This window comes from Gossypium hirsutum, chromosome D05 (assembly GCF_007990345.1).
Source record: "Gossypium hirsutum isolate 1008001.06 chromosome D05, Gossypium_hirsutum_v2.1, whole genome shotgun sequence".
NCBI classification, from domain to species: Eukaryota; Viridiplantae; Streptophyta; class Magnoliopsida; order Malvales; family Malvaceae; genus Gossypium; species Gossypium hirsutum.
In genome coordinates, this window is record NC_053441.1 from 36,320,761 (window position 1) to 36,392,849 (window position 72,089).

The 72,089-nt window shown below is 34.0% G+C and overlaps 1 protein-coding gene and 1 non-coding gene across 5 annotated transcripts; both read right to left on the reverse strand.

Annotated features, from left to right (window-relative positions):
• Positions 1–6,372: 6,372 nt before the first annotated feature.
• Positions 6,373–11,237, reverse strand: LOC107959663 (binding partner of ACD11 1). 4 transcript variants are annotated; one of them, XM_016895772.2, is made up of 7 exons: positions 11,019–11,235; positions 10,753–10,871; positions 9,583–9,666; positions 8,927–9,030; positions 8,617–8,692; positions 8,110–8,193; positions 6,373–7,084 (listed from the first exon to the last, which is right to left on the reverse strand). In XM_016895772.2, the coding sequence occupies exons 2-7, from the start codon at positions 10,753–10,755 to the stop codon at positions 6,509–6,511; spliced, it is 927 nt and encodes a 308-aa protein (XP_016751261.1). In that variant the 5' UTR covers positions 10,756–10,871; positions 11,019–11,235; the 3' UTR covers positions 6,373–6,508. The 4 variants fall into 4 exon arrangements, with proteins under 4 accessions (XP_016751261.1, XP_016751260.1, XP_040948864.1 ...); XM_016895771.2 differs by lacking the exon at positions 10,753–10,871 and having other exon boundaries at positions 11,019–11,237; XM_041092930.1 differs by lacking the exons at positions 10,753–10,871; positions 11,019–11,235 and adding an exon at positions 10,604–10,648.
• Positions 11,238–66,677: 55,440 nt separating this feature from the next.
• On the reverse strand, positions 66,678–66,783 carry LOC121218025 (small nucleolar RNA R71). The gene has a single exon (XR_005914297.1). It is a non-coding gene; the product is annotated as a small nucleolar RNA R71 (small nucleolar RNA).
• Between the last annotated feature and the right edge of the window lie 5,306 nt (positions 66,784–72,089).

Consider the following 72,089-nt stretch of genomic DNA (forward strand, 5'->3'; position numbering starts at 1 on the left):
AGAATTGTTTTCCCTTACTTGCTACATCAAAAACTAAATCACAAGCTTCTAATAAAAAACGAGCAGTTCTAGTCAAATTTGTAATATGAATACCCTTACGTTTTGCAGATATATATGGCACCATTCTAGAATTCCATTTCTTAGCACCATGACCAAAATGAACTCCTTTATCACTTTTTACCAAACAAATTAAAAATATATATATTTAAATTTAGATTAAAAAATCAAAAATAGAAAAAGAATATTAAAAGTTAAATATTTTTAAAAAAATATTGACTTTGACTGGTTGTTAATTAGTGTTGACTGGCTATTAATCGATGTTGATCGATATTTCTTTTGAATTTTTAATCTTTTCAAAATTTCAAAATTTTTTAAAATTATATTTTATTGTAATTGTTAAAAATTATTAAAAATTCTAAAATTTATACATTTTGATTTTTTTAATGTTTCAAGTTTTAAATTAAACCTTTTCAATTTATGGACTTTATATTTCTTTAGCTAATTTTTTTTTTCTATTTTTCTATTTTTTGAATTATTATTTTGAATTTTTAGATTTATATTTTTTTAAAATTAAATTTTATTACGAAATTTCTAGAATATATATTTTTGAAAATTTAAAGTGTTTTTTTTTGCAATGTTCTAAAATTTAAATATGTTTTCATTTTATAAAATTTTCAATTTTTATATTTATTATTTTGACATTTTAAAAATTATATTTATATATTTAGAATTTTATAAAATTTTATAAATAATTATTTTGATTTATTAAAATTTTGAATTATTTATATATTGTATAATATTGTTTTTAACATTTTTAATCAATATAATCTACATAATATTTAGAAAAAATTGTTAAAGTGAAATTTGCGACCATACTATTTTATTTTAATTGATTTTTGCTATTACATTTTGAAAGAGTGAGTAAATTTACCATTCAACTATTATATAATTGAATTTTGCGGTTACGTTAAAAAAATTTGCCACTAAACTTTAAAATTTATTGGATTTTTCCACTAAATTTTATTTGTTTATTAAAATTTACCATTCCTTGTTGACTTTGATGATTGAACAAAATTTATATAGAAAAATATTATTTAAAATGCTTTACTTGAATAACTAATTTATAAAATATTCATAAATTAATAAATTAACTTAGAATATAATTTAGTGGAAAATTTTAAAAAATAAAAATAAGTTTATTTTTAACGAATATTTGTAAGTTTTTAGAAAATAATCAAAATAGCATAAAAAAAACTATTCTAATTACTCAGATAATTTAGTTAGAAGCCCTTAATTATTGGTATTTAATTAATTAAAATTAAATTAAAAAATACAGTATTTATAGAAATTACGTTGTGGAAAAAATTATGAAAGTGAGAATAAGGTTTGACACAAATATTAAATGTAGAGATATTCAGATACTCTTAAGTTCTATTATTTCTTATAGCTTTTTCGAGACAAATTTTAAATATGAACATCTCCATATCTATTATCTTTTGTCTTTATATATATAATTCTTAAATCTCAACATCCCATGTATTCTTAAAGAAGTTTTATCATCTCTTTCTTTGCTTGCATGGAAAAAGTAACGACTTTTTCACTAAAAATAATTCCCACTTTTTTTTCTTCTTTCACAACAAACGTAATATATATGTCACGTAGTGGTTACGAGTTTAAATTATAAAACTTCTACCCTCACCCTAATATCAAATATATGATGAAATAAATTGTAAATTGTAAATATAATCTTTCAAAAAATAAATAGTAATTAATCCATTTTTTTTAAAAAAACTCACTCAATTATGATTTTGAAATTTGAAAAACTTATTGCTAATGTTAAAACTTATTAATCTACACATATACATATTAAATACCAAATAAATTAAGCTCATTAAAAAAACAAAGTTACAAAATTAAACTCAAATCACCAAAAAATAAATAAATAAAATTTACAAATTCATTATCTTAATTTTTCCTCATAATTTTCAATGCACCACGAAACATTTTCTATAACAATAGATATCAAGTCTTCTAGGATGTGTTGTCCATTGCAGTGTAACTAAAAGTGTTTTTCCACCACAAAGCAATAAAGAACATTTGGTTTTTGGAGTCAAAAGTACAATCAAAAATAATAATTTTTCATCCAAACACAGATGTTGAGGTTTAATTGCTTTTGACTTTTGACTTTTGCGTTTGAGAGTAAAGGTTATCAAAATACCATTATTTATATTAATTATTTAAAAGATGTATAAAAATAGATTACTTTATATATACATATCATTATTTTAAGTTATTTAAATATTTAATTTATCATTATATTAAATTATTTAAATCTTATTTATTATATTTGATTTTTAAAAAATATTTTATATGTTATTAATTTTACAAATAATTTATATTAATTACTTAAAAAATTATTTAAAATTTATATTTCATGTTTCATTGTATTGAATTATTTAAATATTATATTGCTGAAAAAATTCGGTTTGGAAACGATTTTCTTTTACAGTAGAAAAATAAAAATTTGAAAACAAGTTGGTTTGTGATATTTATGGCAATAAACTTTTCTCAAAAAGTACATGTGCTTTGTGCGAGACGGATCTTTGACGCTCCCAGCTTTCAACCGAACGGCCTTCTCTGATATTCTTATATTACGAATCACTTCGAGTATGGGCTCGAACAATCATGAGTCAAACACAAAATCATAAATAATTCTCCTACTTTCAGTAGAAATGTAAATATCTCTCTCTCTATATATAGAAATGGTAGAATTTTTATTCCTGGAAAATATAATTTATAATTAGAAATAAATTCTAACTATTTCCAGGTACAATAACAATTTCTCAAAACGATGTATTTTTAGCATTACCAGTGCAATCTATTTATAGGGAGATATTAGAGAATCCTAGTTGAATTACTAGAATACAAATAATACTTATATGATAGAAAAACAAGTCCCCTAGTTCAACTAGGAGAGAGGGACAGCTAACCCTAGTTAATTATACTAAAGTTGTTGCCCCTCATACTTATTATGAGGAGTTTTAGGCCTCTCCTATATTTGGTCCAATTATATGTGATTCTTGAATTTTTAACCCAACATTTTATAATTTAATCCAACTTAATACATAATTTTTTATTTCCCAAAATAAATATTATTTATTAAAATATTTTAAATTAATTTAAATTAATTAATTTTTCAATTAAATAATCTTCTTAACCCAATTTTAATTCTATTAAAGTAATATCAACTTTACCGTAAAAGAATCTAAGAAAATATATTTAATTTCCATATTCAACTGATTCATAATGACCAATTAATTTAATTCCATTTTTGAACTTCAATTATTTAATTAAATAATAATTTAAAAAATTTAAATTAATTCTCAGGTCATTTCCATACTTAGTGAGAAATCACATTCATTTTCGAATGTAACACATTTCTCTAACTTATCATTTCTATCTATTTATATTCATTTGATTCTAAATGCAATTCATTTATGGTTTCAACGAGCTAGCGGAAGGATCAATTGGACATATATAATTAGGACTCAAATGTTTTATAATTAAGTTATATTTTTTAAACTATTAATTATAAACTTATTTAGTCACGAAGTCATTCTGCTAAAGTATCGTGATTGAGCTCTTCTAAATTACATACAATTATGAAAGTTGCTCGATCAATGACCTTGTCATAAGTGTGTTATCCTTATAGGATATCCTTAATCTCTTTGGGATAAATTCATTCTCCTAATATGATCATATTTTATCTCATGGTAACTATTACATCTTCCTTCATGAAAGTCAATTACCATCGAATAGTAATTAAGTAAATCATCATAAAGACAAACGATTCATGACTATGTTTACTTTTTAATTTATCATGTAATGCCAACGAGAGGATATCATTTACCCATTTCTTGGGCTATGAATTCCACTATTGTGAATGGTGCTACATACTGCAAAAGTCGTATACCTAACGCACTAGCTTTCGATTCATTATCTATTTGAGCTTACACTTTTACTTACATCAAAGTATATGAGTCACGCATACATAGTCCACCATCCACTCAGGATTAATGTATGCCACACTATGAACGTCACAAGTGAATAAGTTCATAAACAGATTCAGGATCTATTCTACTTGGGTTTTGTCCGATTTATTGCCAGTCTAGTCAGTCACATGTATGTCTCTATCTTCTGGGAGTCATCCGTTCCGATGCTCAAGACAAAGCATTTCCCCAAATTGGAATTGATAGATGACATATTAGTCTTTCAATCAGTTTGCTCATTTCTGATTAAGCTAAGGACATGTTTAGGTTCATCTACTGATATAAGTTATTTTTCCCTATTACAATCTTACCACATAATACCACTTAGTATAGTTAAATATTAGATAAGCAATAAGTTAATATTTGCTTCTATTTTGCTTAGAAAGGGTATTAATGTAATTTATGGATAATTTTATTAAACTAATCTGTTTGAAAAAAATACAAGCATACAATTAAATATATTACACTTAAGGCACCAGATCCAACACATATAACTTAACTAATTTTTTTTACTTTCTACCATCATGTCTAAAAAAATATTTAAATCTTCAACCGCAATTTTAACTGCCATAGAGATTATTAAAAATTAATAAATTACATTTTTTCGTAACACTTTTTTACCATACTTTTTAAAAGCATTTTAAAACTTTTAAAAATCACTTTTCCATTGCAATCGAAATGAATAACTAGCCTATAAAAATTTTCAACCCATAATTATCAACACAAAAAGAATCATGCTTGCAAGATAAGAAAAAAAAAAGAATTGTGTAGTTTTCCACATCCACCAATCTAATATTACTTCATCAAACCTATAAAAAAATAGTTAATTAGATTACAATGATCACCATAAACAGTGCACAATATTTCTTAAAAGAAAGTAAAAATAAATAAAATAATAAGGCAATGATAAAAAAAAAACAACAAAAAGAAAAGAAGTAAAGTGGTCATAAAAAAAACAAATGAGACTATATATACCCAAAAAAAATATAACTCCTATAAAAAAAATTAACTTCCAAAGAATTAAAATATAATAAAAAATTGACTACAACAATAATTTAATAATAATAAAAATAATATTAAAACATAATTAACTCAAAATTGTAACTTCCAAAAGAATTAAAATACTGTAAAAGACAATTAATAGATAATAAAATATTATTTTAATTATTAAATATTGGAGAAAGGTAATAAAATAGTAAAAAAATTGCTTTAAGTTATTCAATGTAAAAAGGGTGTGAAAAATATATGATTATATAAATATATATTTAAACATTAGAAGTATCCAATTTCCTTAGCCAAAAATATATATCTTTTAAAGTTGTAATATTGAATATATTATATATAGATTGTAAATTAAATATAAACTTTAAAACTATAACTTACCCCTAATCTAACATACTTATTTTGCCCTTTTAATTTATTTGCCATGCAAGTTTTATCACTATTTACGTAGGAAGGAATCGAGAAAATGAAATGACAAAAATAATATTTAGGTAGGAGTTGGAATTACAGATATATAATAAAAATAATAATATTTAAAATTATAAATAAATTAATTAACTTTGTTTGCAACAATTTATTAAGTTTTAATGCTTAAATTATAAACAGGTGGTGATATAGTATACACTATACACACATTATCTTTTGTGTATAGTTAAACAAGTATTATACCATTTTCAAATTTTCTTCATCTTTTTTAAAAAACTTAATTTTCAATTTGAATCTTGTATGATGAGTAAGATATTAGTTTGGTATTTTTTAAGGACTTAATACTCAATTTGAATCTTCTACAGTAAGTAAGACAATAATTTGATATTTTCAATTTTTTTGCTCAGTTTAATACTTGTACTTTTGTCTGTCCATCATGTTGTACTTCCCATTTTTCTATTAAAAAAAAGTTAGTATCCAATAACAATCTGCCACATAATTATGATGCCAAAATCACATCATCAATGCCAAGTCACAATAAAAGAAAAAATATAAAATATAAAATGAAAAAAGTAAAAAAATAAAAAAAATTATAAATAATTGAAAATTAAAATTTATTATATGAAATTACAAAAATAATTAAATTATAAATATAAGAAAAGTTCCTAATTTTTTTAATTATTAAGTTCTAATTTTTTTTTAAATTACCTAAAATGCCAAAAGATATTCTAAAAATTATATATATGACAATTTAAATTTAATGTAATCATTTATATAGTATTGAAAAATATTTCAATTCAAAAGCATCTTAGAATTTGAGCTCAGTTCGGCCACATACCCACCAACAAGCAAATGATCGTAAGGCATAAGAAGAATATAAAAAGCAAAAAAATAGTGCTTCAGAACATATAATAATATATATCAGAAATTCCTTTGAATTACAATCCCATGTAACAGTGTATTGTACAACAATGAAAGAATCAGGGCATTGAAGGAAAATCAAAGTTCAAAAGCAATCATTTCATATCATTCTAAGCTTGCTTATCGGTTGTTGAATCAACTAGACCTACTGAAGGTTCTGCCTTGGGAGATTCATCAAGATGGAGCTCTGCAAATTCTTCGATGATCCTTGCTCTCTCCTTGTAGACAGAACCCTTTTTTTCTTCCTCTGCTTTTCCAACTTTCTCCTTTGTCAACATACCTACGTCCTCAGCTGCCCTCGCAACTGCAGTGAATGCGTTTGAAAGCCATGAAGCTCCTGTAGATACGTAGCTGTTGCTCATGATCGCAGTTCCCGCAATGCTTGCCTTCTGCTCGGCAACAGATAAGGCAAACCTTGTTTTCTCAGAGACTTGGAATCGGTCGTCCATCTCTCTCATCTTTTCGTTAACCACGGCTGTTCCAATGCTTAGCTTTTCGCTCAGACCGATTTTCTGATCAAATGAAGTTACCGCAGCAGAGGCATTCGATGTCAAGTGATGCTGTTCATCGAATGCTTTTGCCTTGTTGATGGCATCCTTTCCCAAGATGAAGCCCTTGGCAAGCATGGTGCTCACCATATCTTCAGCCTTTTGCACAGTAGAATCTGCAACAACCGGCTTTTTCTCCTTCAAATAGCAGATTGCCCAACAATGAAGAAAACATAAGACAGTGTATGTGTGATAATTCACTTCTTTCCATTGTATTCTTATGAAACATATGAACAAACAATGCTGCTCCGACTTTTCATTTTTCTAGTTCTCGTATCTAACACCCATGTCAGTTGCATAACCGAACATGGGTTTGGAGATATAACTCTTTGAGGACTCTCCATGGAAAAACCTTAAAAAAACTGAACATACTCCTCTAGAGCATACACTCGTATCTGGCACTCACCCTGAGTCCAAGTAACATAGAGAACAAACATACCTTTTCCTATTACAGACCAAGAGAAAAAGGCAAATAGATAATATACAGTTATATACACACACTAGAAGACTCCCAAAACATTAGAAGATCTCCAGCTGTTGAGCCTTGATGCTAATTCAGTTGCTGTGTTCTTATAATGGATTGAAAACAGGCTACCAGCAATAAATGTGACTGAGTTCTAAGTTAGCTAAAGCATCCTAGCATTTCAATTTACTTGTCCTCCATCAAATGTCTTCACAAATGACACATTCAAGGATCTGAAGGACATTACGATCAATCATGATAAAAGCTTGAGTAGTCGTGAATTTGCTATAATTATACAAGTATGAAGCTACGATATGCATGCAAAACACACACAATCTGGCATTTCCTACCAATGCTGAAAGTATGATCAGAGAACTACAAACATAAGCTGACAACTAGCCATAGAAATACTACTAAATCTAAAAGTATCATTTTTTGTTACTTGGACTCATAAATGTATGATACAAGTATGTGTCTAATAAGGTATATTCAATATTTTCTGAGTATTTCCATGTAGTTGGAGGGTTCTTATATGGTCATATCCCCAGAACCATGTCTAAATATATGTCACACATGTACTTTCAAGCAAAAATGAAAGAGTCAGAGCGACATAGATATTATTACTTCACTATATTATATCACAGTGATCATCCTTATGATGACAAAAGCTGTAGGATATGGTTTAAAGGAGGACTTTTACCGTGTTTGACAGGAGAGCTTCAGGGGGTAGTTGGTAATCCTCAACAGGTGTGATATTGACAGAAAGATCAACTATTTTGGCTCCCTGAATCAAGCAATAAGTTCGAAACTTCATTCACAATGAGTATTTGAATTAAATAAGTTGCCAGAAAGCATGTAAGCCAGCATAACTGAAGCTCAATAATTAGATGTTATTGTTAGGCTTTGATAGTCAAAAGCAGCTACACTAAACTTTAAGATATGATACAAATGCAATGCAGATGAATGATGACAGACCTGGAAAGTTTTCATCTAGCTTTACACAGGCATAACATGTAAAACATAATTAGTTCCGAAGATTTCAATGTTCAAGTTGCCTGTCGGTTTTGCATTAAGAGACAATAAAGCTGATATCTTAGGGTACCTTGATGCCTTTGGTAACAATTTTTGTCCAGTGATACTATCAACAAATGTAATTCTTTTCCAAGGAAATATAAGCATAAAAAATAACTTAATCTCACTAACATACAGTCAATAGTATTGCTGTATCTGCTCCTTGTGTATCCTTGAAGGTAACATAAGCAACTTGAGCATTTTCAGTCTCCCTGCAAAATTTACAACAATCTCAAGTATGGCTTTTCAAAACAAATCCATTGAACTCAAGCAGAGAGCTATATTACTAGGACTAGAGTATGAGAGCCGAACATGGTATCTATCCGGCACAGGCACCCGTTCAAAATTATCAAGATTTCCATGTATTTCAAGGGCTAGTAGAAGATCATATCCAAATACTTCAGGAAAATCGAAAAGACGAACCAACATAAGTAGAGAGTACCCACCTTCGCATTTCAACATATTGAATATCACCAGAGAAAGAAAAGAATTCTTTGATATCCCTCTCAGAAGCAGCTAGAGAAATATTACTGACCTTAACTGTTCTTATCTGTACACAAAAAATGAGAAGATAAATATATGTTTTTGTGGAGTTCGAAAAACTCCACAAGCAGGCTTTTATCTTTGCCAAGTGTCCATCTAATCACATACATTAAATTCAACATTTCGATTCCTTATTTTCAGTTAAATGAACATGTAGCAAAATTACAAACCTATTTATGGTACCTTCAGATTCTAATGCCAATGGATATCATAATAATCATACTCAGCAAACATTTCAAGATAACAATTATACGATTCCATGAAATACAGCAACATGGAACAACTTTATGCAAAAACACCTATAGAGACCAAATGAGACAAAATAAGTAAACGGATACAACAATTAGTTCCAGTCAAACTTGAGACTTAAGAAAAGGTTCTTTAGCTCTGCTCTTGTCAAGCACAAAATCTTATATGAGATGCAAAAATGCAAAAGCTTATTTCACAGCTATTTCAGTAATACTTTATCAACTAGATGCAAAAGTAACTGATAATCAACAAAATTCTATTGTTAACAGTATCAACCGAAACTAATTCTATAAGTATTTTTTTTCCTCACATTTGACGCATTGATAGTCCAATTTGCTGTAGCACTTGTCTCCGTTACTGCTCCAAGAGTAAGATTAGTTTGGTCCAGTGGAATCTGCATATGCAATGATCAACAAGGAGTAAAAAATAAAACAGAGGAGCTCTAATCGGCAAGAAAAGCAACCGCAATTGTTGGCCCAACTGGATGAATGAAGGACATTGATATACTAAATGAACAAGACGAATGTAAATAAAGACGGTATTCATGGCTACAGTGCAACAAAAATAAACCCAAAACCCCAATTTACTTTACTATGGGGTCTAAAGCATGAAGAGGTTTTACTTGATGGTGTAAATTAGATGATCTGTGGACATTTGTTGTTCTTCATAATATTTTAGGACTAATAGGTTTTATGTTGCATCAATTTAATCTTGTGTGATCTGTTCAATTGTGACCTTATAATGTGACCGCATTATCTGGTACCACACGATTAATAGAAAGTAAAAGCCTAAAACAGATAATATTTCGATCTTTCATTCTACCAAAGAAGATGCTCACTGGTACATCAACAGAAACAAAGTTGCTTTGTCAGCAGTATGCTGTTACTTTTTCCTTTTCTATAATGAAATTGAAGGTGATATGCTTACATGTTAAAATGCTTGGAATCATAACATCAGTTATAATCAAATCATATACCTAAGCCTTGAAAGGGAAACTATACACATAATTTTCTCCGGACAATTGATGCTTCCAAAAGTAGGACCTTTTTATCTTATTTTGAAGATCATATATCACTCTCACCAATAATTTTTTCTGAGCCTACCAATTAACACCAAAGCTTGTATAAATACTAATTCAAAGACTATTAAAAGAACCATAAAACAAGATGCATAAACTATAAGGATAATTATTCTATACACTGCTAGTGGAACAAAAAACTCCACAAGCGGATTTAGGATGTTACCATGTGTCATTATAAAAATAAAAGAAAAACAAAAACGGACACAACATCATCCCAAACCCAGAAATAATAATAACTTGACCGTCAAACCATAAAACTTGAAGGGCACTTTTCAATCATTTCGGTGCAAACATCAAAGTTAGAGCTTTCACAGGTCAATTCATAGAATATATATCAGTTCCTATGCTCCAATATTTACTTCCAAGAAAGCTAATTAAAGTATCCCAACTGAATCTTACCATTGAACTTGTTTTCAGGACCCCAAGAACTACAATGAGGTCAACTCTAGAAACCCAAAGAGATATTTGGGCCAAGTACAGATCAACTCAAGAGTCCAGCTTTTATGATCTCATTTCTCCTACATTTTTCCAGCAACCAAACGGAGCAATACATACATTTATCTTCATTAGACTTTTTTTTTTCCCCGAAAAAGGAATCTTGGATCTAACCGAGCAAAGGGTCCCATTCATCACACAAAAAAAAAAAAGAAAAGAAATAAACTCACCGACATTTGAAGATTGTACAAAGAATTCCCAATACGAAGATTACAAGAATACTGGATTGATTGGATTTGATAGGAAGATGAAGAAGGGTCTAAATGGTGGCAATGGCGTCTTTACCCCGCGTCAAATGCGCGGGCTAATTTCTTCGAAGCATGTCGAGTCTGGCCCCCCCTTTTTTTTTCCAGCTATAACAAAACCTGGACAATCTCTCTCCTTTTTTTTTTCTTCTTAAATTTTTATTATTATTTTGTAAAAACCAAATATAAATAGTAGAGTTAATAATTGAAAAAAAAATAATGGGTGTTTGAGGGGTTTTTTTTTATTACTTTGTATAATATGATATTATTTAGGGTAAATTGTATTGATAGTCATTCACCTTCAATTTTTTTAGGCTACTCAATTATGAAAAGTTACAAAAAAAAGATAAAATTAAATAGTTGAACGACCATTTTATAACATTTCATAATTGGATGACCAAAAAAGAAAAAATATAGTTAGGTGATTATTAATATAGTTCACCCTATTATTCACTATATATTTATGGTAAATTATTTTTTAAAATAAGTTTTTTGGGGAAGGTTATCTAGACACCTATGTGCATCGAGTTTGGTGTATATGTCAAATCATTATAGTAATCCATGTCATGCATGTTAAGAGGCAATACTTTATTAGAGTATTTTCAACATCCATGGAAGTCAAGTTAAAGGTTGGGAGGTTTAACCAAATATTTATTTGGTTGTTAGCCCAACCAACCCAATTAAATGTATTGGAGGGTAAAATACACTAATAGTCACTCAACTTTGGTTCCAATAACAAAACAGTTACTCAACTTTCAACCCAGTCACTGAAATTTAGAAAAAATAACAAACCAGTCCCAGTAACCACTTTCTGTTAAAGACGTAACAAAGACGATGTGACACATTAACTAGCCATGTTGGATGTTAACTAGCCACAGTGAAAACCCAATTTAAGAACTCTAGTTGCTGGAAAAAGAAGAAGCAGAAGAGAAGAAATGGAGATACCCACTATTGATTTGAGTTTTCTCTTTCATTTTCTTTGTTGATTTTCTCAGCATCCAAATAATGGAGAGTTTAGCCCTCCACTGTTCCTTTATCGTCGTCACTGCCACCACCACTCCTTTCTCACTTAATCCTGGCATTTCTCTCTATTTCCACTCTAAACCCATATCCAAATCTTCCTCGCCTTCTGATCCCCTCTCAATTCTATCTTGTTTTCCCCTCTTCCAAAATGAAGAAACCCTTTACTTTTCTTTACCCGTGCCACTTCTCAAAATGACAACGACCTACCACCTCAAACGACACCTTCTCCCCCTATATTGTCGCAAGGAATTAAACTCCTCCGTTTCCTCATCTCAATTTCAATAGGTAGTAGCAGTAGAGGAGGAAAAAATAAGAACAATGAGAGAGCAAGAACTTGAGACAACCCTTTGGTGCTTCAATGGAAACAAAAGAAAAAGATGAAAAATGATTTTTGCTGCCATAGATGATGCTTTCAACAACTTGAAAAGGTATTCTAAAATCCTTTTCCCAAATTTCAACATTCCATTTTTTTTGCTCGTCCCTCCCTCCCCCAAAAAATTATGTCCCTTTGGCTCTTCATGTCCAACGTGGCAATTTAACTGGCCACGTCATTTGTTTCATTAGGGCTATAACCAAAAATGTTAGTGGGTGACTGATTTGTCACTTTTCGATAACGTTAGTGAACTAGTTAATTTCCTAAATTTTAGTGACTGAGTTGAAAATTGAATAATTGTTGGTGTAATTTACCCTACAATGGAAGTTGACTCCTATGGGTATCAACTTCCACTTTATAAATACTCATTCGTTCCTCATTTCTTCTTACCCAAAATCTTCCCAAACTTTCTAACTCTAAAAAAACTTGTTATCTTTTTACTTATTTTCCAAGGTAAAAACGACATAACACATAGCCAACCATGCCATCAATAAGGTGAAATATCTAACTCAATTTTTTCTACTTTTTAATTTTTATTGAAATGATTTTTTTTATGATTTACAAAATTTAATCTTACTTGTTTTTTGATTTTTTATAACAATCGTTAGATTGTGTTCATTGAGTCTGACACAATTTAAAATTTCTAGAGCTTGTTCGTCGTATTGAAGAAAGCTTGAAGGATGTCGATTTATATGTGGCATCTATGATGGCAAAGTTGAAAATTATTTTGGATTTGGTTGCTGCCTTGATGGAAAGATGAAGGCTGAAACATTTACATTTTATTTTTCTTGCGAAGAAGTGACCATTATGCTCAAAGATGTTGCTTTAATAACCAACCTTTCAATCAACAGAAAGGCGATAACCATAGGTTGTGACATTGATCCAGAGTAGGAGTGCAGTCAATTGTTGGGTGTTGTGCTATCAGGGAGAAATCAGGTAATGATTTGGATGAATGTCAGGTGAAGTGCACATGGTTGGACAATCTTGTTAAGTCAACCCCTCCACTTCATGCAATGATGAAGGAGATAGATCAATATGTAAGAGCTTGGATGCTCTAGAAGGTTGGAGGAATGTTGTTGCTAAACAAGTCTAACAAAAAGATCCATACCACGTATCTTCCTCTGTTTGAAGATTTTAAGGTAGCAGGTAGATTTTGCTAGTTTGCTAAGTATTTATATAGGGCACTTTGCAAGGCAATTCATGAATTGATCAACAAAGTGAACGTTTGATGCTTGCATCTGCAAACACGGGCATGGATACGCTTGCTATGGTTAGCCCATATCCCTTCCAGTCATGGGAGTACCCTCTTATTAGAAAATATAAAATATCACATTGTATAATATCTTAAAGGCACGGTAACAAAATTTTTCCTTAACGTTTACCACATTTCACAATGTTTTCCTTATCATTTTTCCACAATGTTAACCTTACCTTTTAATTTTTGTCAACTAAGACCAATTTGGATGGAATTTGCTAGTCAAACTAATAGTCAACTTTTTTGCTAACATGACATAACATCTTATTAATGTTTACAAATTTTTTTAAAAAAAGTAGAAAATTAAGAAAATTTTTAGTAAAAATTTAAAAAATTATCGATCATTTAAATTTTTTAAATATTTATTTACTTTATTTATTCCTTGAAAATTTCCCAAAATCCCTTGAACTTTGTTAGGCCTCTTTTATATGTTCTTTCCTAGAATTTTTGATAGAATCCCTTGAATATTCTCATTCATTCTTTCCTTCTTGTATACTTTTTTTTTCTTTATTTTAAATACTTCATTGAATTAGTATCCTCCTAAAAGAGGCTTAAGGGTAAAAAAAGCCCTCGAACTTTTTCAAAAAAAGAAAGCAATTAAGTCCCTATTTTTTTTTTTGCACTCAATTAGATACTTGCTACCAAAACTCAGTAAAATGGCCCATTGACCGACGTTAACCGTTAATTTTTAACGGTCAAGATGATGTGGTTGTTAAGTTTGGCTTTTTTGTTTCATTTTTTCCAACTAAGACACCACCTTGGATGCCACGTGTATTGTTGATGACATCATCATTTTTCCCTAATGTGACTTTTTTATTTGTTATTATAATTAAATCAATTTAATTAATTTTATTTACAATTTTTGTAATGATTTGAAAAAAATAGAAACCCTAACCCTTAAACTTAATCGTCACATTTAGTTTTTGAAGAGAAAAACAAAATTAAAAAAATTCCTGAAAGAAACCTCTCTTGATTGTCACAAATGTTGGAAGAAATTTTGTTTGCCATTTGAATCATTGTTGAAATCTCATTTGCTAAGAACCTTATGTTTTGTTCAGTTGAAATCTCATATTGAAATTCAAAATCTTTTTACTGAATCAAAAACCCCTTTGCTAAATCCCTAAATCTTCAACAATACACTACTAAATTGAAAACTCCTTTGCTAATCGAAAACCACCTTCTTCAAGAACCTTTGTTCCATTACAAGCCCTAAAAAAACCCCATTATCTTACTCGAACCCCCTAATAAAAAGTTAAAAGCTTTCCTTGAATTTAAGAACCAAATGCACAATTTTGATTCTTTAAAGGCTAATTGAGATTTGGAGTAGGTAAGTTTTTGTGAAATTTCTAGATTGAGTTCTTTTATTTCGGTTTTTGACTAGTTTCTTTATAATAAGAAACTGACTTTTTCTTGACATGCTTTCTAGGTTGAAAAAAGAGACTTATTGTAAAGAATTTGGCGAAAGGCTCATATTTAGGGTGGCTAGCTAAGCAACAACAATTGTACCCAATTTTTAATTTTACATTGGAATCTATTTGGGTGTAATTAAATAGTATATAGTAAAAAAAATTTTGTTTGAGTGCATTTGTTAGGGTCTAGATTCCTTTTCATAAACAACAATAGATATAAAAGTAAATAAATTAAATAAAGTCAATTGCAGTACTCACAATAGACATAACAATTATTTTGTCTTTTGTGTATGTTTGTTAAATATAATTTATCTTGTCTATTGTTTATTTATTGGTATTTACTATAGTATATTTGTTAGAATGCTAATCGAATACAATCTGTATGTTTGTTTGTATGTCATCATTTATATATTTATGTATGACATTAGTTTACTTGTTTGTTTCTACTTATGCAGAATGGTGTATGTGTTAAGTTATTTTCATGGTAAGGAGTTTGTCACAGGTCCTAAATTTGACTATGTCTGATGTATTATGCTACTGGGATATTATAAACAATGTGAAAGACTTAGAATATGAATTTAAACCATATGTTTATTATAAGGTCCCAAATGTTGCCTTTAATGGGGATGGGTTAGTCCTAATATATGATGACAATACTGTTAGGCTAATGATAGATATTTTGGAAAAAAATAGGTAATGTAGACCTATATGTGGTAGGTTAGAGTAGTGAAAAATTTAATGAGGGTGGGTTTGGTGTTGGCGAGGGTTTAGTGGATATTGTTGGTGAAGGAATTATAAGTGCCATAGGGGCTAGGATTGGGGAAAACACTGTGACTAAGGTGAGAGCAAATTCTAGGACTGAGGGTGGAGAAGATGTTGGGACTAAGGGTGGGGACGATGTTGATAGTGAAGGTGAAGAAGATAGTTAGTGATGTAGATGAAGAAGTTAAGGAAATTAAGACTAGGTTGAGAAATAAAAATAAAAAATATTAAGGGAAGAACATGGGCTAATGAAGGTTTAAAAGGTGAGTTTAAGAAAGGTGGTGATAAAGATAGTGAGGTTGCATTAGATGGACATATACTTTCAGGGGATAATTTAATAGTAGAAGATGAGATAAAAGAAAATGAGGGCAATGTTGAGGGGAATGAGAGTGAATATATGGACTCATCTAAGCTAGGGGATTATGGGGATAGTGAGCTTCTTGATGATGAGATTGACATATCTTACTTGGGTATGTTGGTCCTAGGTATGATCCTAATTATGTTATTCCATTGTGGGAGATAGGACTTAGCTTTGAAGATAACTAATAGTTCAAAGAGGCGCTAAAAAAATATTCCTTTGCAACAGGAGTAGTATTGAGGTTTATTAAGAATAGACCCAAAATAACAAAGGTAGGTTGTAGAGATGGTTTCCCTTGGAAACTTTTTGCTAGATTTGATCATAGAGAGAATTGTTTCATTGTGAAAACTTACAACCCTATACATAAATGCTTCAAAAGCAATAAAAACCCATTACTATCTTGTAAACATATACAAAATACTTTTAGGGATAGAATAATTTTTGAGCCAAAGATGAAAATGAAAACTTTGAAGGAGATGTGTAAAACTGAATTAGGACTCTATGCTAGCTATAGTATGTGTCAATGAGCTAGGAGAGAAGTTCTTAGGGAAATGAGGGGGTCATACGTAGACGAGTATGAAAATATGTGAGGGTATGCTTCTGAGCTACTAATAAGTAGTCCTGGGAGCACACTTTCAATCCAAGTCCATAGGAACTAGGAAGGTAAAGTTGTGTTCCATTGGATTTATATATGTTTCGAAGCATTGAAAAAAGGGTGGGAAGTTGGTTATAGGCTTTTTTATTGGAATTGATGGGTATTTCCTTTAAAGTGTTTGTAAATAAGATATGTTAGTGGTTGTTGGTAGAGATGCCAACAATCAAATGTATCCATTGGCTTAGGCAGTGGTGAAAGGGGAAAATGCCTCTTTGTGGAAATGGTTTTTGGAGAAGTTATTTATAGATTTGTATTATCCAATGGGTGTTGGATTAACATTGATGTCAGATCAACAAAAGGTAATTTATTAGTATAAATATGTTCATTCTATTTATTTTTTAATATACATATTTTACACTAATTGTATGACTAACAATCTAAATTTTATTATTGTTGCAACAGTTGATCAATGTCCTAAATGAGTGTTTTCCAGACTTGGAGCATAGAATGTGTGCAAGACACATCTATGCCAATTGGTAGAAGACTTGGAAAGGGTTGAATAGGAAGATGCAATTTTGGAATTGTGTCAGGTTAAGTTTTGTTGAGGACTTTGATGATCAATCACAAAAATTAAAAGCAATGGGTGAGATATCCACTGATCAATTATTAGAGATCCCTGTGCATCACTAGGCAAAGTCATATGTTAAAGGGACAAGCAAATGTGATGCAGTGGACAATAATATGGCGGTATCATTTAATGTATGGATACTTGATGCAAGGTGCAAACCTATCATCACCATACTTGAAGAAATCAAGTGATGGTGATGACTAAGATGGATGTAAAGAGAACCTGGGAAGAAAAGTGGAGAACTAACATTTCCCCTATTGCATTGCAAAAGTTGGAAAAGAATCCTACAACATCAACTAAATGTATACTTGCATGGAATGTTGATGGAGGGTTTGAAGTGATCCATGAAGATAACCAACACATAATTGACATGAAAGAGTTGAAGTGCACTTGCATAGAGTGAGAGCTTACAGGGATTCCTTGTTGCCATGCTGTATGTGCCATGTACCATGATGAGAAGAATCCAGAAGCTTATGTCTCACCATGGTACAATAAGGAGAAATATGTAGCAACATACAGTCAGGTTTTACGACCAGTTGGGGGGGGAATTTTGGCTCAAGAGAGATCATTCAATTCCTCCTCCACCAGTAAAAAAAATGCCTGGAAGGCCCAAGAAAAACAAAAGGAAATATAAGGATGAACAAAATAAAAAAAGCAAGTTTGGAAAGGACACTAGGAGAGGCCTTAAAATGTCATGTTCTTTGTGTAAACAAGTAGGGCACAATAAAAAATTGTGTCCAACAAGATCAAATATGATTCAGAATTTACAGGTAATTCGTGGACCACTTTATTTTAGATAAGCTTTTCTTTATATTCATATTTTTTAACCAATAAATATATTATAATTAATTTCTTAATTTATTTCTAGGAACAAAATTTGAATGTTGGTGCATCCTCTATGCAAGTAAAACAACCCCAATTAGAAGGTACTATACCATAGGTAAAAAATACATTAATGTAGTGTGGTGTAATATCTATTTGGTCGACTGTTTGAGAACTTTGATTTTTTAGTTTTGATAATTGCTCATAATTTTTTTTCTCTGTTGGTAAATTCAACCATTTCAATAAGCTCATAACTATTTCTTTTTTATAGTCTGCCATCAAACGTCAAATAACTCACAACATGGAAGGAGAAGAAAAAGAATCAGGTGTATCAACTTCTCAATGCATCACCAATGCAGAAAGCCCCAAAAAGAAGAAGAAGAAAACAACCATTTTGTATTGAGGTGTAAACAAACCTAAAAAATGGTGAACAAATACTACATATGAGTATATGTAACTATTCTAAATATTAATTTTGCTGCCTGTTGACTAAGTAATTTATATCTACTGACTTTTTTAATTATTTTCCATTTTCCCTAAAGCCCAGTAGAAGCAGTGAAGGAACCATTACTACTGTAAGGAAGATTGGACAATCTGATACTTCCCAATATCAACATTCATGGAAAGGCCTTGGATTTGAAGTGGCAGGGGGAAAAAAGCTGTGACAACAAGGCAAATTATGCAACAACACTCTGATGTTGTTTGAAAGAAAAGGGGAAATATTTCTAAACAAGTGCAGATAGGGACACAAGCAAGCCAAACAGATTCTATTATAATAAATGATTGAAGTGCAAACTGATGCTAGTTTAATTTTAATTTCTCTGATAGTATATTTTATGGTTGATAAGGGACAAGATTAGTACATTTTGTTCATATGGGAACCATTTGTTGAAAAGGGAACATCCTGCATTTTGAGGATATTGCAGATTAAAATGTACTTTTTATGTAATTTTTTGATGTTTTGTTTCTTTGTTGTTCATTATTGAATTATGGTTTAATTGAGATTTAAAATTCATACGAAATTGCAATTAAATACTATTTACATTTGAAGATGGAATATTATAGTTTTAGGGTTAGGGTTACCACTTTTTTTTCCTTTGCCTCAATTCATTACAAAAATTGTAAATAAATTTTATTGTAAATAAATTTAATTAAATTAATTTAGTTATAATAACAAAAGAAACCACATCAGGAAAAAAATGATGTCATCAATAGTACACGTGGCATCCGAGGTGGCGTCTTAGTTGGGAAAAAGGAAACAAAAAAGTCAAACTTAACAGCAAAAAAGTCAAACTTAACAGCCACATCATCTTGACCGTTAAAAATTAGCAGACAGCCACATCATCTTGACTGTTAAAAATTAACAGTCAACGTCAGTCAAGAGGCCATTTCACTGAGTTTTGGCAGTTTAAGTACCAAATTGAGTGCAAAAAAAAAATAGGGAATTAATTGTTTTTTTTGAAAAAGTTCAACAGCTTTTTTCACCCTTAAGCCAAAAAAAAAATATCACTGTCACAAAATACCAAAAAAAAAACACAAAATCAAATGAGCAATAGGCAATAGTGGAGAATCACAAAAAAAGGTCCAAAATCTAGGCAATTTCTATCCAATTGGATGTAAATCCCATGAAGAGTAGAAGAATATAGCTTAGGTTGAGGTCGAACCAATGGTTGGTGAGGGAGATCAAGCAGTGAGAGTTGAAATCAAAAGCCTTGATTTTAGGACAGTTGGGTTTGATTTTGGAAAACTCAAGCAATGAAAGAAGATAAGGGTGTCTTGGGCTAACACCAGGTGGTCTCCAATCACCAACCTGACTACAGATAATAGCGACAACGTGACCATGAGAAGTTTAGTTTTTTGTTCTTTTAGACACTTGGTTTTGTAGTTAGGTATTTTCCACACCTAAAACTCTCTACCGTGCACCACTACACAAGCATGACCCACTGTCCCCGAGGCTCCATTATGGCCAAAATCGTCATTGTAAGGAAGATCCCCTCTCCCTTTTCTCAAATCCAGGATTAATTATCCCATAAACCTCACTCAGGTCCATAGATTTAAGTTTAAGATTTAGGTTCAAATGTTTGAATTTTTTGGGTTTCTTTTTTGTATTTTATGATTATTTTTTGACCAAAATAATTATATTTTATTGTTGGTTTCTATATTTTATGATTATATGTTTGTAGTTTTAATATTTTGGTTTTTTAGTAATTTTGTCTAACTTTTTTTAGATTTTTAAAAATTATATAAATTTAGAATTAACAAAATTTCAAAAGAATTTATATATATATATATATTAAATTTTTATGAACTTTTAACCTAAAAAAGCAATGCCAACAATGATGAGTCATGCCACATTAACAAAAGCATAAATGGGATGTCATGCCTTATCAACAAATAAGGTTGATTGTTAGTTTACTAATATTTTCCATCCAAATTAGGTTTATTTGACAAAAATTGAAACATGAAGGTTGACATGTTAAAAAATTGCTAAAGAGAACAATGTAAAAGGTAGGAAATATGAAGGGAAAATTTTGTTATTATTTCTTTTAATTAATAAGGTTTTCAAGGTACTTTTGTAGGCACTAGGTCGAGCTTGAGGAAAGAAAAGCATATTTGACAGAAGTTGAGCAAGGAAATGGCTAGAAATTGAAGAAGCATGAATATGCCACCTAAGGTCGTGGCGTGGATATAAGGTGTCACAACATTGGCTCTAAATCTGCAGTTAAATTTTCTTTTATTTTGTTTTTGAATAGGCTTTTTGGTTTTTTTTTCAACCTTAGTTCACGATGTTGTTGCAGAAAGGCTTTTTAAATAGCAAAAGTTAGTAGTTCTCCAAAAAGGAGAGACAATTAGGTTTTGTTAATTTTATTAGGTTAAGAGTTCCATTGAGTTTTCTTAGATTTATGGCAAGTATTACTTTTAGCTCTCAATTCTTTTGTGCATTGTAGCAACTCATGGATGTTGAGTTCAAAACACTTTTCTAATGCGCCAGAGATTCCTAAAAATGTATTCCTAATAAGTTCCATTGACCTCAACATCCACAAGTGTCAAGACCAATCACTTTTCTAATGAGATTCCTAAACCCTAACCCTAATTAGAGCCACTAAACTCGACATCCATGGGTTTTGAGCTCAATTACTTTTTGAGCACTAACTATAAATGTAGGGCACTTGTAGAAATATTAAACCATACGTTGGTCTTTAATCCATTAGTTCTTGCTAAACACTAATCTATTTTCCTAGACACCTAACCATAAGTTGTAGCATCTTGCCATAAATACAATGTTATTATTCATGATTAAATGTTTGAAGAAATGAGTTAGGTCAAGGGGTTAGAGGACAAGTAAATCGAATATAGGTTTAGAGAGCTTTTGTAACACCCCTCGCTCGACTCGATTTCCAGGTCTGAGCTATAAGATGCCACATTTGTTGCTGGAGCAGCCACAATCATATAACATTTAATTTAGATACTTATACCAGTAAATACATACACTGCAAATGATAGGTACAATATTAATATATTCCCAGGTTTTACATGAACTAACGAAAGCCCGATACTATCCTTAAATCAATCAAGAGTTAATCTGCGAAGTTTTTCAATCCCGATAGTATCCTTAAACCAATCAATAGTTAATTTGTGAAGCTTTTCAAACATTCAAGGTTAATGTCGTGATGTCCAAAGCTTTGTGTTGTGGCATTGAAGACCGAATACAAGCTTCCCTAATCGAGGACCACTTTGTAAAGTTTACAAAATAAAATAGAGTCAATGTCGCGATATTCAGGGTGTGAAGTTGCGACATCATAGGCAGTCCACTAAATTCCTAAATCAAAATACAACCATTCATCTAGGCATCCCAAATGCCAATTCATGCATTTTAAACCATGTGCAAATCCAACAACTAGTTCACAAATATGTATATCAATCAATTATCCAAATACCAACTTGTTACTACCCATTCATATCCAAATATGCTAATTAAATTACCACATACACATCTTAAACCATTTACTAAATCATACCATTTCAACAAGGCATTAACATTGACAAAATCATGCATTAGGTAAGTTTAAACTATATACATCGTTCAAAGGTATCATTTGTAAAACACCTATGTACATTCCAGAAATTTGGATTTAAAACGATAAAAAACTATCGATTCAATGAGATAGTGTGAGCTTCAAACAATCCACTTGATGTGTTCCGCAAGGTGAAATCTACAAGAGAAGGGAAAAAAACGGGGTAAGCATAATGAATGCTTAGTAAGTTCATATGAAATTTACTTAACTTACCTTGACAATTCAATAAACTAAACATTTAACACAATAATAGTTCAACTTGGCATTCCTTAGCATATGCTGAGACAACTAATGCATAAAATCATATACAACCAATAGATTAGTAAACTTTCATAAAATCAACTTGTAACAATGATCATATATATAACAACTCACATTAGAAACATATATGATTCCATTCGTATCTAAAACATTTCAATATTTCCCATTTAATTAGGTTATGGTTTCACTCGAGAGAACTGTAGTAAATTGAACTCGGATACACGAGACTATTTTTCTCACACAAGCTGATAGAGATTAGGGTTGCTCACACAAGTTGACATTTATGAATTTGCTCACTCAAGCTAGCATTTTATGAATTTTCTCACACAAGATGACATTGTAACTAGTCTAGGCTAAACCAATGATACATATAACCGAGAATCAGCAATAATTTTAGATCTTATATCATCATGTAAATCCCTGATCAATTTCGCATTTAGCCCTAATGGCATGCCATACGTATCCTAATCTTTTACTAAGTTCACACGGGCATCATTATCATAATCATTTCATTTCAAGCCTTATATTAGAATACATATGGCAAACAAATCTCGTAAACATGTAACATTCATATTAGTACCTTGTACCCTTTCGTATAGCCAACATTTTCAAGTTTTACAGTTCGATCCATAAATAGCCAAATATGCCAATTTCCACAATTTCACTTAAATATAAACACACAATTGAAACAAATACAATTCAAAAAATAATTTAGTAAGTTCCGTATGAACTTACCTGGCAAAACAACAATAAACGAGACTTTAAGGACTAATAGACAATTTTTGTTTCCCCCGATTATCTTCGTTTTGATTTAATTCCCAATCTATACAATTATTCAATTCATTTTTATCAATACCAAACATTTTATAACATTCTATTATATGCACGTACCAATTCAATTTCATTTTTCAAATTCCTCTTAAGTTTTGCATTTTGTTTTATTTAGTCCCTAAAATCGATATTGTTATAACTTCCAATTTTCAGCTTTAGTTTTAAAACCGATCTCAAATACATACTTTTAGGTCCCTCTACTATCTATAATTATAAAAATTTCACATCAAATATTCATTTTATAGACTTTGGTCCTTTTGAATAAAACTAACAATTAAACTATACAATCTAGTTATTTTTCACATTTAAGCTTAAAATCTATCAATTTAAAACCAATTTATTCAAGAAATAATCAATAGAAACTTTCAAAAACTTTAACACTTTTATGAATTGGTACATGGGCTAGCTAAATCAAGCTCCCATGACCTCAAAAACATAAAAATTACAAGAAAAAGACTTGAGATTACCTATTAATCAAAGCGCCCAATGTCTTAAAGCTTTAAAAATGGCTTCTAGGTTTTCTTTAATTTAGTTTCAATGGAGGAAGAAAGACAGAAGATGACAAAATTAACTAACAACCTTTATATACATTATTTAATCATTAATCCTTAATTAATTTAATTAAGCTTTAATTAATTAATCGTAACCTCAAATAACCAAATTTTATGGATGAAAACATCATCCTCCACTAATTGTTAGAAAAAATGGTTTAATTACCATTTTGAACCCTTTGCAATATAAAAATCTATAGTGATAAGAATTTAACAATTTAGTCATTGTACCTTAATTAACTATCAATTTGACAAAATTAAAGGACCAAACTTTATATATTTTTATACTAGTCTCATAATTTTCAATATTTATGAGCTTGATTTATGAAAATGAGGTTTTTAAACCACTATTTTTGACACAATTGAAAAATTGGGCTATTATAGCTTTGGTTAATCACTACGAGTTCTACAAATGAAAACACTAAAAAACCTGTTACAATTATGTGCACTTGCTTTACACTACTAAGAATTTTAATATCATTCTTGTACTTATTGAGTAGGAGATTGGTGCATTTAAGATGATGGAAAAAATGGGGAGTGAAAAGGGTTAATTATTGAGTGCCAGATCAACATACTTATAATCCTAGGATGGGCGAAATTCACATGTCATTTAAGACACTCTTGTAACACTCTCAACCTGACTCGATTTACATGATTCGGATCTTGGGTGTACGACACACATAAATTAACAATTTATCAAACAGTTAACAATTTCTCATTTGTCAAATTATTTTATTTAACGTTTTACTGAAAAACTATAATCTAAAAACAAAGGAAGTATTATAAATTAACTTGTTATAATAGAATTGATACAAGTCTTTACAATATAGTAGTTTATTAAAGATAGACATAGAAGGTGCAATCCTAGATTACACTATCTTTCAACATTATGCATAATAGCCCTTTATGCCACTACCTTGGTGTACTCCTATCGCAAACTTGTACCGAATACCTGAAGCAACAATGAAAATAGTAAGATTAAGAGAACTTAGTAAGCCTTATTGTAGACATACCTTGGTGGACACTTGATATTCTTGAAAGAAAGTCTTTACATCAACTATTTGTCTAAGCCACTTATATTTGGCGGATGCCACTATAGTGGTAATATGTACATATACACCAATTATATATTCCTCAAATATACATTATTTATTTTTTATTAACTGAAGAGTTCTTCAGGCATTTCTTAATTATCTCGTTCACATATGTACTTCTAAATAGAACATACCTTAAAAAATCCAACTGATACAACCCTTTTTCTAGTACTTTCTTTTGACTCAAAACAGTTGTTCGTTATCATTATTCATAGGTGGACATATACACATATGGTGAATATTTATGTAGATCCAAGTACCATTAAACCATTAAGCAAATCATACCCTGATTCAATACCATACAACCCATACTGATAATGTATTTCATAGATCAATCTGTTGATATTCATATCATTAATTGCTTTCAAGACCATGGATGTTCAAAATACCCATATCTCAAACTTCATATGATTATAGAAAATATCATTACAATCCAAACATAACCTCGATATGACTGATTCCAAGTAGCTTTGTTTTCCAGACATAACCTCGATATGGCTGATTCCAAGTAGATTTGTTTCAATCATTTTGTAATAGCCCACTTTGCAGTGGTGTTAGAAATAGTAGTTTTGGGGCCACCAAATCTGACCAGTAAGTTTGTAAATATTATATTTAATATTTACGAGTAAACTATAGCTTTTAAAATTTTTTGATATGATAATATATGTTATATAAACGATTTATTAAGTTCAAGTGGTTTGACCCTAAGGTCATGTGGTTTTAAAAAATAAGGTATCGAAACCTCATTTCTATAAACCTAGTCATAAATATTTTTATAAATAATTATGGAGTGTCATTAAGGTGGTATTAAATTTTTTTGGAAAATTTTAACGTTTCGATGGTTAATTAATTAAAAAGGACTAAACTATAAAAAATGTAAAATTTAATCACTATTTGATTTGAGTGACTAAATGGTTATTTGAATAAAATAAAAGGGAATTAAATAGTAAATTGACCATTCAAAGGTTGGTGGACGTTAGTGGCCTTATAAATTGTTAATGTTTGGTTTTAATTACAAGGGCAAAAGAGTAAATTATTAATTATGTATATTATAATCAAAACATGACAAAATTAATTATCATCTTCTCTAACTTTGGTTCCACCAAAATTTGTTGAAGAAGGAAGCCATATCTAGGGCTTAACATTCAGCCAATTTTGGCTTGTTGAATTGGTAAGCAAACTTTACTCGTTTTCGATAATTTTTATGTTTTTGAAATCGTTGCAACTAGGTCCAGCTAGCCCGTACTTTCGATTTTGAAACTGTTAAAGATTTTGAATGTTTCCATTGATTAATTTTGTGATTTTTGATGTTATATTATGAATTTGGAATGTTGATTGATATTTAAAAGTATTTTGTTAAGTAATTTTGATGAATTTTTCGATTATGGACTAATTTGTTAAATTAATAAAAGTAAAAGGATTTAATGTGAAATTATTGTATAAATGGGATTTTTTGAATACTATGAACATTCATCTAGCTTGGGTTTGTATTAAAAATGGTTAATTCACATGTTTTGGGTTCAGGGACTAAATTGAATAAAAGTAAAACTTTTGGGGTAATTTTGTAAAAATGTCAAACAAACCAAATTGAATGAAATGAATTATTTTATTTTCTAAATTAAAATATTGAATGAAATTATTAAGTTAGATCAGGATTGGGTGGAAAATCGAGGAAAATGAAAATTACCAAAATGCCCCTAAATCTTGGTATTTCTGTAATTTAGCCAAGTAAGTTTGTATGAATTGTATTCAGTATAATTTTGATTAAAGTGAATGTTAATAGGTGATTATATTATGATTAAATCAAAATATATGTTAGTATGCAATTTATCGTGTTATGAAACGACTTAAATCCAACGACGTACGACGATTACCGAGTCCCGTTTGAACTTTAGGAAGTCATAGGATACAAATGAAATGTCATTAAGGTTACCGATTTTCAGCTCGAGAGAGCTTACTGATATTTTACTAGTATGAGCTTACCGTTACTCAGCTCGTATGAGCTTACCGATTACAGCTCATAAGAGCATACTAATTCAGAGCTCGTATAAGCATGCATGTATAAAATTTAATGGATTACAGTTTAGCACACCATGTGTGAGCTACTTGAGTATCTAATGATATTCTAAATGGTTAAATGGGAAATGTTCTATTACGAGAGATATGAGTTCGATACGAACTAATACAGGTATATATATGAAATACATGGAAATGATGGTACATGATATATTGATATATTGAAATGGATGATATATGTATATGAAGAAACGGTAAGAGAATGATATGTATCATGACATGTACATATATGAATATCTTTGATATGTTGATACATGGAAATTGTGTAAGTTGAGACGAGTAATAAACTCAAGTGTGACATGTTGAGAAATTAAGGCTATCAATGTTGAATTTATATGAAATATGTTCAAGTATGCTGACATGTGTTGTTGTTTGATGCTTAGGCAAGTGCCAAGTTATTGGTTGAATGGTAATATGTTTACTTATAAGTTGCATTGAAATGGTAAGTGCTCAAATGAAAATATGCTTGTACTCATGAAAAAGTGGTAAGGTTTAAATTATACAATTTCTTATGAAATGGCTTATCATGTGATTAATTCGAAAAAGGCTATATGGAATGACATGGTTATGATTTGTGTGATATGCATATGGAACGGGTGTGCAAAGTAATGAAATGAAAATGAAAATAAAGAAATTTTGAAGAGTTTAAAGTTGTTTAAAATCCTATTATGCTAGGGATAATATGTATAAGTGATGCTATGGATTTACTCATTTTGTGAGTTTTTGAATTTGGTTTAATGAATCGTGTGGTATCGATATATGATTATTCTTGATATGTATAAATTTCATATTGGAAATTGATTGATATGATTAAATTTTATACGAGCTTACTAAGCGTTCATTGCTTACGTAGTTATTTTTCTTTAATTTTCAGATTATTGGAAGCTCGATCAGGTTGGAAGCTAGTCGGAGTTATATCACACTATCCATCAGTTCTATCGGTACTTTTGGATGTTTTAATTTTGGTTATAATGGCATGTATAGGTATTCTAGTTAATGTTGGCCTATATGTATTTTGTTGAGATTAGTCACTTATTTGGCTTGTGCTTTGACATATTTTGGGTTGTGCATATTTGCCTTATATGGTTGATGTGTGGTTAGGTTTATGGTTGTATGGTGAAAGGTAAAATGTTAGCTAAATGTGCATTTTATACATGTGTTTTGGGATGTGATGAATTGATCATGAATCGATACCTTGATATGTAAGGTATATATATCTAAATATGTTAGTATTTGGAATACATTTTGTCACCAAATGGTATGTTGTGGTAGGTAAGTGACTTGATTTGAAATAATGCAAATTAGCTTGGTAAACTTTGGGTACAAATATGCATATAAGTTAGTTATACATATGAATATATTGAATACATGAATACACATGTTATAAGCTATCATCGGAGGTGCCTAAAGACATATTGGTTGTCTGTGGAGATGTTATATGTTTAAAGCTTGATTTTGGATTTTTTTGGATGCCTAATTATGGCTTGTTGATATGCATAATGTTGATTGTAGGTTGACACCAAATTGGGTGAGAAATATGACTTGTAAAATGGCCTATTTTGTCCACATGGGCAGAGACATGGGCGTGTGTCTTAGTTGTGTGTAACACACGGCCAGGTGACACGGCCGTGTGCCCCCTGTATCTATTAAAGAGTGCAAGTCAGTATACTCACATAGCCTAGCACACGGGCGTGTGGCTTGGCCGTGTGGCACAAGTCAGTGACTTACACGGGCAGAGGCACGGGCTAGGACACGATCGTGTGTCCCTATTTCGAGTGTCCACACAGCCTGAGACACGGGCATGTCTCTTGACCGTGTGAGTCACATGGCCTGGGCACACAACCATGCGACCCTTGCAGTGTTGAAAATTTTAAATGTTTTTGAAAAATTTTGTGAGTTTTTGATTTTGTCCCAATTTGTTTCTAATGCGTATTTTGTGCCCCGAGTGCTTGTATAAGGGACAATATGTATGATTTCGATTGGTTTTTGACATGAATGCTATATGATATGAAATGTTTTCATTTTCTGTCTGTTTGATTTGTAAACTCCAGGAAAGCTCCGTAACCTTGTTCTGGCGACGAATTCGGGTTAGGGGTGTTACACATTTCACAACACAAATGATCTTACGTTGACAATCTCTTAGGTCACTCATAACTACAAATATAACCATATTTAACACTGTCAGATCATAGTGACGGATATCTTCATTATCATACAACTACATAGTTCTTTCTAAAGACTCATTCAATTATTTCACAAATCTTGCTCAGTTCCTAACTTTTAGCCTATCAATACCTAATGTCATCCAGCTTTAATGGAGCTAACATAATTTATTCACATTTTATCATAAAGAAAGATATACACAGCTTACCAGACACTCAGGAGAGACCATACATCAAGGTTCAAATAAAATACACCATAAAGGCATCATGCAAAATCTCATTTTTACTATCTCGATGAACTTCACAGAAGCTACCATGGGTTTCCACGTTATGGACTTATATAGAGTTTCATGTATCATGACCTGCCATTTCAATTCATACACTATCGATGGCTACACCATGAACATACATACAATCATATCATATTGTACCATGGGTCTTAATCATATTAGTAAAGGCTTCACCATGAAAGTTTCCAAATCATACCAACTACCATGGGCCTCTACCACATGGTCTTATGCTCGATTTCAAAATGTGATATGCCAGTCTTGTTAGCATTAAAACTGCCCTAGTAGAGACTTCACAGTAAAACTTTAATTCATCATTCACTTACCTAGAAGGTCACCACTTTACTGGCTCATACATCTCACATACCAGACATTACCTGCTTGCTTATCAAATATCATTCCTTTAACTAAACTTTATACATTTTATTACGACACTTCTCTCATATTTTTTTATACTCATACCTTACCAGTTTTCGTAAACATCATTACCTCATTTATGTATGTAAACAAACATACTTTTGATTTGAACAATTCATAATAAGGAATCAGGATGAAGACTCACATTAACTTACCTTCTGCAGTTTTAAGCTCTAAACATAGACATCTTTTCTGAACCAAAAACAACAACCAATGCTTATAGAACATAGAAACATCATTAAAAACTTATTCATATACAACTTGCCCTCATCTCAAGCACTTACAACCCCCATAAAAACCTTATACTTACTTCTTACTGTTCACACATTCTTTATAGACTTACTTTTTTTGAATTTAACATGCAGAGTTGTAATACTTACCCAAAGGCGAAATAACCACTAGTTAAACCTAGAATTTAGGTTTACAGTGCAAGGAAGAAGGAATGAAATTGATTCCAGAAAAGAATTAGAGAGGAACATTTTGAATCTAGAAGAAAAATCCTTTTAGAACTCTTATATCATATACAAATATGATTCAATCTCCCTTATAGACATTCAACAAGTGTCACTTGAATTCAAAGTTTGTTTCTCTTATTAGCCTACAGAATCCAAAAGAAACATAATTATTAATCCTACGTAAGAAATATTAAGACAGTCAATTCAATTAATTCCTAACCAAGCACTTCACAACCCAAAGAAAATAGTACAAAAAAATTGGGTGTACTATACATTTGGCAATAAATAATACAGTAATTTGGTGCTGTTCCTTTCCTCATTGCTGCTGTTCTTTGCATTCCTGCTCTCTACCAAATTGTGGTCACCTTGGTCTCTTTCTTTTTGGTTTTATTTTTCTTAAATTGACCATCCCTTTCACGCGGTTCTGTGTTTTCGGTAAGTTGGTTATTTGATTTGGTTCAGAGTGTTCATGTGAATAACTATTTATAGGGGTTTCGGCTGGAATGCAGGTATTAACCAAGGAGATAGTGATCTTTCTTTTCTAACAGTTTGAGGGTGTAGGGCATCAATTGCTTAAACAATGTAAGTGGTTGTCGACCAAGTGGATAATTGATTTGGATAGGGTTCGTTTTAATTTCATTTGGCATGTGATTAATCGAGTGTTTGTGGTTGAATATAGGTTTTGGAGTGCTCATAGATGGTGAGCACGTTTTTCGTAACAAGGTGTGTAAACCCTACCCAAAACATAAACTGGCAAAAGCTAGAAATTATGGCAAATGACGCTACACGAGCGTGCATTCTCTCGTGTGGTAAACCGAACGAATAAAACATGGGCATTAGACTGTTGCGGTCATCATGAGCGATTTCGTGGTCTTAGGTCATTTTGGGCCACGATGGGACAAAATAGGCTGTGTGGGCTCAACTGGCTTGTAGACCCCACACGGGTAAACCACATGAGCGTTTGGAGGAAATTGGGCCAAACTGTGTAAATTTATGACTGAGACCAAATTCTAGGCTATGAGGGCCACACGAGTGTGTGGGCCCACATAGGCCGCATTATGGGCCTTGGGCTTAGATTCACTGTTGATTGTTAAAGTTGCACGGGTCACCCGAGATGACTGTGGACCTACTAATGGGTTGGTAAGTAGACCTAGACTCTCAAACTGATATAAAATGACTGTTATGCCCCACGTGGTAAAATGACTGTTATGCCCCTATGTTATAAAATGACTGTATGCTTTATGTTATGTATGACTGTATATAACCATGCCATGATATATATATGTTGCATAAATGTATGATATGTTGCATGGGAATGAGATTATTATGATTGGAGGAAGTGTACTGTACTAGTAGCTCTGCTGTAAATACTTTTTAGTGCCGCAACCGGTGCTAATTTTGGAGTATAGGGATGGGTGGTTGATATTATCCCCACATGGAGTGTTGGGTTGGACGGAGTGGAGTGTAGAGGCTAGTTGGGTAGGATTTCTGATTGCATGTCTGAATTTTTACTGTCACTGTAATGGGCTAAGGCCCACACTAATACTGATACTGTAATGGGCAAAGGCCCAATTGAACTATTATTAAATTGGGCTTAGGCCTAGACTGTAAATGCATTGGCTATTTGCTTATATGGGGTTACACACTGAGTTTTCGTACACTCACCCCTCTGTTTATCTTACAAGTAATCCCCAATCTTAGGGACTGGTGTCGCGAGGGACTCGGAGGTGGCCACACAACCGCACCTGCTTTTATTTTTAACTTTTTATTTATAAGAAATTTATTTTGGGTATTTGTTCTGTAATAAGGCCTCTTTAAATTTTTCGTTAAAACTTTTTATTTGGGGATTTTACTTATTTTAATTCATATATGATAGAAGTAGGATGCAGAATTTCAAAAGATGTATGTTTTTTCAAAACACCACGTTTTCGTAGCATAAAATAAAAGCTTCCGCATCAAATAATGTTTTAAATACAGTAACAAACTAATATGATCAACAAACTGCTAAAGACAACTTGAGTTTCAATAAACTAGAATTAATATAGAGCTGGTTTTTTTCTTTGGAACTATGTTTTCAAAAAGCACTTCAATGTGATATTGCCAGATTCGGCCATAACATCTAGGTCGGGTTTGGCGTGTTACATTTATTGGTATTAGAGCCAGGTTCAAAACTCGGTTGTGGTTTTTGGGTTTTGTTTATAACTTGAAATTTTTAAAAAGAACTATTCTAAACGATTTGGAAGTATTTTGAAATATTTATACTAACGGGGCTGAGATTTTTAGGGGTATTGCTGGAGTTGCCCCTAACGTGGCTGAATATTGGATTAAGTCAATCATGGATAACCTTGATTGCACCCTTGAACAGAAATTAAAAGGATCCGTGTCATTGTTACTAGACGAAGCCTATCTGTGGTGGCTTACAGTTAAAGAGGGTACTTATGCTGACCGAGTGACATGGGAATTCTTCAAAACTGCTTTCTAAGGGAAATATGTGGGCGCTAGTTACGTGGATGCCCGGAGGAGGGAGTTTCTGAATCTGATTCAGGGGGATAAATCAGTGGCTGAGTATGAAGCTGAATTTTTGCGATTAAGCCGCTATGCACGTGGGATGGTGGTAACCGTTTATGAGCGGTGTGTTCGGTTCGAGGATAGCCTCAGGGATAGTCTGATTGTTTTGATAGCTTCATAGAGGAAGCGAGATTTTGCCACACTGGTAGACAAGACGAAGATCACCGAGGAGGTGAAGCGTACTGAGCGTCTGGACAGGGAAAAGGGTAGGAGCCCTCGAGTTTTGTTCAGAGGCCGAAGAAAAAGGCCAGAGTGGATGAGCTAGTCAGAGTTGGCCCCCCTATTGCTGCTACTGGACCTCAAACATGTGTTGACTGTGGTAGATGCCATCAGGGCGAGTGCTGGAAAAGGATTGGGGCATGTTTGAGGTGCAGATCATTAGAGCATCGTATTAGAGACTGTCGACGGAGTCCCGAGCAGATACAAGCTATAGTTCGGGGTACCTTTCAATTACCGAGAGGTGTTTAGCAGCCACCGAGAGGCCCTGGCTAGGCCAGAGATGGGAATGGCATGGGCCGTGGTCATTAAGCACCGGGCAGAGGTGCTGGTCATACTAAGGCGAAGCAATCAGCTCTGGTTTATGCTTCACGTCGTCGAGAGGACGGAGAGACCCCAGATGTTATTTCTGGTACATTCTTTATCTATAATGTACCTTATACTACACTGATTGATGTTGGGTCTACCTATTCATATATAGCATGCTCGGTGTCTGAGACTTTGGGTATAATGGTTGAAACCACTGCGAGTGAAATTACTGTGTTGAGTCCTTTAGGGCAGTCAGTTACGGTGAACAGATTGTTCAGAGATGTACCGTTGGAGGTTCAAGGAACCATCTTTTTGGCAGACTTAATGGAACTTCATTTTGGAGAATTCGACTTAATACTGGGCATGGACTGGCTGGTTAAGTATCAAGCGAATTTGGACTGTGCTACTAAACGGGTGGTGTTGAAAATTGGGGGAGCGTTGGAATGATCTGTCAAATGTGATTTCTGCCCTGAGGGCCGAGAAGTTGGTTCGTAAGGGTTGTGAGGCGTAAGTAGCCTACATCAATGGTGTTGATTCTGAGGCTCCATCTGTTAAAGATATCAGAACAGTCAAGGATTTTTTGGATGTTTTCCCCGATGAACTACCTGGACTACCTCCAAATTATGAAGTTGAATTTGGGATTGAGCTCCTATCGGGTACAGCTCCGGTGTCCATCGCTCCCTATAGAATGGCACCGAAGGAGCTAGTAGAGCTTAAGGCTTAGATTCAAGAGTTACTAGATCGAAGGTTCATTCGCCCTAGTGTGTCTTCATGGGGAGCACTGGTTTTATTTGTGAAAAAGAAGGATGGATCCATGCGTTTGTGCATTGATTACCGACAACTGAATAAACTGACTATTAAGAACAAGTATCCCCTACTGAGGATTAATGATCTATTCGATCAGTTTCGAGAAGCTTCGATCTTCTCTAAGATTGATCTTCGATCGGGGTATCATCAACTGAGAGTCAAAGAGGCTGATGTTCACAAGACAACATTCAGGATTCGTTATGGTCATTATGAGTTCCTTGTGATGCTATTTGGACTAACGAATGCACCTGTAGCTCTTATAGATCTGATGAACTGAGTGTTCCAACCTTATTTTGATCGATTCGTAGTGGTTTTTATAGATGATATATTGGTGTATTCAAGAACTGAGTATGAACATGACTCACATCTTAGAGTGGTTCTACAAATTCTGCGAGAGAAACAACTATACGCCAAGTTCAGCAAATGTGAGTTCTGGTTACGTGAAGTAACATTTCTAGGCCACGTGGTATCTACAGAGGGGATTAGAGTTGATCCTCGAAAAATTGAAGCTGTTCTGGATTGGAAGCCTCCTAAGACGGTATCTGAGATTCGAAGTTTTTTGGGTTTGGCAGGGTATTATAGACATTTGTTGAGAGGTTTTCGTTGATTGGTGCACCTTTGACTAAACTGTTGCGTAAAAGGGTACCATTTTTCTAGGCTGGTAAGCAACAAGAGAGATTTGAGAAACTTAAGAAGAATCTGACGAAGGCCCCTGTCTTAATACAGCCAGAGTCTAGGAAAAAATTCACTGTCTACAGCGATGCATCACATGCCAGTTTGTGATGTGTATTGATGCAAGAGGGTAAGGTGGTAGCGTACGCATCTCATCAGCTTAAAACTCATGAGGAGAATTATCCGACGCATGACTTGGAGTTGGCCGCAGTGATATTCGCACTGAAAATCTGGAGGCATTACTTGTACGGTGAGAAGTGTAACATTTACACTGATTACAAGAGCCTTAAGTACCTCCTCACTCAGAAGGAGCTGAATCTTAGGCAGCATAGATGGATTGAGCTGCTTAAGGACTATGACTGTACTATTGAATACCACCTTGGTAAGGCTAATGTGGTGGCTGACGCACTGAGCCGTAGGGCTATGTCGGATCTGAGGGCGATGTTTGCTCGTCTTAGCTTGTTTGACGATGGTAGTTTGTTGGCCGAATAGCAAGTGAAGCCGGTGTGGATTGAACATATTAAGGGTAAACAGTTGGAAGATGGGTCACTGGTTCCTCGATTCTGACAGGTTGAGAGTGGGGAAACTTCAGATTTTGAACTGAATAATGAAGGGGTACTGGGTTTCCGTGGGAGAATTTGTGTACCGAAAGACATTGAATTGAGGCAATCTATACTGCGAGAGGCGCATAGTAGCCCTTATGCTATGTATCTTGGCGAAAATAAGATGTACTGAGACCTTCATGGGTTATATTGGTGGCCTGGTCTTAAGCATGAAGTTACTGATTTTGTAAGTAAGTGTCTAACTTGCCAGCAAATGATGGCTGAACATCAGTTACCTTCAGGGTTGCTATAGCTAGTTAAAATTCCACTTTTGAAGTGGGAGAGGGTAAATATGGACTTCGTTAGTGGGCTGCCCCTAACGCCTACTAAGAAGGATGCGGTATGGGTCGTAGTGGATCGGTTAATCAAGTCAGCCCATTTCATACCAGTTTGTACTGATTACTCATTGCAAAAGCTGATTAAACTATATATGGCTGAGATAGTGAGACTGCATGGGGTACCGATTTCCATAATATCAGATAGAGATCCTCACTTCACGTCTCCATTTTGAAAGAAGTTGCACGAGGCTTTGGGTACAAGACTAGACTTTAGTACTGCGTTTCACCCTAGATAGATGGTCAATCAGAAATGGTGATTCAAATACTGAAAGATATGTTAAGGTGTTGTGTAATTAATTTCTGAGGCTCTTAGGAAGACTATTTGCCTTTGGCAGAGTTTGCTTATAACAATAGCTACCAGTCTAGCATACAGATGGCACCTTACGAGGCATTATATGGTCGTAGGTGTCGTACTCCTTCGTGTTGGACTGAGTTGGGCGAGCAGCGTGTTTTGGGCCTTAAATTGTTTCTGATACCGAGGATAAAGTTAGATTAATTCGGGATCGACTGAAGGTGACATCTGATAGATAGAAGTCGTATGCAGATTTGAAGCGCAAGGAGATTGAGTATTTTGTCAGGGACTTCGTCTTTCTTAAGGTCTCGCCATGAAAGAAGGTACTAAGATTTGGATGAAAGGGCAGGTTGAGCCCTATGTTTATTGGGCTTTATCGCATATTGAAACATGTGGGACCGGTTGCCTACCAACTTGAGTTACCCCCAGAGTTGGATCAAATTCATGATGTGTTCCACGTCTCTATGCTGAGGCGTTATCACTCTAATCCCACATACGTGATTTCGACTGAGGAGATTGAGGTTAGACCGGACCTGACTTTTGAGAAGGAACTGATTCAGATTTTAGATCGTGATGTAAAAATTATGAGGAGGAAGTCTATTCCACTGGTTATGGTGCTTTGGCGTAATCACAGCTCAGGGGAGGCCACGTGGGAACCCGAAGAGGCGATGCGACAACAATACCCTCATCTGTTTTGATCAGGTAAATTTCGAGGCTGAATTTTTTTTAGGGGGTAGAGTTGTAACACCCCAAAAATCTAAGTAATTATTTTTTGTATGCTTGTTACACAACTGACTGTTTGCTTTAGTGGTTAAGTGCCTTGGGTGTGACTGAGAAGTCTTGGGTTGAAGCTTTGGCTTGGGTAGAATTTTAGTTTTTAATTGAATAAACCAGTATCCCTAGTTTGTAGACTTAAAAATAAATGCTGATAAAATATGTTAGAATGGGCCTGTTGGTCTGGTGGTTAAATGGAGTGTTGGTTATGTTTGAGGTCTTGAGTTTGAATCCTAGCGCAAACAAGGGATTTATTTTGCTGCTTGTGTCGTGTGAAAGGTTGACTTTGACTAAAATTTTGAGTAGTGGAAAGGTTGGAGTGATATTAGGAGAAGATTATGAGATTGGGGAAGTTATCCCGGAGTGATTTTAGGAGAAGATTATGAGATTGAGGAAGTTATCCCGATTTGTTGGGATGTAGAATTCAGTTCCCTCTCCTCATTTTTTCCCAATTTCGGTTTTGATAGAGTCTTTCCTTTTTTTTTCAATTTTAATTTGCTGCTGCCACACCCTCCTAGTTCTTTCTGTCGATTTTCTACTTTTCATCCCTATCGATTCATTCTTGTTTTTCTAATTTACTCTTCTCAGTTTCTTTCTTTTTTTTTTCCCGAAAGCTTTTGCCGAATATTGCTAGGTGTGCGATTGCTATATCTTTTGTTTCTTTCGGCTTTGCCTCTCTTCACGACGGACGTTCTTCCCTCCTCTTTTACCGATTCTTTTTCTTCTTCTGCTTCCTTATTTGTGCATCTCTTCCTTTCCTCATTACTGTTGTTCTTTGCATTCCTGCTCTCTGCCGAATTATGATCACCTTGGTCTCTTTCTTTTTGGTTTTATTTTTCTTAAATTGACCATCCCTTTCACGCGGTTCTGCGTTTTCGATAAGTTGGTTATTCGATTTGGTTCAGACTGTTCATGTGAATAACTGTTGATAGGGGTTTCTGCTGGAATGCAGGTATTAACCGAGGAGATAATGATCTTTCTTTTCCAACGGTTTGAGGGTGTAGGGCATCGGTTGCTCAAACAAGGTAACTGGTTGTTGACCAATTGGATAAGTGATTTGGATAGGGTTTGTTTTAATTTCGTTTAGCATGCGATTAATTGAGCGTTTGTGGTTGAATATATGTTTTGGAGTGGTCGTGGACGGTGTGCGCATTTTTCGTAACAAGGTGTGTAAACCCTACCTAAAACGGAAACTGATAAAAGCCGAAAATTATGGCAAATGGTGCTACACGAGCGTGCGTTTGATCGTGTGGTAAAATGAACGCATAAAACATGGGCATTAGACTGTTGTGGTCACCATGAGCGATTTCGTGGTCTTAGGCCGTTTTGGGCCACGATGGGCCGAAATGGACTGTGTGGGCTCAACGAGCTTGTGGAGTCCACACGGTAGTGGATTCTACACAAGTAAACCACATGAGAATTTGGAGGAAATTGGGCCAAACTGTGTAAATTCATGACCGAGACCAAATTCTAGGCTATGTGGGCCACACGAGTGTGTGGGCCCACATGGGCCGCATTATAGGCCTTGGGCTCAGATTCACTGTTGACTGTTAATGTTGCACAGGTTGCCCGAGATGACTGTGGACCTACTGATGGGTCGGTAAGTAGACCTAGACTTTCAAACTGATATAAAATGACTGTTATGGCCCTATATTGTAAAATGAATGTTATGCCCCTATGTTATAAAATGATTGTATGCTTTATGTTATGTATAACTGTATATAAGCATGCCACGATATATATATGTTGCATACATGTATGATATGTTGCACGGGAATGAGATTATTATGATTGGAGGAAGTGTACTGTACTGGCAGCTTTGCTGCAAATACTGTTTGTTGCCGCAACTGGTGCTAATTTTGGAATGTAGGGATGGGTGGGTGATATTATCCGTATATGGAGTGTTGGGCTGGACAGAGTGGAGTGTAAAGGCTGGTAGGGTAGGATTTTTTATTGCATGTCTGAACTATTACTGTCACTGTAATGGGCTAAGGCCCACACTGATACTGATACTGTAATGGGCAAAGGCCCAACTGAACTGAACTGTTAATTAATTGGGCTTAAGCCCAAACTTTAAATGCATTGGATATTTTCATATATAGGGTTACAAACTGAGTTTTCATAAACTCACCCGTCTGTTTATCTTATAGGTAATCCCCAACCTTAGGGATCGGTGTTGCGAGGGACTCGGAGGTGGCCACACAACCGCACATGCTTTTATTTTTGACTTTTTATTTATAAGAAATTTATTTTGGGTATTTGTTCTGTAATAAGGCTTCTTTAAAATTTTCTTTAAAAATTTTTAAATTGGGGATTTTACTTATTTTAATTCATGTCTGATAGTTATTTTAATTCATGTCTGATAGAAGTAGGACGCGGATTTTCAAAAGATGTATGTTTTTTCAAAACACTATGTTTTCGTACCATAAAATAAAAGCTTCCGCATCAAAAGATTTTTTCAATACAGTAACAAACTAATATGATCAACAAACTGCTGAAGACAACTTGAGTTTCAATAAACGAGAATTAATATAGAGTGGGTTTTTTTCTTTGGAACTATGTTTTCAAAAAACACTTCAATGTGATATCGCTAGATTCGGCCATAACGTCTAGGCCGTTACAACAAATTTCTTCCCCACCAATTCCTGCATTTCCTGAAGTGCCAAGAGTCCCAATGGAGCCTGCCCATTATGCAAACTCCCCCATTTAGAATGTTGATCATCGTCTGGCTAAGGTCCTAGTAGAAACATTAACATCAGATTAGCCAAAAGTTCCTTCATGATCTTAACCCCAACCATCCTCTTCTATAGAAGCAAACGAATTCTTTCTATGGCGCAACTTATATACATCAGGGGCATCACTGATTTCTCCTAGTTCTATCTTTCAGATTCAAATTAGCTTGACACCCTTCCAACTAAAAGAATCTCTCCGATCTTATCTTTCTTCAAATCCATAATCATCCCCCTCTTATTACTGGCTAAGTCTACACAACCCTATATGTGGAATATAATCTGTGGAGTGGGCTTTTCCAAGAAACTAGTAACTATCATAAAGCCAAGACTGCCAACTTAGAAGAGACAGTCAAAGCTGGTAATCAAACTATAGATAGGCGGAATAACCACTGGTTAAACCAAGAACTTAAGTTTCTAGTGCAAGGAAGAAGAAATGAAATCAGTTTCAGAAAAGAATTAAAGAGTAACATTTTGAATTCAGAAGAAAAATCCTTTCAAAGCTCTTATCTCATATATAAATATGATCCAATCTCCCTCACAGACATTCAACAAGTGTCACTTGAATTTAGAGTTTGTCTCTCTTATTGGCTTACTGACCGCTTTTGGATGTACCAATGTTTAGAGTAGAAATCCTGCACAAAATATGTTCGAAAGGTGGTGTCCGCAAGTATATGGGACAGGTTGTAATATAGTTACAATGAAGTAGGTGAGTACTTCGAGTATCGTACCCAAGGGAGGCAAGCACTAAATTAATCCTAATCTAAACACAAATAGATCTAATTAGTACTTTAAATAAATTATATTACGCAAAACAGAAATAGAGATTTTTGGGGTTTTTATAGTAACAAAGAAAATAACATAATAACGAAGCATTGGGAAATCAATAACTAAACAGTATCAAAGTTGAGCATGGGTGCTTAGCTTGCTTCAGTAATCATAACCAACTATTGCTTTTGGCTTCTCGTTCAATCAACTAGTCGTTACCCTACCAGGATCTTCCAATCTTCCACTCAAATAACGAGTCGGCAAGAACTACTTATCTCTCGACCTCATAGTCTAGTTTGGTTTGGGGTTAAGGTGATCACAGATAGGCCATACCAATTTTGGGTTAATTGCTACCTAAATGACTTTCTAAGGTTGTCAAGCCTAGGGTTTATGTTCTTCCTCTCCCAAACACCTAATCCATTAAGAAAACCTACAAAATAGTTAATTAATCAAACCTCTACTCACTAATCCCCCATAAAAGGATTAGTTTCTCATGGATCTCATAAACATGATGAACTTGATATAGAAAATAGACATGAATAACGAATCAAGAAATAAGGTTTAGGAGAAGCCTGAATCATATTAAAGATAATGCCGAATCCACACAGAGTTTGATTGAGTTCCATAGATCAAATCTCCCGATGAAAGAAATATCAAAACTAGAAATAATCCTAAAGCCTAAGAAAAGAGAAAACTAAAGACTCAAACTATGAAGAAAATTATACAATATCAAAAGCTGTCCAAAACATGTGTTAAATGAGCCTATTTATAGAATTAGAGTGGATGTCGTCCTTAACCCTAGGTTAGCTGCCATTCTCGTGCTTAATGTTTGATTGTGCGAACCAAAATGCCCTTGGCTTGTTATTATTTCCTGTACAGAGTTGATATCGTGACACACCAGATCCTGTGTCGCGACATAGAAGGCAGTATGCTTGTGCTCAGGGTATCTTCAGGGGTGTGTCGCGACACCGAAGGCAGTCTTGAAATTCTTCTATTCTGTTCCCTATCTTATGACATCCAATGCTCTGTGTTGCAACACAACGACCAGTTTCGAGTTAGCACACCTTCTAATGGTCTCCCACACACTCACAAAGCATATTAGCTCACCCTTAGGCCTCATTCGGCCCCTAATGTCAATAAAGACTCAAATTACACAATTAATTAAATTTAAATAAAGTAACAAAAACTTAACTAAAACCTAACTAAAGTGCTTGTATTCAAGCTCTTCAAATGCAAAAAACTAGTTTAATCTACTATACCGAATTACGACAGATCACTTACAGACTCCAAAAGAAAGTAATTAAAAACCCTATGTAATAAATATTAAGACCGACAATTCAATTGATTCCTAACTAAGCACTTCATAACCTAACAAAAACAGTATCAAAACAAATTGAGTGTATTATACATTTGGCGATAAATCATACTGTAATTTACCTTTTCTTTTTTCCAGTTGAGGCCTTTCCCCTTTGACTAATCAAAATAATCTAAAATAAAATTTCTGCTGAATTACTCGGCATATAGTATGCACCGAAAAGTATACGCCACAAGAATCAAATGGGCAAATTACGAAAACACATATTCTTTCAGTACTATAGGCCTTATCCTTGAACCTGTTTGAATTGGGGTGTGACAACTCTAGTAAGAGAATCTTATCGGTTTCAGTATGCAGCACCATTACTTGAGCCTTTATCTAAATTTAATATACAACTTACGTAGAGTTCAATAATAAATAGACATGAGAATAAACAAGAGCAACATCCTCTTGTACTAATTAAAGCTTTGGTACAAGTCATAGTTGTATTAATTAATCTAAAAGCATAAACTTTGTATTAAATATATATTGAACTTAATACAAAAGAAGCATATAACTGTAATCTCTTATATTTATACAAAATAAGCACATAGTAGTACTCTCTTTGAACCTTCGTGTCACCATATAAATTCAATATCAATATTATTAGCGACTACAAGTCGATAACACCTTTTCATGTTGACCCATTCACCAAGGCATCTTTAAAGTAGTTGTAAAAACCTAATTTTCAGTAATGTCAAAAACAGTGGTTTTGGGACCTCAATTCTACTAGTGAGTCAGTAAACATTATTTAATAATATTTACAAGTCTATTATAAGTTATATTGAATTTTGATTTGATGAATTTTTTAATTGGAGAATTAGTTAAAGTACAAGTGTGCGACCCTAAAGTCAGTGGTTTTGGAAATGACGTATCGAGACCTCGTTTTCGTCAACTGAGCCCAAATATTTGCAAAATTGTTATATAGGTTAATTGAATTTTGGTTCAGAAATTTTATTGATTAGATAGTTAATTAGAGTACAGGGACTAAATCGTAAAAGTCGTAAAAGTTAATCGCTATAGATTTTTACGTAAGCTTAGTAAGTTCATTGTTATATTATAAACAAGCTTACCTCAACTAAGCCAATATAACTTCACAATTATCATAAAATTATTAACTTGACATAATAGTTCACAAGAAACATGTGAGTTTTCCAATTCATTAATAGTCCATCACTTATCAAGTTATTCAATCTAGTACTTTCACATATATTCAACATGTACCAATGAATCATTTAACAAATATTCATAAGTTCAGTTAGCCCAATGAACTTTAGTAAAATTAATTTGGATACTCGGGTAACTAAACCACACCAGGAAGCACCGTAGTGCTATCAGGGGAACCAAAGTGCAAATAGGGTCACCAAAGTGAAAATTTGTACAAGCGCACATTCTAACCTTATTGGCATGCCAACCATATCCTAATCATTTACTATGTTCAAACTAGCATTTATACAAGATTCGTAACAATTAATATACATGGAAACTTCCATATTTTTAGTACACAAGTCATAATCTAGTCACATTCATTCAAAATCCACATGAATCTTCTCAGGTATACAAGCCTTTCAATTTGATCATTTCTCACTTTAGTATTAATTATAACATTTCAAAGTTTTTATCCAAAAATGTATACAACTATTTATATATAGATATATTCAAAACTCAATTAAAATCAATATATGTAAATACATTTCTATACTCTATGAACTTACCTAATACAACCAGTTAACGAATTTGATGATAGGGACTATTCTGTAATTTTTTATTTTCCTTAATTTTCCTCTGTTTGATTCAACACTTGATCTATATACTAGTTAAATTCAATTTATCAATCTAAAATGCATTACCTTATTCGTATACATGTATATGCCTATTAATTTCAGTTTATAACATTTCCTTGAACTTTAAAATTTTGTTCAATTTAGTCCTTAAAAGCGAAACCAATATAACTTCCATAATTAAACTCCATTTTTCAATCCAATACCAATTTAATCCTAATATAACACTATAAGACCATAATTTACCAAAATCTCATATCAACTTTAACATATTTACTATTTAGTCCTTTAACTCAAAACTTAAAAATATACTTTATTATTTCTATGTTTATAATTCCACCGTATTTACTATTTTTAAGTTTAAAATTCCACCATTAAACATTTTAAAAGCTTCAAAAAATGGAAACTTTCAAAATCTTTGAAATTTTTACAAATTGATCCTCGGGTTAGCTAGATTAAGCTATAACGATATCAAAAAACATAAAATTGATAAAAAAAATAAACTTAAAAGGACTTACATGCAAGGAGCCCGAAAGCTTCAATTGAAAATAATGACTTCTTCCTTTTAGGTTGAGTTTTCGGTGAAGAAAAACAAAAATGGGAAGAAGATAACCACTTGTAACATGTTTTAACTTTTATTATTGTTTAAACAATAAATTAACATATAATAATAAACACCAAACATTCAATATTATAGAATATGGCATAATTTCTATATTACACCCTGAAAATTTACTACTTTAACAATTTAGATAATAAAATTAATAGTGACTAACTTTTACGGTTTTTATGGAGTTAGTCATTATACCTTAATTAACTATTTAATTACTAAAATTATTGGATTATAACTTAATATAACTCTATAATAGACTTGTAAATATTATAAAATAATACTATTGACTTGACCATTGGAATACGGGGTTCCAAAATTTTCGTTTTCGGTACCACTAAAAAACAGGCTGTTATAGGATCAACTCGGAGCTCACACTATCTAGCCTTTAATTCGATAGTTTTTATTTGTTCTGGACTCAGTTATGCGGAATGTATATAAGGTTGTATTTTTGTTTAAGTTATCTTGGATGTTCGTGATCTTGGTCTAATGATGTTAATGATGTTGGATGTTTTGGTATTATTATAGGATATGTATGTGGCAAGTGAATAACCAACTTTGAAATGTGACTTACTCGAGACAGTGGATGTATAATGGCTAAGTTTCATTACGGTTTGTATGTGCTAAAATTTTATGAAAGGCATAATGGAATTGGCATTGCTGTAAGACATGTTTGGCACTAGTAAATGGCTAACTTTTAATGTTTTATAGGTTGACGTAAAATGTTTGGATTGATAAGTTTGTTTTGCTTTAAATGTGAAATGGTAGTATAAGTTTTAGTATATGAAAATGGTATTGAAGGGTTAGTATTTGATCGTATCATGGTTGATTTTAGATGTTAGTTTTGGATTGAAACTTATGCTTGAAAGGTTTGTAATGATTCAAAAGCTTTTGTTGTGAAATGGTGCCATTAAGGCATAATGGTTAGTTGTTTAAGGAAACGGTTTAGGTGAATTACTTGTACATGTTTTGGCTTGTATTAATGCAGGTAAAAGTGTGTGTAAATATGCCCTAAAATGTTAAAGTTTGAATGGCTTTAAAAATGGACAAAAGTTACCATATTGGTACCACATGGGTGACCATACAACCATGTGAGGGACACGAGTCATAAGCACAGTCGTGTGTGTTTTGTAAAAAGGTAACCTTTTGGTCCACTTACACACAAAGAGTTACACGGTTGGGGCACACGGCCGTATGAATCTTGTTCTGTATGATTGTCTTTAACTTTTGAAAATATTGTAATTTGATCTCTGTTTGTTCACAAGTTCATTTTAAAGCTCACTTAAGCTCTATTGAGCTTCAAATATGGCCCTATGTTATGTTGAATAATTTATATGATGAAAAATTTCCATGTTTGATTGTGAATTGTTTGCTATAATTCTGTTTAGTACTGTAGCACACCGTAACTTGTTCCTAATGACGAAGACGGGTAAGGGTGTTATAGTAGAGGGAAATGTGTGTTTGGCCACAAACAATACACTCAAATCAATTGTGTATCATCTGTAATGACAATTTAATAAAGGTATCTTCTTAGTTCTAGGGTATTGTGAGAAACCCTAAAGTTGTTTACTAGCTCGAAACCAACAAGGTAGTAGTGCATCTATTGAACAAGTTGATGTGAAATTTTTAAAAAAGTTAATTAGAGATAGCCAGAGTTTGCCCACTCATGGCAACATAGGTGGTACACATGATGGTTCTATTAGATTTGGCCCAAAGTGTAGTATATTCATTTGTAAACTTATAATTTTTTTGAATAAATTGGTTAATAAAATGATTCATTGATTACATTAATATTCTTTGTATATTTTCGTCATGTGGTTTTTGCATGGAAAGAAAAATAGAAGCAAATATTGGCTCACTGGTTGTCGACTGTTTAAACTATTACTAAGTAGTATTACATGGTTGAATTGTAATACAATAAAATAGCTTATATTAGTAGGAAAACCTAAACATATCCTTTGTCTAATTTAAAATGATCAAACCGATTGAAAGCCTAATATGTTTTTTATCAAGTCTAGTTGGGACATGGCTTATCTCGGGCACCGGAGCGGATGAGTCCCAGAAGATAGAGACATAGATGTGATTGACTAGATTGAAAATACATCTGAATGGACCAAATAATAATATACCCTAAATCCATTTATGGATTTATTCACTTGTGACGTTCAAAGTTTGACATACCTTAATCCTGAGTGGATGATGGACTATGTATGCATAACTTGTATACTTTGTGTAACAAATTATTTTCCGTGGTGTCAAAAATAGTGATTTTGAGGCCACGATTTTGAACAGTGAGTCAGTATTTTTTTAATATTCATAGAGTTATTAAAATGTCATATTAAAATTTGGTTAGAAAATTTTAACGTTTAGATAGTTAATTAAGTAAAAGTATTAAATCGTAAAAGTTGCAAAAGTTAATAGCTATAAGTTTAATTATATTAAATAGTTATAAAATCATGAATTAAGGGCTTTATGTGGTAAATCTACCAATTTACTTTATGGTGGATGGTTAGGTGATAGTTTTATATAAATTTGGTTAGTTAACAAAGGTTAAAATGGTAAATTAATAAATAAATTAAAAACAAAAGATGACAAAACATGTTATCATCTTCATTTCATCACCACCATCGATTATTAAAAAGAAAAACACCATCTTTTAGCTCATTTAGGTTCGACAAGCTATTTCAAGCGAATGGAATGTGTTTTTTCATTCGTTTTTAGTGATTTTTATGCTTTCGAGTTCTTTGTAGGTTAATCTAGCTAACCTAGGGATTAATTCGTGAAACTGTTAAATGTTTTAAGTTATGCCATTGATGAACTTGTGATGTTTTTAAGTTTGATGATAGATTTGCTTGGTAGTTAAATAGGACTATTTTGTAAAGTGATTTTAGTTAATTTTACAGTTTAATGACTAATTTGTTAAAATAAAAAAGTTACATGAAATCCTTGTAAAAGTATGATGAATATCGCCTATGTGGGAATACTAGAAGATTCAGTTGGCCTTGTTTGGGTTAAATTGTGATTGTATTGAAAGTTTCAATTTTAGGGGTTAAATTGAATAAAAGGTAAAAGTTTAGGGTCAAAGTGTAAAATCATAATTAAGGGTCAAATATGTGAATTTAAGTGTTTTATGATATTTGAATTAGTTAATTAAATAAAATTATTACATTTAGATCAAGAAATGGATTAGTCGGTTGATAATTGCGAGAAAGGAAAAGTCGTCGAATAGTTGTCGTTGAAGTGTTCATAGCTATTATGTTTTGGTAAGTTCGTGTTACATTTATTATGTTTGTTAACATCTTAATTAATTATATGTTTGGTTATATGAATATTAATGATTATATGATCTATTGAGTAGTTATGAAATGGGACAATAATGGATGGAAATGTAAAGTTTGAACATGTGATGATTTCAGAAAAACCCAAGTGAACTTAGCTAGGATACAAATGACATTTCATTAGGGCGTTCTAGGAACTAGTTGCCAGTGAATATAGTTTCAGGTAATTTGTATCGGTGTTATAGTTCTAGGCACTCTATGCCAGTGATTACAGTTTCAGGTACCATGTACCGATGATGGATACCATACCAATGGCTTGAGATCTTGCATGTGTTGCAGATTCTCTGAAGCTTGTGTGAGCAACATCGTGTATCAATTAATGTTCCTTTGTCAACTTGTGTGAGCATTACCCTTCGCGTATCCAAAGTCATTTTACTATAGTTTTCCGGGCAAAACAGTTGGTTATTAAAATGGAAATGAAATAAGATGACATGATGAATTATGTCATGTAGGTTATAACTTGGAATGTGATTCCTGGTATGTTATGATTTAATGATATGTTTTATTAAGGCCTAGCCAAATTATCTGGTAGGAATTATGAAACAAGGCAAAGGAATGTTAATTCTATGTTATGTATGCATTGTAAACTTAAATTGAAAGGTATGTGAGGTTTTGTTTTATGAACTTACTAAGCTTTATGTAAGCTTACTCTATTTTGTTTTCTTCTTTGTAGATTGTCGAAATCTTGCTATTGATTGGAACATCATTGAAGATCACACCATCCGACAACACTTCCGATAGCTATTTGTTTATTTTGGTCCGATTATAAGTGGCATATAAATAGGGTTTCAGTATGTTTATGCTAATACGTATCTTGCTGATGAATTGTGCCATTTGATATGTAAACATGTAATTGGTATTTTTAGTGATCTGAATTGTTAGCTTATAATTTGATGTTTATCTGAAAAAGTTGTTGTGGTATGGTCATTTTTTTTATACTGAATAAATGTTGGTTGGGTTATGTTAGCCTTTGAAAACTTTGTTCAAATGGACAATTTTTCTATTTGGAAATTGTAGTTTAGATTATGATTGAATAAGCTTGATAAGTTAGTTATGTTTAGTTTGGATGGTTAAAGTTTTTGTTTGAACTGTGGTGGCAATAAGGGCATATTGGTTAGACCTCTAGGATGTATTGATTGATGCTTATTTTACATGTTGAATGTTTATATATATGCTTTTTTTGAACAAGGTTTTAGGTTGTGGTAATAATGGAAATCTTCAACTTATGATTTTGATCATTTTTACAAAAGTATCTATAAAATAGACTAAGGTATCAATACCAGACCAAATGAATAGTTTTAAAAGTTGCAAAATTCAATTTTGGTATCAATAATTTTACTCAGTATCAATATTTTTCTACTTTGTAATGATACCATGGAAATAATATCGATACCTTTGGCAAAATGCCAAAATGGTATCGATAAATATTTTCGTATCGATACTTGTTATAAAATATTGATACTTATTTACTTGGTATCGATACTGGTCCAAATATTTAAAATTTTTACAATTTAGTTCATTTATTTGAACTCGAATCAAATTTTATAGTAGTTTAAAGCTCGATATAGTTTTATTTTCTTTCTTAATGTCTAACATTTGTATAATTATGTATAGTTAATGGTTAAATTGAACAAGTTTACTCTATTTGTTTGTAGCATCTCATAACTCGAGTTTGGTGACTGGATTGGGTATGAGGTGTTACACTTTGATGTAAGTAAAAACTTGAGTTCAAATGGATAAGGAACCGAAAACTGGTGCATTGAGTATACAATTTCTGTAGTTTGTAACATCATTCACAATAATGGAATTCATAGCCCAATACACGAGTAAATGATATCCTCTCACTGGCATTAAATGATAGATGAAAAGTGAACGTGACCATGGTTCATTCATATTTGTGATGAATGACTTGATAATTATTGATAGTAATTGGCTTTTCATGAAGGAAGATGTAATGGTTACCATGATATAAAATAAGATCATATTGGGAGAGTGGATTTATCCCAAAGAGATTAATGATATTTTATGAGGGTAACAAGTTTATGACAAGGTCATTTGATGGACACTGATCGAGTTGCTTTCATAATGGTATGTCGATAGGGAGAGCTTAGTCATGATACTATAATGGAATGAATTTGTAATTAAATGAGTTTATAATTAATAGGAAAAAAATTGGAACTTTATTATAAATAATTTGAGCCCTAATTACATACAATCAGTCCCTCTGCTAGCTCGTTGAAATCAGAAATGAATTGCATGTTGGATCAAATGAACAGAAATGGATAGAAATGGTAAAGTTGGAGAAATGGGAAACATTCAGAAGTGAATGTCATTTTCTCACTAAATGGAAATGATAGTGAAATCCAATTAATGATTTTTTTGAATTATTAATTAATTAATTAATTGAAGTTTGAAAATGGAATTAAATTAATTGATCGTGAATCCATTGAATGTATAAATATTAAATAAATTTTCTCATAGATTCTTTTACGATAAAGTTGCCATGATTTTAACGGAATTAGAATCAGATTGAGAAAATTATTTAATTGGGAAATTGTTTTATTTATTTAAATTAATTTATGATACTTATTTTGGAAAATAGAAAAACATGTATTGGGTTGGATTGAATTATAAAGTGTTTGGTTAAAAGTCCAAGAAACACTTATAACTGGACCTGATATGTGATAGACCCAAAAGCCCCTCATTTTAATACATGGGATGACAAACCCTTGTATATTTAACTAAGGTTGCCGCCCCCTCTCTCCTAGTTGAACTAAGATTTTGTTTTTCTATTGAGATAGACTTCTACTAATACAACAAGCGTTTTACTTCTTTTCCCTATAAATAGATGGCATCAGTAAGGCTAAATACAAAACTTTGAGATATTGTACTCTGCCTGAAAATAGTAAGAATTTGTTTTCTAAGTATAAATTCTAATTTTTTGGAATAAAAATGTTACTAGTTTCTTTTAAAGAGAGAATTTTGTTTTCCCACTAAAAGTAGAGTAAATAATTTATGATTCTGTGTTTGATTTGAATTCGTCCGAGCCCACACTCGAAGCATTTTGTGGTACAAGAATAAAGGAAAAGGTCATTCGGTTGAAAGCTAAAAATGACAAGGATCTGTCTAGTAAAAAATGCAAGTGCGATTTTGGAAAAATTTTATTGTTAAAAATATCACACACCGACTCAATTTTCAAAATTTAAATTTTCTGTTGTGCTAGAAAACCATTTTCGAACTGAATTTTTTCCAATAATTGGTCTCAGAGTGAGATTGTGTTATGTTTATAATATATTTATCGATACCTAGAGAATCAAGATGCATCAAGCTTGATTGAGATGATGCAAAATTGATCTAACCAAATCAGAAAAAGATCGAGGGTGGTCCAGTAGTAGGAGATTACTGGTGGTTCGATGATGATGATCGAAGGTAATGGCCGGTAGTTATCCAATGGTGGTCGGTGGTAGTGGTCGACGGTGGTTTGTTGGTGGCCCAAGGCAGTCTGACATTGGCTGGCAGCGATGGTTCAACGGTGACCTGAGTTGGTTCGACGATGGCCATTAGCGGCGATAGTGTGACAATGGTGGCGAAAAAATGGCGATGACAGTGTGGAAACTTTGGCTGGTCAAGGTCATTTAAATTTTATGCTTTTATATGTGATAACATGATGATATTTATTTGGCTATAATTGTATGTTCATGCATATATATGATAAGCATATCATATAGTTTAGGGAAAGAAAGCCACATGTACTTGTTATGCATATATTGATCATTCATGATTGAAATTGAACATCAAAAACCTTCATGTTTTTAAAAAATTGAGTGGTAGGAGTTCCCTAAACAAGACATACGACCTCCATCAATGGTTTCTTGTGATGGCATGGCGATTTAACTACCCTAAGGTAGGATTGTTAAATGGACCTCACTAAGAAGATATCCTGAAAGTAAGAAGAATTATCTTGTAATCGCATGATAGTTGGTCGACCCTATTGTAGGTATTATCATGTAATATAACGATAAGTTTCTCTTCAAAGAGGAAAACTAGTCACAACATGTTACTAGGTGAGATTGTCCAAAGATGACTCATTTGTGATGCATAATGTGATATGTCCCAACTTACAAATGTTTTCAATATTTAATGCAAGATGCGTGCATCATCTTAATGCATATCATAAAGTTGCAAAATTTTTTCAAATATTTTCTTAATAAAAAGATATTAATGAATGAATATTTTATTTTCAGTTCAAAAATGACACCTATTCCATGTAAAATCACAATTATATTTGTAACACCCCAAACTCGGCCTAGACGTTATAGCCAAATCTGGCGAAGTCACATGGAATAAGATTTGAAGACAAGATTATCGAGTTAAAACCGTTACAGTTAGTTAGCTTTTATTTAATCTAGAAAAAATAAGTACTAGTTGATTTGCTTTAAAACTTGTCTCTTAGCGGAAGCTTTTGTAACCAATTAATTTAGGAAAAATCGTTTCTATTTACAAAAACCATGTTTTTAGAAAAAACCATGTTTTGTTGAGTTGCAGTTTAAAAAGAAGAAATCCATAAAAATAGTATAAAGTCCCAAATTTAAAGCCAACCAGTCCATAGTCCAAAAGTTACATAAAAAACCCCAAATAAGTAATAAATTCTAGATATTAATGGAAAATAGTCTAAAATTTACGTGTGGCCACCGTCGAGTCCTCCGCTGCACTGACCCATCAAGTCTGGGGATTACTTGTACACATTAAACAAAAAGGGTGAGTTTACGTAAACTCAGTGTGTAATTCCGCAAAAACAAACAATCAATCAACATTCACAGTGCATAGTTGAACAATCTTGGGCTTAAGCCCTTTTCAGTATCAGTGAAATTTTGGGCCTTATCCCATCTCAGTACAGTGTCAAAAATGCAGTAGGGTCTTAGCCCATCATAGTATCAGTAGTAGTAACAGTTATGCAGTAGCAAAATCCTACCCAACCAACCTCTACACACCATCTCCATCCAACCCTACACTCCATGCGGGGATATAATCAACCCACCCATCCCTACACTCCAAATAGTATCGAATGCGGCACAAAACAGTAGTTTGCAACTGAGCTACCAGTAAATTAGGCTTAAGAGCCTTTCAGTACACTTTCTCCAAATATAATCAACCCAACCCCATGCAATGCAACATACAAGTCATGACATGCTATCTCAGGACATCTGTACATATAACCAGTTCAGTATACAAGCATACCATCATCATGCTCAACACATATATAAATCAAACAGTCAATTTGTACAATTAGGGGTCTAAATGATGCTTACTGACCCTACAGTAGATTCACAGTCGACTTGGACGACCCGTGCAACCTTAGCAATCAATTTAGTGAAAATGGGCTCACACACCTATGTGTGTAACCCATGCTAGCTAAATATTCATATATGTTTTCACTATTTACTTATATGTTCTTTTAAAGCTTTCTACTTGAGTCACTGTCACTAATTTATTTTTATCTTAAGCTACAAAATTCCAAATTAAGATCCGCTTAATGTCTTTGAAACTAGACTCAAATAAATTTCTGCCATAAAATTTTCAAAATTTTTGGTTCAACCAATAGGTACAGAAAAATCTTCAAACTTACCCCTGTTCTGTTGTTTGACAGCTTCGATTTTTCTTTACTAAAAATTAATTATCTCTTAGTAAAAAAATTGGATGACATTTCCATTTGTTTCTATTGAAAATAGACTCATTAATAATTTAAACATGTAAATTTTAACCCCTAATTATTTTTTTTCTAATTTTTGATGATTTTCCAAAGTCAGAACAGGGGAACTCGAATTCATTCTGACCTTGTCTCAAAAAAATTATTATATCTCAGGATTTACAGTTTCATTACTTGCACTGTTTCTTCTATGAGAAACTAGACTCAATAAGCTTTAATTTCATATTTTTTTATCCTCTAATTCGATTTCCCCAATTTATGGTGATTTTTCAAAGTTAACCCACTACTGCTGTCCAAACAACAATTAATTTCAGCTTTTCGCCGAATTCCATTTTCTGCGTTTCTGGTACACACCTAGTTTTGTTTGATGCTAAAATAGTCCCTGAGCACTTCAAAGCCTATAATTGAACATATAAAATTAATTTAATCTCACATAGCGTGATCCCAAATCGAACTCGTATCAAGGTTTTAACCCATAAGTGACTAAACCTGTAACACCCCAAACCCAGCCTAAACGTTATGGTCTGATCTGGCTTGTCACATTGAAGTGTCTTTCAAAAATTGGACTTGTTGGTAAAAATTTTGTTTCTAAGTTTAAAAACCCCTTTGTTATTATTTAACGAATAAACTAATCAAAACGTCTGCCTTGTTATCTGCTATTGTTATAATAGGTTGATCTAAAATCGCGGAAGCTTTTGAAAACTCTAATGTTTAAATTTCGTGTCGTTGAAAACAGTAATTATTTTGAAAATTCGTCTTCTCCTAAACTAGCATTTTAAAATGAGTAAGAAAAATCCCAATTAAAAATTTAAACAAACATAAATGGCCTTTTACATAAACAAAATCCAACACGAACTTTAAATTTAAATAAAATCAAGTGTAGAACAACTACAGTTGTGCAGCCACCTCCGAGTCCCTCGCAGCACCAAATCGACTATGGCTGAGGATTACCTGTACAGTTAAAAGGAAAGGGTGAATTCATGAAAACTCAGTGTGTAGTCCCCAATCAGTCATCAGTATACAACATGCAGTAATAGCCTGGGCCTAAGCCCTATTCAGTAACAGTACAGTGTAGGCTCTAGCCCAATACAATATCAGTACAGTGCAATAATGCAACCCATTCCAATCTAGCCAACACACCTCTCGGTACCACCAACACATCATGTAGGGATAACATCAACCCACCCAGCCAACACACCAATATCGCAGCAAAGCTGCCAATAACAGTATACTTCCTCTATAATAGTATCCCAACCCCATCCAGTATGTCATGTCATAAGTCATACTTGTATGCAGAAGTTCATACTCAGTAATAGTCATATGCATATCATGAACACATCAGTCAACCTACCTCTAGGGGTATAATGGTCATTTTCATCTATTAGGGGTAAAATAGTCATTTTACCCTTTAGGGGTATTTTGGTCATTTTACCTAATTTAGGGTCTCGGAGCAGATATCGACCTCTCAAAAACTCCACAGTTTTCTCGAGTGACTCAGATAACCTAAATGGTCATAACAGTGTAAATGGGCCCAAGGCCCATTACTCAGCCTAAGTGGGCCCACACGTTCGTGCGGCCTGTTCAACCCAGATTTTGCCACGGCTATGAGATCTACATAGCCCAGTCCAGTGTTTGCCACAAATTGTTGATTTTATTTGTGTGGGGCCCACGAGCCCATTGGCCCACATGACCCATCTTGGCCTAACATGGCCCATTATGGTGCAAGCCATGATTCGCGGATTGGGCTTACGACACGAGCGACTGCGCGCCTGTGTGGTCTCAAACGCCGTATTTCCAGGTTTTCAGCTTTTTGCAGTTCTGCAGTTACAATGGCGTGTTTACACACCTGTTTACGAGAAGAGAGCAAATCTCCACGTACACCAACCTAGATTCAATCATGACCTAATGTTAGTCTTTAATCGTTAGGGTAAAACACCCTCTTATTGGCACTTAATCCAAAAACACCATCCTTAACTTGCTTGAATGAGGGCGACTTAAATCCTACAAGACCGCCAACCAAAAGTGGTCACACGCTTTTATCGATTATCTGTACCACAAACAACGATCTCATAAACTAAGTTAGGCCATATAAGTGGCTTCAAACCACGAACCATATCCTATAGAAACATAATTAGTATACGGCCTCAACCTGAAAAGTGAGTAGCATATTACCTTGATCGAACGTAGAGATCAAGGGTTGCGACTACTTCAAACCACTTACAATCCTCCACTCCTCGAAGGAAACTTTAAAACCGCAACGAGTAACAAATTATGAGGAAAGAATCAACAGTTGACAACCAAAGGATAAAAAGGAGAGTATTCGATTTTAAGAAGATGAATAGAAGAGAACAGGTTTAATCAAAAATTGAGGAGTATAAATACTTTACCGATAGTCAGAAACACTTGCAGCACTAGAATAGCAAGAAGCAGCGAAGAAAATATCGTCAATGAAAGGGTGATATTCGGTTAGGAGGTAGAAGGAGAAATAGCCTGGCAACGGTAAACCGATTGGAAGACAAAGAAGATATTCGACCAAGAGAGCACATATTGAGGAAGAGATGAAGAAAGAAAAAGGAATGGAGAATCAAAAGCCGATAACTGAAAGATAGAAAAGAAAATTCGGCAGAGGAGGGAACCAAAATACTATTCGGCCAAAACCAAATGAATAAAAGGGAAGAGCAGAAAAGTAATCGAACAAACCCAAGAGATACACGAAAACTTAGCGAAAATTCGGCACCAAAAAGCAAAAAGAGAGAAACACTGCACAAAACCGAAATAAAAAGTATACCAAAATGAGCAGTATCCCCTCTGGCCAAATTTCTTGAGTATCAAAGTCCACTTTCGGCACACTTATCCTCTCCCCTCACTTCCATTGATTTTCTCTTAAAATCTCTCCCCTTATCCCTCCTTAAATTATTCCACCGATTTCTCCTCAACTCCCCCAACAACCCCATTCAAATTCTGTTCAAACTCCCCTTAGCTATGTTTCAGTCCAACTCGACTACCTACATAGCTCAAGTAGCAAAATAAATACTTCATTGCGCAACTTAGGACTTGAACTTCAGACTTCACAGTTACACAACACGCCTCCTTGCCACTAGACCACAAACTATTTTTGTGTCATAAAATAAGCACTATTATTTATATGGCATATATGCCAGTGCTAAAAATTCTGCAGAAGCCAAGACTTGAACCCAAGCTTCTCAAACACTCCCATACACACCCAATCACTAAGCCATTAAAGCAAACAAGCAGTTTGTGTCATACCATGAAAAGTAATTAAAGACTTAAATTTTTGGGGTGTTACAACTCTACCCCCTTAACGAAATTTCGGCCTCAAAATTTACTTGGTCAGAATAGATGAGGGTATTATTATCGCATCGCCTTTTCGGGTTCTCATGTGGCCTCTTATGAACTATGATTATGCCAAAGCACTTTGACTAATGGAATAGAATTCTTCCTCAAAATTTTCACATCACGATCTAAAATCTGAATCGGTTCCTCCTCAAAAGTCAAGCCTGGTCTAACCTCGATCTCCTCAGTCGAAATTACTTGTGTGGGATCAAAGCGATAATGCCTCAGCATAGAGACATGAAACACATCATGAATCTGATCCAACTCTGGAGGCAACTCAAGTTGATATGCAACTGGTCCCACACGCTACAGTATACGGTAAGGCCCAATGAACTTAGGGCTAAGCTTACCCTTCCGCCCAAACCTCAGTAATTTTTTCTAAGGGGAGACCTTGAGAAATACGTAGTCCCCCACAGAATACTCAATCTCTCGGCGTTTAAGGTTTGCGTAAGACATCTACCTATCAGATGCTTCCTTCAATCAGTCTCGAATCAATTTTACCATCTGTTTAGTATCAAAAAATAACTTTGGCCCCAGAACTCGCCGCTCACCCAACTCAGTCCAATAGGTAAGAGTACAACACCTACGACCATATAATGCCTCGTACGGTGCCATTTGAATACTGGACTGGTAGCTATTATTTTACGCAAACTCTGCTAGCGGCAAATAGTCTTCCAGTTGCCTCGAAAATCCATTACACAACTTCTTACATATCCTCCAATATTTGAATCACCCTTTCTGATTGACCATCTGTCTGGGGATGAAACGTAATACTAAATCCAGTCTTATATCCAAAGCCTCGTGTAACTTCTTCAACAATCGAGACGTGAAGCGAGGATCTCTATCTGATATTATGGAAACCGGTATCCCATGCAATCTTAGACACGTCAGCCTCTTTAACTTTCAGCTGATGGTACCTGGAACGAAGATCTATTTTAGAGAAAATCGAAGTTCCTCGTAGCTACTCAAATAAATCATCTATCCTCAACACAGGATACTTATTCTTGATAGTCAGTTTATTCAATTGTCAATAGTCGATGCACATGCGCATGGACCCATCCTTCTTCTTTACAAACAACACTGGTGCTCCCCACGGAGACATGCTAGGTCGAATGAATCCTCAATCCAACAGTTCTTGGATTTGAGCTTTTAATTCCATCAGCTCCTTCGATGCCATCCTATAAGGGGCGATGGGCACTGGAGCTACTCCTGGTAGGAGCTCAATACCAAATTCAACTTCGTGGCTCAGAGGGAACCTAGGGAGCTCATCAGGAAATACATCAGAAAAATCCTTAACTGTTTTAATATCTCAAACAGAAGGACCTTCAGAATCAAATACACCAACATCGGCTAGAAATACCTTACAACCCTTGCGAACAAATTTTTCGGCCCTTAATGCAGAGATAACATTAAACAGAAAGTCCTTTCGATTCCCAATCACAGCCACCTCCTCATCCTCAGTAGTCTTCAACACCAAACGCTTAGCAGCACATTCCAAACTTACACGGTGTTTTACCAGCCGATCCATCCCCAAGATTAGGTCGAATTCACTAAACGGTAGCTCCATCAAATTCGCTAGAAATATAACTCCTTGAACCTTTACGGGCACATCTCTAAACAACTTGTCTACCCTTACTGACTGTCCCAGTAGACTTAACACAATCATCTCAAAACCAATACTGTCACACATGATACCCAGGGTGCCGTACACAGTGCATGCAATGTATGAATGCGTAGACCCTATATCAATCAAAGCAGTGCAAGGTACATTATGAATTAGGAACGTTCCGGTTATAACATCTAGAGCGTCACCATCCTCTCAGTGACGAGCAGCATAGACCAGAGCTGGCTGCCTCACCTTAATGTTACCAACACCTCTACTTGGCGCTTCATGACCTCGTCCCATACCAATTTCACCTCTAGCCTACCCCTGGCCTTTCGGTGGCTACTGACCACTTTTCGCTGGCTAAACATAACCCTGACCTGCAGCTTGCATCTGAATAAGCCTCAAGGACAATTCTTAACTTGATGCTCCATAGACCCACATTTGAAACATGCCCCAACCTTCTTCCAGCACTCACCTAGGTGATGTCTCCTACAATCATCACAAGGCTGTGGTCTTGCAACCAAAACCCCAACTCAGAATCGCCCATCAAACCTTGCCTTCATTTTAGGCCTTCTAGAAAAACTCGAGAGCTCTTAATCCCTTTTATACCTGCCCTTATCCTTCTCACGGTTTTGGCGCTCAGAGCGCTTCACGTCCTCGGTGATTTTCACCTTTTCTACTAGGGCAGCAAAATCCGCTCTCTCTGTGGAGCTATCAATCCTCAAACGGCACACAACGTTCATATTCAGTCGCCACTATCCCACGAGCATAGTGACTCAGTCGCAGGAACTCTGTCTCATATTCTGCCACAGTTTTATTCCCCTAGGTCAAGCTCAGAAATTCCCTTCTTCGGGCGTCCACATAACTTGCGCCCACATACTTTTCTTGGAATACCGCCTTAAAGAAATCCCATGTTAATCGGTTGGCTTGAGTACCCTCTCTCACGGTAAGCCACCACTGATAGGCTTCGTCTCGCAGTAAAGACACTGTACCTTTTAGTTTTTACTCAGAAGTGTAGTCGAGGTCATTCATTATTTTCTTTGTGGCTTCCAACCAGTATTTAGCCACATTAGGGGCTACTCTAGAAATACCCCTAAAGATTTCTGCTCTATTCGACCGAAGTCATTATGAAATCGACCCACGTCCCACAGCACCAATACTGGACCCTGTGACCCTTTCCAAAATACGGAGCATAGCTTGGGATAGTGCATCATCCCCAGCCACTTGGTCGTATGATCCCGTCTCAGTCACCAGTGAAGCTGGTGCCTCTCTAACCCCAACATTAGGCATGTGTCCTGATGCCAAAGATCAAGCCCTAACACTTCCTCGGCCTCTACCGCAGCCTCGTGTACCCCTTCTGCAAGTACCTCTAGTGCTCATATCAAATAACGTATTATCTTTTTACGAAGTTTTATGTATTATTTTGTAATTTTAGTAATTACTAACAGATGTCTTAAGAAAAGCAGTAATCAGAGTTTTGATTTTGCAAATCAATGTCTCCCTACAGTTTCAGTTTACTCTCCATAAAGAGTTTCAGTACAGTCCTACTATCTATAGTAGTCTCTCAGTGTATTTCAGTTCAAGCAGTCTATAGTATAAAGAAAACTTACGGATTCCGCACTGAAGACTCGGTGTGCCACACTTGTAAACCTTCCAAAACACTTCAAGAACAGTTTTCCAAAAATTCCAAATATTTTCAAAACCCATTCCACAACTGAGTTTTGTAACTTGGCTCTGATACCACTAAATGTAACACCCTAAACCCAGCCTAAACGTTATGGTCGAATCTGACGTGTCACATTGAAGTGTCTTTTGAAAATTAGACTTGTTGGCCAAAATTTCGTTTCTAGGTTTAAAAACCCCTTTGTTATTATTCAACGAATCAATTAATCAAAACGTTTGCCTTGTTATATGCTATTGTTATAATAGGTTGATCTAAAATCGCGAAAGATTTTGAAAACTCTAATGTTTAAATTTTGTGTCTTTGAAAACAATAATTATTTTGAAAATTTGTCTTCTCATAAACTAGCAGTTTAAAATAAGTAAGCAAAGCCCAATTAAAAATTTAAACAAACATAAATGGCCTTATTACATAAACAAAACCCAACATAAAATTTAAATTTAAATAAAAGCAAGTGTAGAACAACAGTAATTGTGTGGCTAACTCCGAGTCCCTCGTAGCACCAAATCGCCTATGGCTGAGGATTACCTGTACAGTTAAAAGGAAAGGATGAGTTTACGAAAACTCAGTGTGTAATCCACTATCAGTCAGTCAGTATACAACATGTAGTAACAGTCTCGGCCTAAGCCCTATTTAGTAACAGTATAGTGTAGGCCCTAGCCCAATACAATATCAGTACAGTGTAATAATGCAACCCATCCCAATCCACCCAACACACCTCTCCGTACCACCAACACACCATGTGGGGATAAAATCGACCCACCCAGCCAACACACCAATATCGCAGCAAAGCTGCCAGTAACAGTATCGCAGCAAAGTTGCTAGTAACATAATACTTCCTCCATAACAGTATCCCAACCCCATGTAGTATGTCATGTCATAAATCATACGTGTATGCAGAATGTCATACTCAGTAACAGTCATATGCATATCATGAACACATCAGTCAACCTACCTCTAGGGGTATAATGGTCATTTCTATCTATTAGGGGTAAAATAGTCATTTTACCCTTTAAGGGTATTTTGGGGTCTCAGTGTAGATATCGACCTCTCAAAAGGTCCCTAGTCGCCTCGAGTGACTTAGGTAACCTAAATCATCATAACAGTATAAATGGACCTAAGGCCCATTACTTGGCCCAAGTGGGCCCACACACTCCTGCGGCCCGTTCAGCCCAGATTTTGCCACAACTATGAGATCTACATAGCCCAGTCCAGTATTTGCCACAAACCACAAATTTCATTCGTGTGAGGCCTACGAGCCCATTGGCTCTCACAGCCCATCTCGGCCCAACATGGCCCATTATTCAAGCCCATGATTCACGGATTGGGCTTACCACAAGAGCGATCGCATGCCTGTGTGGCCTCAAACGTCGTATTTTTAACTTTTTAGCTTTTTTTCGTTCTACAGTTACAATGGGGTGTTTACACACTTATTTACGAGAATAGTGCAAATCTCCACGTACACCAACCTAGATTCAATCATGACCCAATGTCAGTCCTTTAATCATTAGGGTAACACACCCTCTTATTGACACTTAATCCAAAAACACCATCTTTACCTTGCTTGAATGAGGGCGACTTAAATCCTCCAAGACCGCTAACCAAAAGTGGTCACACGCTTTTATCGATTATCTGTACCACAAACAATGATCTCATAAACTAAGTTAGGCCATATAAGTGGCCTCAAACTACGAACGATATCCTATAGAAACATAATCAGTATACGGCCTAAACCTGAAAAGTAAGGTAGCATATTACCTTGATTGAACATAGAGAACAAGGGTTGCGACTACTTCAAACCACTTATAATCCACCACTCCTCGAAGGAAACCCTAAAATCGCAATGAGTAACAAATTATGAGGAAAGAATCAACAGTCGATAATCAAATGATAAAAATGAGAGTATTCAATTTTAAGAAGAATAGAAGAGAACATGTTTAATCAAAAAGTGAAGAGTATAAACACTTTACCAATAGTTAGAAAAACTTGCAGCACTGGAACAGCGAGAAGCAGCGAAGAAAAGATCGGCGTAGAAAATGATACAACGAAAGGGTGATATTCGGCTAGAAGGTAGAAGGAGAATTAGCCAGGCAATGGTAAACCGATTGAAAGACAAAGAGGATATTCGACCAAGAGAGCATAGATTGAGGAAGAGAAGAAGAAAGAAAAAGGAATGGAGAATCAAAAGTTGACAACTGAAAGAAAGAAAGGAGAATTCGGCAAATGAGGGAACCAAAATACTATTCAGCCAAAACCAAATAAATAAAATGGAATAGTAGAAAAGTAATCAAACAAAACCAAGAGATACACGAAAACTTAGCTAAAATTTGACACACTTCTCCTCTCACTCACTTCCCTTGATTTTCTCCTAAAATCTCTCCCCTTATCCCTCATTGAATTATTTCACCGATTTCTCCTCAACTCCCCCAACAACTCCATTTAAATTCTATTCAAACTCCCCTTAACTGTGTTTCAGTCCAACTCCACTACCTACACAGATCAAGCAGCAAAATGAGTCACCCAAGGCATTTCAGAAGCCTCAGGGAAAGCACACAAGAAGGTACGTTCCCCGTGGAAAATTTAAAGTTGACACCCCTTTAAATGCTTAGTGTACCTATATTTTTAACCAAGTGAGAAGCCTAGGAATTTTGTCGAATCCACCTCCCATGCGGCCTAGTTAGTTGAGGTATAGTTCAAGGGATAGATATAGTTTTCATAATGATAGGGGACACAGGAAAGAGGACTATTTATGTTTGAAGGATGTCATAGAGGAGGATGTCAGAAACAATAAACTAAAGGACTTTGTAGCACAGAAAGCTTCGCCATCAGGGCAAGTAGAAGATCAAGAGTGCAATACTTGTTATAATTGGTACGGATGAAGAGTGGATGACGTCCAACACAAAGAGGAAGGCGCACCTCAGGAGTGTGATATCCATTAATTCACCTAAAAGACTGGGACAACAAGAGAAGTGGAAGGTAGAGTTTACTAAGGAAGATGAAGATTCAATTCATGATAAGGAGGGGAATGATCCTATGGTAGTAATAGAAACTATTGTCGGGTTTGAGGTTAAAAGGATTCTGGTTGATAGTGGGAGTGCTATTGAAGTGTTAACTTGGGAAGTATACCAGAATATGGGATTGAAAGAGCTGACTTTGAAAAGGGCAAGCCCTCTGTATAGCTTCGCCAACCATCCGGTCGAAGTCAAATGATGTATCATTTTACTGAGAAGTTGGTGAACATACAAATATGGAGTATGTTCAGTTTTTCACGGTAGACTATCCTATGGCCTATAATGCCATTTTTGGGTTCCCTATTATGCGGATGGCTAAGATGATGATCACCACTTTCTACAAAAAAATCAAATTTCCTACCAAAACAGACGTGGGGCTCATGAGGCTTGATCAATGTTTCGGTAAACAATGTCACATGTTGTTGGTCAAGTAAGAAATGTGATGCCAGAGTTTGCAGCAAGTCACAGCAAGTAGTTTGGATATGAGAAGTGAAGAAAGGGTTCGTAAACCAAAAATAGCATAGGTAATTGAGACTCTTCACTTATTTTATGATATGGAAAATATTGTAAGGATTTCTTCGGTATTGGTAGAAGAATGGAAGAGGTACTTAGTGTAGTTTCTGAGATAGAACTTAGATATTTTCACGTGGTCAGTAGCCGATATGCCTGGTGTGGACCCAGAGGTGATTTTACATCGGTTGAACGTGTGTCCTGATGTTAATCCAATTAAGCAAAAGCAAAGAAGGATTACTCCACAGGTTATGGAGGCTATTAGATAGGAAGTAGGAAAGTTACTTTTGGCAGGGCTTATTTGAGAGGTGGCATACCTTGAGTGGGTGTCGAATGTGATTATGGTAAAAAAGACTAACGAAAAATGGAGGATGTGTAATGATTTAACTAGTCTTAATAAGGCATGCCCAAAGGATAGTTTCCCTCTATCCTACATTGATAGGTTAGTGGATGTTCCGGCAAGCCATAAGTTTATGAGCTTCATGGTTGTATTCTCAAGGTACAATCAGATTTCTATAGCATGAAAGGACTAAGATAAGACTTTCTTTATTAAAAAAAGAGGGTTTTTTCTGTTATAGGGTTATGCCTTTTGGTTTAAAGAATGCAGGAGCAACATATCATCGACTCGCGAATAAGATTTAAGGAATAGGTCAGTTGCAACATCGAGGTTTTTATGGATGATATGCTAGTGAAGAGTAGTACTTTAAAGGGACACATTAAAGATCTATCTAAAGCTTATTTTTGTTTTCTAATCTTACAATATAAGGTTGAATCCAAAAAAATGTGCTTTTGGGATGAGAACAGGCAAGTTTTTGAGTTTCATTGTTATTGAGAGAGGTATTGAGGTGAAACATAAGAAGATTAGGGCCATTTTAGACTTGCCTTTGATGAAGAAAATAAAAAAAATTAATGATCTGCCCTAATTCGGTGTAGCAAATTAAACTAGTTTTCACACTTTAGCAGCTTGAACATAAGCATTTTAGTTAAGTTTTAATTGCATTTTTATAAAGTTTAGTTAAATTCAATAAAGTGTGGAATTTGAGTCTTTTATTGACCTTAAGGAATACACGAGGCCTAAATGTGAGCTAACATACTTTATGAGTGTGTAGGAAACCACTAGAAGGTGTGCTAACTCGATACTAGTCGCTGGGTTGCAACACGAAGCATTGGATGTCGCAAAATAAGGAGTAGAATAGAAGAATTCCAAGACTACCTTTGGTATCGAGACACAACCTGATGATGTCGAAACATACCCCTGAAGATACCTAAAAAATGGGCATACTACCCTCGATGTCACGACGCAAGACCTAGTGTGTTGCGACATCACCTCTGTACAGGAAATAATTACAAGCCAAGGGCATTTTGGCCCGTACAATCAAATGTTAAGCACGAGGACTACAATTGACCTAGGGTTAAGGACGACAACCATTCTAAAGTCTATAAATAGGCTCATTTAACAAATGTTTGAGATAGTTTTCATATTGTATAACTTTCTTCCTAGATTTAGTCTTTAGTTTTTCTCTTCTTAGATTTATGATTTTATTTCACTTCTTGTTATTTGCTTTTGTGGGATAAATCAGATTTGTGAAAGACAATCAAACTCTATGAGGAATCTACACTTAAATTCAAATACAAATCCAGCTTCTTCTAAACTTTATTCTCTTGAATTATTCTTCATGTTTATTCTTTCTATCAAGTTTATATTATTTATTAGATCCATGAGGAACTAATCCTCTTGTGGGGGATTGGCTAGTGGAGGTATGGTTAATTAAATGTTTTGTAGGATTCTCTAAGTGGATCAGCTGTTTAGGAAAGGAAGAACCTAAACCCTAGGCTTGACAACCCTAGGAAGTCATTAAGGAGAGAATTAACCCAAATTTGGTATGGCCTATCTGTGAATACATTAACCTTGAATCAGTCTGGACTGTAAGGTCGAGAGGTAAGTAGTTTTTGTCGACTCGTTATTCTAGTAGAATATCAGAAGATCCTGCTAGGATATTAACTAGTTGATTGAATGAGAAAACCTAAAGTGACAGTTGATTATGAATACCGAAGAGAGCTAATCACCCATGATCAGATTTGATATATTTTACTTTTTGATTTCTCGTGTTTTATTTATCTCTTTACTTTCTTTTATTATTAGTAGTATGGATCACCAAAACCTTTCTTTTATTTTACATAATGTAATTCAAGTAAAGTAATAATTAGATCTATTCATGCTTAGGTTAGAATTAATTTAGTGCTCCCCTCCCTTGGGTACGATCCTTTAATTACTCACCTACTTCGTTGTAACTATATTACAACCTAACCCGTATACTTGGGATATCGACTTTTATTTCTTTTTTATAGGATTTCTACTCTGGACGTTGGTATATCCAGAGGCGGTTAAGTTGTTAGCGCCATTGTAAGGGAGGCAATATCACTATTTTAATTTTAATTTTTGCATAGTAATAGAAAATTAGGAAAATTTTAGATTATAGCTACGATTTTATTTTCTTAGTTTCTACTAACCTTTTTTCTTTGGATTTAGTATATGACTCGTAGTAAGGGAACACCTAGAGAGCCAGTCACAGACCTAGAAAGAATAATCAGAAGGAATCGTCGATAACAACAACAACAACCAATGCAGAATCAGCTACCTACTGGAGGTAATTTACCACTATGTGAGAATCCACTATTCGACGAAGCTAACAACAACAAAATAGAAGATCCACCACCACAGCTACCTGTAAATATTAACATGGTGTGTAATGAGAGGACTTTAAGGTAATATGCAATACTGAATCTTGATGTGGTTTAAGGGAGTATAATGAGGCCAACCATCACTACCACTAATTTTAAAACAAAGCCAACCATGATCTAGATGATCTAGAATAATCTGTATTTTCAAGGAACAATGATAGAAGACCCGAGTCAGCATTTAAAACAATTTCTCCAGATTTGTGATACCTTCAAATATAATGGGGTCATCAATGATGCAATTCGTCTTCGGTTGTTCTCCCTTTTATTAATTTATAATACTTCTTCTTGGTTAGATGCGCAGGCACTAGGATCAATCACAACATGGGACGAACTCACAGGGAAATTCCTACAAAATTTATTCCCCATTAGCAAGATAGTCCAGCTAAGAAGGGAAATTTTGATGTTCAAACAAATAGAGGGAAAAAATTTTCCTGAAACATGGGAGATTTTTAAGACACTGATTCAGAAATGACCACACCATGGATTACCTAAGTGGTTATGACTGCAAATTTTCTACAATGGGTTGGTTATGAACTCAAGGTCAGGATTAGATGGAGCGTAAGAGGTGCCTTAATGAATAGAACGTATAAGGACGCATGTGAATTAATAGAAAATATGGAAATCAACTCCTACTAGTTGCCAACTAAAATACACACATATGGCATTAGACCATCTATGGTAAAAGTTGTCCATGAAGATGACAAGTATCAATAGCTAGTGGACAGACTCAATCGCATCGAGTCTGAAAATAGTGCATCATCTATATATGAAGAAGACAAATCGCTCTTCCACTACATCAACAATCCCATCGAGGATGTGAATTACATTAGGAATTAGGGTGGAAACCCCGATTCGAATACATACAATCCCAAATGGAGAGATCACCCGAACTTGAGATGGGGAGGTAATCAAGGAGTAGGTAATAGTTTTAACCAAGTTAAAAACATTAACTATCAACCCCCTTATTTATAGAAACCTCAGGAAAGAACTAACCCAAATGACCATACTGTATATGGTCAATGCTCGGATCAAATCGAGGGGGAAATACAATCAATGAGAACAAACGTGAAAGAGGTGCAATCTGAGTGCACCAACTTCGCAAAAACATTGACTAAGATTGAGATCAGATGAGCCAATTGATGGGCATGATGGGTGATATAAAAAGACAAATTGGCACAGGTATTCCTAGCAACATCGAAGATAATCCGTAGAGAAGGTAAGGAGCATGTGAAAGCAATCATGCTTCGATCGGGTAAAGTATTGAGTAGCCTGGAGAACCAAACTCAGGAGGTTAATAAGGAGAATATTGATGATCTTCAAGAAGAACCCTTAGAAGCTGATGATGAACCAAAATCAGAGGAAGTAGTTGCACCGGTAGTTGAACTAAATAAAGAGACAATTAAAAACCCTACTGTGGCAAAGATACCATTCCCTTCAAGGCTGGAAGAGAAGCAAAAATGGGATGAAGACAAGTTTGTAAGTTTTCTAAAATTGTTTAAAACATTAAATGTCAATCTGCCTTTGATTGAATTAATTAAGAAAGTTCCTAACTACGCCAAATTTTTAAAGGAAATCATGTCTAGGCATAGGAAAATTAAGGTAAGAAAACAAGTTAACATGAGCACTTCCTGTAGTGCTATTATTTCTAGACAAGTTCCCGAAAAGCTGACAGACCCGATAAGCTTTACAATTCCCATAGAGATACGGAGCATTCGTTTCAATAGAACTCTATGTGAATTAAGAGCTTGTATCAATCTAATGCATCTATCAATATGTGAAAAATCGGGTTAGAGAACCTCAAGAATACACAAATTACACTATAGTTGGCTGACAGATCTTTAGTACATCCGAAAGGAATACTGGAAGATGTGTTAGTCGAACTACAAAACTTTATCATTCTGGCAAACTTAGTAATTTTAGACTTTGAAGAAGATTGAGAAATACCAATTCTTTTGGGAAGACCTATTCTAGCTTCTTCAAGGTCCACCATTGATCTGAAAAAAATCAATTAACAATGAAGTTCAATGGTGAAACATAAATTTTTAAATGTGGTCACCAAAAGAGTGCGGAAAATAAAAGGGACTTAAGGGAGCATTGCAATGAATTATCTACTTTTAACACTAACAATCCCGAATCAAGGGACATGCTTCCTACAGTCAATACAAGTCAAAAGAACAGGTTTAGCGAAAGAGATAAACAAAAAAAGGTGGAGTTGCACGACGGGCGATGGCCCAACACTAAAAGAACCAGAGAACCGCTCGCATATGCATTAATAGTACTGTCAGATGAATTTAACAGTTAAACTTGATAATCTAAATTGATATTTAATTCTTTGTAAATTATTGTATATTTAACTAACAGTTTAGTTTAGATTTTAATTCTTATCAGATTTATGTTTTATAGGAACCGTGACACTCTAGAAATTAGAAGTTCGAGCAAAAACAGAGCCAACATCACAACACAACAACCTTGTGTCGTAACACCAAGGCTAGAATTAAAAGAATTGAGAAAACCAGCTTGATGTCACGACATAGACTCTGTGTGTTGTGACACCAAATCCAATTTACTCAAAAATCCAAAATTCTAGAGTGCCTCATGACATCAAACCCCGATGTCGCGACAACGGCTAACTGATAGGGGTGTCACGATAAGAAACCTTGTGTCACGACATCACTGTAATTTTCTGCAGGGTTGACGTGACCCAATTGCACAACCCAAGTGACTAAACCTAATTATACCCAATTTTAAGCTAAAAAACATTTCTTTTAAAACTCCAAAACACTCTTAACCATTACTTAAAACCTCTTTAACCTCTAATTCCTTCAAAATCCCCTAAATTTATAAAACCCTAAAATTTTTAAACCTCCAAATATCTTTTTTTTCCACATCTTTGTTTTGCAAATCTTATTTTTAGAATAAACTCACTCGGTTGAAGGATTTGGAGACAGAACAACAAGATCTCTCAAGGGAATCATATGAATCTCCATTTAAGGTTAAAGGTTCCTAACTCCTATTTTTACTATTCCATTGGAAACTGTGCTTGTTAGTTCATTAGTTATTGAATTTTAAAAAATATTCAAAATGCCTCCAATAAAGGTGAGAAGAACTAATGACCTGAAACCATCGGTGCTCCCAAATCTCTCTAATTTCTCAAATCCAAATGTTGAAAAATATTTTGTTAAACTTTAGGGAAAAATGTTTATTCAAGAGAGGGGATTTGAACCATCGATGGTCCTCTCTCAGGAGATATGGCCTTTGGTTCGATATCACATATGGGAACATTTTTATACGATCCCAAAATACTCTGATGTGGTCCCCATAGTTCAGGAATTTTACGCGTCCTTATGAGACCAATAGTCTAGAAAAGTCAGAGGTCGCACATGGGAAACGATACCTATGCGAGGGAAAGATGTACGAATTACCCCTTGGGTTATTTTTGAATTTTATAATGCTCCATTTTATGAAAAAGATTTTAGAGAGGAAATTGATTTGGAAAATTTTCGAGATATAAATATGGACAACATTATAAACTTATTAACATAGGGGAAGGGAGAATGGAAATGTCGCCTAGGTACTGATATTCCAGCCTCCTTTAATCAAGCAATAATGTTTCCTGAGGCAAAAATATGGATTCAATTTTTGTGCACTAAAATAGCTCATGCTTTGAATGTTTCTAATGTCTATATTTTTCGAGCAGTTTTGTTTTACATTATTTTGCAGTCAAAACATATATGCAAAAGAGTGGGAGTCTTCTTTCCATTAGTGGCTAGAGAGTGGGAGTCTTTTTTCCTCACTTAGTGACGTCCTTATGCAAAAGAGAAGGCGTTCTGATGCCATCTATGGAGCAATCAATGAAACTATTGTGAAGCATAATTGGCGACACTCTGTATACACAATACACTAAGCTTCAAGCTAAACAGATTCAGGAGTGGAATAAATGCCAGCAAGAGATGATGGTCTCTCTAGCTTCGACGCAAAAGGAAAGCAAAATCGACCACTCAACAAGAAATTGACGAGATCAGTCATCCCAAGCTAGACTAGGTGATACACTGGATGTAGGAGTTGGGCCTAAATTTTCAAGAATTTGCGTGGAAAAACAATATTAGAGCTCCTAATTATACGCCAAATATGTTTGGGCCGACACATCCAAAGTAGGAGAGTGAAGAAGAAGAAGGAACTTAGGAAGGAGAGGAATATGATGAGATGGATTTTGAAGAGGATGAATAAACTTTTAGTTTTTGTTTTTAAAAAGATTGTATTAATTTTTTAGGAGTAATAATAGACTAGTAGTTGTTTTGTTTTAAATTTTCTGTGCATGAACCCCACATGGAATAAACAAAATAATCTTGAGCTATTAATGATCAAAGGAGGAGGTCCCCACTAATAGTCTGTGAAACTATCACGATCAATCGGGTAACTTCTTTCCTTATCTTTTACAGGGCTACACATTGAGGACAATATGTTATCTAAAGTGTGGGGGTAACATGGAAATTTTGTTTGAAATTTTTGTCTTTCATTGATTTTTCTTGTCATTTGTATGCTTGAGCTTGTAGAAATATAAGTGATTGGTTAGGTGCATGTAAATAGGTTGATTGTTTTCATGGTAAGTTTGGTGTGAGGAGAGGTGATTTTAAATTTTTTAATATTAGACTATTAAGTTTTATATATTACATTGTAAATAAGTATTAAGAAATTGAATGTTCCAAATGATATGGAGAATACAACGAAACAAGCATGCTAGTATGACCGATAAATTGTCGAATTTGTGATTATTTGGTTAACTAAAGTTGTGAATATTGAGATATCTAGGGATGACCTAAGGCATTGTTTGGTATACACCCATAGCCAAAAAGCTAACCCTATTTATTCATCCTTGGTATCTATTGTGAGGAAAAAGACACTTCTTAATGAACCTCTATACAACACTCAAGCTAACAAATGATAATTTATGCTTGTTCTTTTCTTTGGTCCTGAACTGCATGATTGTAAATGTCTGGTCATACATATTAAGGGTTAAATAGATACATTACGATAGTTTTCGAAAAACATAGTGATAGGAAATATTAGTAAGTATAGTGATTATAGGTTAGCTTAAAGTGCAAAAAGAAAAAAGTTAAAGAAAATTTAAAGAGTAGAAGAAAATATGAGAAAAGTAAAAGCAATTGTGAGTGAGGTGCCATGAAAAAGAAAGAAAAAGTGACAAAGTCACAACTATAGAAAAAATCGATCATTATTGCACAAAAACTCGTGAGCTAGCCGTTGTTACTATATGATGCTTAGATTTCCTATAAGGAGATAAAAGGAAGTTGAGAGAAGGAGAAATAAGGTGGTGAGAGGGAAAGGGTCACTAAAGGGGAGAATAGGGGACAGTATGATTTGCCAAACTATTCTCGTGCTTGAAATTATTGTTGCTTACTGTTCTTGAAATTTATACATGTCTTAAGCCTCTAAACATTACAAGTCGAAAAACCTTATGTGATCTAGGTAGACTTATTCACAATTTGAAATCATATTGAATAATTGCATTTGTAACCTTTTTGTATTCTGCTAGGATAATGAAATTACTTGTATAATTTATTTATGGGATCATAAATCTGAGACCCTTAATGCTTGTATGCTTTGTAATATACTAAACTTAGGTGTTTGATATCAAAAGTGGTAAGTCAGATATATACCATACCAAGATTATCTATAAATATGAAATACTTATTCATGTGCTCCAAAGCTAACATTTGTATCATACTTGCTCAAGGGTCGTCTTTTCATTTACTATTTTTTTTGCTTGAGGATAA

What these genes read in the sequence shown, in the direction of transcription:
- LOC107959663 (XM_041092930.1), bottom strand. Translation starts at nt 10,633, where the DNA reads ATGATTGAAAAGTGCCCTTCAAGTTTTATG. An exon ending in AGTGCCCTTCAAGTTTTATG is followed by an intron (nt 9,667 to 10,603) that starts GTTTGACGGTCA and finishes TTGCATATGCAG; the next exon opens with ATTCCACTGGACCAAACTAA. An exon ending in AAGCTCTCCTGTCAAACACG is followed by an intron (nt 7,085 to 8,109) that starts GTAAAAGTCCTC and finishes TGCTATTTGAAG; the next exon opens with GAGAAAAAGCCGGTTGTTGC.